The sequence below is a fragment of the Arachis stenosperma genome, chromosome 7, assembly GCF_014773155.1.
Source record: "Arachis stenosperma cultivar V10309 chromosome 7, arast.V10309.gnm1.PFL2, whole genome shotgun sequence".
NCBI lineage: Eukaryota > Viridiplantae > Streptophyta > Magnoliopsida > Fabales > Fabaceae > Arachis > Arachis stenosperma.
The window spans coordinates 38,090,869-38,162,957 of record NC_080383.1 but is presented as its reverse complement, the minus strand read 5'-3'; the positions used below and the strand labels follow the sequence as shown (position 1 = coordinate 38,162,957).

The window sequence follows — 72,089 nt, the reverse complement described above, 5'->3', positions numbered from 1 at the left end:
GGAGCTGAGCAAAAATCTTACTTAGGCTGAAAAAGAACTGCTGATGCTGTTGGATCCTGACCTCCCTGCACTCGAAATGGATTTTCTGGAGCTACAGGAGTCCAATTGGCGCGCTCCCAACGGCGTTGGAAAGTAGACATCCAGGGCTTTCCAGCAATATATAATAGTCCATACTTTGCGCAAGGATAGACGACGTAACTTGGCGTTGAACGCCAAGTACATGCTGCTGTCTGGAGTTAAACGCCAGAAAAACGTCATGATCCGGAGTTGAACGCCCAAAACACGTCATAATCTGAAGTTTGACGCCAAGAAAGGCCTTTACACGTGGAAAGCTTTAGTCTCAGCCCCAGCACACACCAAGTGGGCCCCAGAAGTGGATTTTTGCACCAATTATCTTAGTTATTCATTTTTCTGTAAACCTAGGTTACTAGTTTACTATTTAAACAACTTTTACAGACTTATCTTGGACACATGACATTTTTCAGATCTGAATTACATACTTTTGACGGCATGAGTCTCTAAACTCCATTGTTGGGGGTGAGGAGCTCTGCAGCGTCTCGATGATTTAATACAATTCCTTTGTTTTCCATTCAAACACGCTTGTTCTTATCTAAGATGTTTATTCGCGCTTAACTGTGGAGAAGGTGATGATCCGTGACACTCATCACCTTCCTCAACCCATGAACGTGTGCCTGACAACCACCTCCGTTCTACATCAGATTGAATGAATATCTCTTAGATTCCCCAACAGAATCTTCGTGGTATAAGCCGGATTGATGGCAGCATTCATGAGAATCCGGAAAGTCTAAACCTTGTCTGTGGTATTCCGAGTAGGATTCCGGGATTGAATGACTGTGATGTGCTTCAAACTTTAACCTGCTGGGCGTTAGTGACAGACGCAAAAGAGGGATTCTATTCCAGTAGGAGCGGGAACCAACCGGTGATTAGCCGTACTGTGACAGAGTGCGTGAGCATAGTTTTCACTGCGAGGATGGGAAGTAGCCACTGACAACGGTGACACCCTACAAAGAGCTTGCCATGGAAGGAACCTGCGTGTGAGAAGAGGACATCAAGGAAGAGTTGAAGTCAGAAGACAAAGCATCTCCAAAACTCCAACATATTCCCCAGTGCTGCAAATCAAAGTAACATTGTTCCCTCTTTTATCAAATCCAGTAATTTCACTTTTAATCCAAATAAACCTTGTTGACATCCTAACTAAGACTAATAAAATAAATATTGATTGCTTCAAACCAATAATCTCTGTGGATTCGACCCTTACTCACGTAAGGTATTACTTGGACGACCCAGTACACTTGCTGGTTAGTTGAACGGAGTTGTGTTCACTAGTGCCAATTTCTAAAATCCAATTACAAGAAAAAAGGATCACAATTTCGTCCACCAGTGATCTGAGAAAACTTTATTCATTAGCCTTTGATAAGTAGCTCCTGCGTTCTTGAGACCAAAAGGCATCACTATGTAACAGTAGTTTGCTTTCGGTGTTAGGAACGAGGTTTTTTCTTGATCTGGTGGATACATGGGGATTTGATTGTACCCTGAATATGCGTCCATGAATGAGAGATACTTATATCCTGATGAAGCATCCACTAGAGCGTCGATGCTTGGGAGTGGGTAGGGGTCTTTTGGGCAGGCTTTGTTGAGGTCGGTGTAGTCGGTGCACATTCGCCACTTCCCATTTGACTTTTTCACCAAGACGACGTTTGCTAGCCATAGTGGATATTTGACTTCCCTTATGAACCCGGCCTCAAGTAGCGCTTGTACTTGTTCTTCTACAGCTTGAGCTCGTTCTGGTCCAAGTTTTCTTCGTCTTTGTTGTACCAGCCGGGATCCCGGATAGACTGCCAATTTGTGGCTCATTAGTTCGGGATCAATACCTGGCATGTCGGCAGCTTTCCATGCGAAGAGATCAACATTATCTCGTAGGAACCGTATTAGTGATTCCTTTATGTCTCCTTTCAGGATCGTGCCAATATTAGTTGTTTTATCCGAGGTGTCTCCGATCTGGATTCTTTCTACTTCTCCTTCGGGTTGTGGTCGGAGTTCTTCTCGCCTCTGAACTCCACTGAGCTCGATTGTGTGGAACTCTCCTCCTTCACCTCGGAGGTTTAGGCTTTCGTTATAACAGCGACGTGCCATCTTTTGATCTGCCTTTATTGTAGCTATCCCTTCCGCAGTTGGGAATTTCATACATAGATGTGGAGTTGAAACTATTGCACCGAGTTGATTTAACGTTGTCCGACCTATTAAGGCATTGTAGGCTGAGCTTACGTCGACCACGATGTAGTCTATCTTGAGTGTTCTAGATTGGTTCCCCTTTCCGAAGGTTGTATGCAACGATACGTATCCCAGCGGTTGAACTGGGGCATCTCCTAGTCCAAACAGGCTGTTTGGGTACGCTCTTAGCTCTTTTTGAATAAGATGTCGGCAGAGCTTCCCTGGTCAATTAGTGTACGGTGAAGGTTGGCGTTTGCCAGTATGATCGTAATGACCATGGGGTCGTCATGTCCCGAGATGATTCCGGATGCGTCTTCCTTGGTAAGCGTGATTGCTGGGATGTCTGGGGCTTCCTTTTTTCCTTCGACGTGGTATACCTCTTTGAGGTGTCGCTTGCGAGATGATTTGGAGATTCCTCCTCTAGCAAATCCGCCGTGTATTACGTGAACGTGTCTTTCCAGTGTGCGAGGTGATCGTTCAGATCGTCCAACATCCTCATCCCTTCTTCTTTTTCTTGGTTCGTCATCCCGATTAGCCAAAAACCGATCTAGTTTTCCTTCTCTTACTAGTTTTTCTATGATGTTTTTCAAATCGAAGCATTCATTGGTGGAATGCCCTCGAAGTCGGTGATATTCACAGTATTCATTCCGATTTCCTCCTCCTCTTTTACCTTTATGTGGCCAAGCTGGAGGGATTTTATCTGTATGGCAGACTTCTTTGTAAACATCTACCAAGGATACCCTAAGAGGAGTATAGTTATGATATTTTTTGATTTTCTCTCCGGAGCGATCTTCCTTTTTCTTGGATTCTTTATCTCGGTAGGCAGAACCGAACCTTGAAGTTTTGCTAAGTCGAGAGTTTTCCTCCATGTTGATGTATTTTTGTGCCCGTTCTTGTACTTCGTCTAAGGATGTCGGGTATCTCTTTGATATAGATTGGCTAAATGGTCCTTCTCGTAGGCCATTTATTAGGCCCATAATGGCAGCTTCTGTTGGAAGATTTTGTATATCCATGCATGTTTTGTTGAATATTTCCATGTAGTTGCGAAGGCTCTCCCGATCTCCTTGCTTGATCCCTAGTAGGCTAGGTGCATGTTTGGCTTTATCCCTTTGTATGGAGAATCGGGCCAGGAACTTCTTGGCCAGGAACTTCTTGAAGTTGCTGAGATGATGGTTGGGATCTGAGGTGCCGTCATATAGAGTCATATCCGGAAGCTTGAAATCTTTTGGAATTTTGGTTTTCATAATTTCTCTGGTGAAGGGATCTTGATCTTTCTGAGAGCTATCCTCTGTGGATGGTCGAGTAGCTTTAGTTTTGAGATCAGCTTCGAGTTTTATAAGCTTATCTTCTAATTCTCGGCGCCGTCTTATTTCCCGGCGTAGATCTTCTTCTTTTTCACGTCGATGTTGGGCTTCTTTCTCAAGTTGCTCCAATCGATTTTGAAGTGCTTCTATTACTCCTGGATTTGATGAATTTTTGTCTCCGTTGGTTTCTGGAGTATCTTTGAGTATCGTGTCCGTATTTTTATGCGGCGTTCTATCTTCCAAACCTAAATCATGGTCGTTGTCATGGTCATCCGCCATATTAATGGGATGACTTCCAGGTTCCTCGGCAACGGCGCCAATATTCCGAGGGTTACCTGAAACTGTAGGCCGATCTTGGATGAGATCGTCTGTGTTGGTCAGAACCGACGTGTCCGGTAGGTGTACGACGGCCGAAGCTGATGTGTCTGACTTGTTGGACTTGGTAGTGGTGCTGATCCTTCGTCCCCGGAGGGTGGGGGGTACCTGCAAGGGACTCCGATGCTTAAGTTAGCAAGGGTATTAAGCAGGCATTGAGTAGAATCAGAGTATGAGTTATACCTGGGTGCTCCAGTGTATTTATAATGGTGAGATGTGGCCTCCTGCGGATAAGATAAGTTAGTTATCTTATCTTATCTTAACTTTAAGTGAGGTCATCTTATCTTTAAGGGAACCGCCCTTCTCTCTGTAAGCTTGGGCCGTCTTAGGATTTTGGGGCGTGTTCCTCTATTTGGGCCCTTTGTTTGGGCTTTCCTGTGACTTGGCCGAGCTCTTTGAGAAGAAGTCGGGTTGTCCTGACTTGAAGAGGTCGGTCGCTTTACCTGTAGAACATCCTGGGTCAGACAGCTCGGCCCAAGGTATGAACACCAGCCAATCAATACACATAAGGAAGAAGAAGAAGCGATTCAAGGACAACAGAAAAAGGAGAAGAACCTCACCCCTCCACTGCCATATCCACAGAGGTTCAACAAAGAAACCAAAGATCAACACTTCCGCAAATTCCTGGAAACTTTCAAGAAGCTGGAAATCAACATTCCCCTGGCTGAGGCATTGGAACAGATGCCCTTATATGCCAAGTTCTTGAAGGAACTCATCAACAAGAAAGGAAGCTGGCTGGAGAAGGAGACTATACTTCTCACTGAAGAATGTAGCACGGTACTTCAAAAAGGGATCCCACCAAAGCTCAAAGATCCAGGGAGTTTCGTAGTTGCCTGCACCATAGGCAAAATGACACTAGACAAGGCCCTTTGTGATCTTGGAGCTAGTATCAACCTGATGCCCTTGTCTATGATGAGGAAGCTTGCTATAGAAGAACCCAAACCCACCAGGATGTCACTAGTCATGGCCGACAGATCAATCAAGACACCCAACGGAATTATGGAAAATCTACTAGTAAAGGTTGGGGAGTTTATTTTCCCTGCAGACTTTGTAATTTTGGACACCGAAGAGGAAGGAAACAACTCAATCATCTTGGGAATGCCATTTTCAGCAACCGCAAGAGCTATAATTGATGTGGAAAAAGGGGAAATGATCTTCAGAGTACACAATGAGCAAATGGTCATAAATGTCTTCAAGTCAAAGCAGCACCCCCCTGAACAAGAAGACTACTTAAGGGTAGACATGATAGAAAACTTGGTAGAAAAAAATGTTGGAAGCCAACCATCATGAACAAGAAGAGGAAAGTGGTCAAGAGACAACAAAGGAACAGGCAGCTGAGATTTCTACTGACCAAAAGGCAAAGCCAGACAAGAAAGAAGAAGTGCAAAAACAAGAACTGAAGCCATTACCCACCCATCTCAAATATGCATTCCTTGGCACATCAGAGAGTTTTCCTATGATCATCAATTCATCCCTAACAAAAAGGGAAGAAGAAGAACTTATTGATGTACTCAAGGCCCACAAGGATGCACTAGGATGGACCATTGATGACCTGAAAGGCATCAGCCCAGCAATGTGTATGCATAAAATCCTCTTGGAGGACAACTCCAAACCAGTGGTTCAACCCCAGAGAAGGTTAAATCCCACTATGAAAGAAGTCATCCAAAAAGAAGTGGTGAAGTTGTGGAATGCAGGGATAATTTATCCCATCTCTGACAGCTGATGAGCGGATATTTTATACGCTTTTTGGGGGTAATTTCATGTAGATTTTAGTATGTTTTAATTAGTTTTTAGTAGAATATTATTAATTTTTAGGCAAAAATCATATTTCTGGACTTTACTATGAGTTTGTGTGTTTTTCTGTGATTTCAGGTATTTTCTGGCTGAAATTGAGGGAGCTGAGCAAAAATCTGAGTTAGGCTGAAAAAAGGACTGCTGATGCTGTTGGATCCTGACCTCCCTGCACTCGAAATGAATTTTCTGGAGCTACAGAAGTCCAATTGGTGCGCTCTCAACGGCGTTGGAAAGTAGACATCCAGGGCTTTCCAGCAATATATAATAGTCTATACTTTGCGCGAAGATAGATGACGTAACTTGGCGTTGAACGCCAAGTACATGCTGCTGTCTGGAGTTAAACGCCAGAAACACGTCATGATCCGGAGTTGAACGCCCAAAACACGTTATAACTTGGAGTTCAACTCCAAGAAAAGCCTCAGCTCGTGGATAGCTTTAGTCTCAGCCCCAGCACACACCAAGTGGGCCCCAGAAGTGGATTTCTGCACCAATTATCTTAGTTTACTCATTTTCTGTAAACCTAGGTTACTAGTTTACTATTTAAACAACTTTTAGAGACTTATTTTGTACCTCATGACATTTTCAGATCTGAATTTTATACACTTTGACGGCATGAGTCTCTAAACTCCATTGTTGGGGGTGAGGAGCTCTGCAGCATCTCGATGAATTAATGCAATTGTTTCTATTTCACTCAAACGTGTGTGTGTTTCGATCTAAGATGTTTACTCGCGCTTAATTATGAAGGAGGGGATGATCCGTGACACTCATCACCTCCCTCAATCCATGAACGTGTGCCTGACAAACACCTCCGTTCTACATCAGACTGAATGAGCTTCTCTTAGATTCCTTAATCAGAATCTCCGCGGTATAAGCTAGAATTGATGGCAGCCACTCTTGAGAATCCGGAAGGTCTAAACCTTGTCTGTGGTATTCCGAGTAGGATTCAAGGATCGAATGGCTGTGACGAGCTTCAAACTCGCGATTGCTGGGCGTGATGACAAACGCAAAAGGATCAATGGATCCTATTCCAACATGATCGAGAACCAACAGCTGATTAGTCGTGCTGTGACAGAGCATCTGGACCGTTTTCACTGAGAGGATGGGAGGTAGCCACTGACAATGGTGACACCCTACATACAGCTTGCCGTAGATGGGCTTTACAAACAATTGAGTTGAATATTACATTGTAGAAATTCAGAGGACAAAGCATCTCCAAAACTCCAACATATTCCCCATTACTGCACAACAAGTAACAACTATTTATTTTATGCCCTTTTTACTTTATACGAGGCTAAAGAATTCTATTGGTATCCTGACTAAGATTAATAAAATAAATATAGCTTGCTTCAAACCAATAATCTCCGTGGGATCGACCCTTACTCACGTAAGGTATTACTTGGACGACCCAGTGCACTTGCTGGTTAGTGGTACGAGATCATAAGAAATTTTGATTTTGATATTGGGATTAAGATTTCGTGCACCAAGTTTTTGGCGCCGTTGCCGGGGAATTATTCGAGTTTGAACAACTAAAGGTTTATTTTATTTCTTAGATTAGGAATAATTTATTTTTATTGTTATAGAGTCATTAAATTCTGATAGGATAGTTTCTTTTCAATAAAAAAAATTTTCAAAAAAAAATATATATTATTTTTCGTTATTAATTGTTAATTTTTCGTGAGTCTAGTGTCTTGTTCTAAGTTTGGTGTCAATTGCATCTTTTATATTTTTCTTTAAATTTTCGAACTTGTGCTATTTGTTCTTCATTGATCTTCAAGTTGTTCTTGTTTATTTTTCTTGTTTGATCTTGAGTTTTTCTTGTTTTGTGTCTTTTCTTGTTTTTCTTGTACTTTTTCAAAACATTAACTTTCAAAAATTATTCTTTTATCCATAAAAATAATACATCTTTAAAATACGTTACATTTTTAGCTCAGTTGGTTATAGCGTGGGTTTATGTTCTTAGCAATTGGGCACCTTCTTTTTAAAATCCTTTTTTCAAAAATAATTTTTCTTGATTTAATTTTGTGCCAAACTTTAAGTTTGGTGTTTTCTTGTTAATCTTTTCATAATTTTCGAAAATTTTATTAAAGTTTTCTAAAAATTTTAAGTTTGGTGTTCTTCTTTTTATTCTTGGTGTTCTTGTGAATCCTCAACGTGTTCTTGAGTTTTTCTTGTGTCTTGATCTTAAAATTTTTAAAGTTTGGTGTTCCTTGGTGTTTTCCCTCCAAAATTTTCGAAAATAAGGAGCATTAGATCTAAAAATTTTAAGTCTTGTGTCTATTATGTGTTTTTCTCTTTCATCATAAAATTCAAAATTAAAAAAAATATCTTTTCTAACTAATTTTAAAACTACTTTTTCGAAATTTTTATATAAAATTCAGATTTCAATTTCAAAATTTTTCAAAAAAAAATTTCACAAAATATTTTCAATTTTTTTTATATATTCCGTTTTTATTTATTCCACTTCTATAAAATAAATAATATCAACATACATATCATCTCCCTTGTTCCATCATGGAATTAAGTGGAAATGAACAATCCAGGAGGACTCTGGGGTCATATGCTAACCCCACTACTGCTTCATATGGGAGTAGTATCTGTATACCCTCCATTGGAGTTAGTAGCTTTGAGTTGAATCCTCAGCTCATTATCATGGTGCAGCAAAACTGCCAGTATTCCGGTCTTCCACAGGAAGAACCTACAGAGTTTCTGGCACAATTTTTACAAATTGCTGACACAGTACATGATAAGGAAGTAGATCAGGATGTCTACAGATTATTACTATTTCTATTTGCTGTAAAAGATCAAGCTAAGAGGTGGTTAAATAACCAGCCTAAGAACAGCATAAAAACATAGAAACAGCTATCAGAAAAATTCCTGAATCACTATTTCTCTCCAAAACGGATGACACAGCTAAGGCTAAGCATCCAAGGCTTCAAACAAGGAGATAATGAATCCCTTTATGATGCCTGGGAGAGATACAGAGAGATGCTAAGAAAATGCCCCTCTGAAATGTTTTCAGAATGGGTGCAATTAGACATCTTCTACTATGGGCTTACAGAAAAAGCTCAGATTTCTCTGGACCACTCAGCTGGTGGATCTATACATATGAGAAAAACAATTGAAGAAGCCCAAGAACTCATTGATACAGTTGCAAGAAATCAGCATCTGTACCTAAACAGTGAATCTTCCATGAACATGAAAGAAGAAGCTAAAACAGTAACTGCTGAACTCAGTCCTGTAGATCAGGCTAATGAATTCAATCAGCAGTTGGATTTTCTAACTCAGCAGCTAGCCGAATTCAAGGAAATACTACAGGAAACAAGAATGGCTAACAGGAATATGGAAGTACAGTTAAAGCAAACAGAAAAGCAACTGTCAAAACAAATAGCAGAAGAATGCCAAGCAGTTCAATTAAGAAGTGGGAAAGCATTAAATACCTCACTTCAATGCAGCAGGAAGCCAAGAAATGAACAAATGGCTACTCAAAATCCCTCTGAGGACAATCAGAGCCCAGAGAGGAATAATGCTGGCGCTGAACGCCCAGCCCATGCTCATTCCTGGCGTTCAACGCCAGAAACAAGCATGAATCCGGCGTTGAACGCCCAAAGGGAGCATAGTTCTGGCGTTCAGACGCCAGTAATAAATAAGGAGGTGGCGTCTAACGCCACTCCAGCTTCCACCCCTGGCATTCAAATGCCAGTGGGGGATCAGTCACATACAAGTGCTGATAACAACCCTTCTAAAAAGGCTTCCCAACCCACTTCTGTAGGTAATAAACCCGCAGCAACTAAGGTTGAGGAATACAAAGCCAAAATGCCTTATCCTCAAAAACTCCGCCAAGCGGAACAGGATAAGCAATTTGCCCGCTTTGCAGACTATCTCAGGACTCTTGAAATAAAGATTCCGTTTGCAGAAGCACTTGAGCAAATACCCTCTTATGCTAAGTTCATGAAGAGATCTTAAGTCATAAGAAGGATTGGAGGGAGACTGAAAAAGTTTACCTCACTGAAGAATGCAGTGCAGTCATTCTGAAAAGCTTACCTAAGAAGCTTTCAGATCCTGGGAGCTTTATGATACCATGCACATTAGAGGGTACTTGTACGAAGCAAGCTTTATGTGATCTTGGGGCAAGTATCAACCTAATACCTGCATCTACTATCAGAAAGCTTGGTTTAACTGAAGAAATCAAACCAACCAGGATATGTCTTCAACTTGCTGATGGCTCCATTAAATACCCATTAGGGGTGATTGAAGACATGATTGTCAAGGTTGGGCCATTTGCCTTTCCTACTGACTTTGTGGTGCTGGAAATGGAGGAGCACAAGAGTGCAACTCTCATTCTAGGAAGACCTTTCCTAGCAACTGGCCGAACCCTCATTAACGTCCAAAAAGGGGAAGTAACCTTGAAAGTCAATGAGGAGGAGTTCAAGTTGAATGTTGTCAAAGCCATGCAACATCCAGACACCCCAAATGACTGCATGAGTGTTGATATTATTGACTCTCTGGTAAGAGAGGTCAATATGGCTGAGAGTCTCGAATCAGAGCTAGAGGACATCTTTAAAGATGTTTAGCCTGATCTGGAGGAATCAGAGAGAATAATAGAACCTCTGAAAATCCCTCAGGAAGAGGAGAAACCTCCAAAACCCGAGCTCAAACCATTACCACCATCCCTGAAATATGCATTTTTGGGAGAAGGTGATACTTTTCCTGTAATCATAAGCTCTACCTTAGAGCCACAGGAAGAGGAAGCACTAATTCAAGTGCTAAGGACACACAAGACAGCTCTTGGGTGGTCCATCAGTGATTTTAAGGGCATTAGCCCAGCCAGATGCATGCACAAGATCCTATTGGAAGGTGACGCCAGGCCAGTGGTTCAACCACAAAGGCGGCTGAATCCAGCCATGAAAGAAGTGGTGCAGAAGGAGGTCACTAAATTACTAGAGGCTGGGATTATTTATCCTATTTCTGATAGCCCCTGGGTAAGCCCTGTCCAAGTCGTCCCTAAGAAAGGTGGCATGACAGTGGTTCACAATCAAAAAAATGAACTGCTCCCTACAAGAACAGTTACAGGGTGGCGTATGTGTATTGATTATAGAAGGCTCAATACAGCCACCAGAAAGGATCATTTTCCTTTACCATTCATAGACCAGATGCTAGAAAGACTGGCAGGTCATGAATACTACTGCTTCCTGGATGGATATTCAGGTTATAATCAAATTGCAGTAGATCTAAAAGATCAAGAGAAAACAGCATTCACATGTCCATCTGGAGTATTTGCATACAGAAGGATGCCATTTGGCCTGTGCAATGCACCTGCAACCTTTCAAAGGTGCATGCTCTCAATTTTCTCTGATATGGTGGAAAAATTTCTAGAAGTCTTCATGGATGACTTCTCAGTATTTGGAGACTCATTCAGCTCCTGTCTTAACCATCTGGCACTTGTTCTAAAGAGATGCCAAGAGACTAACCTGGTTTTAAACTGGGAAAAATGTCACTTTATGGTGACTGAAGGAATTGTCCTTGGGCACAAAATTTCGAACAAGGGAATAGAGGTGGATCAAGCTAAGGTAGAGGTAATTGAAAAATTACCACCACCTGCCAATGTTAAAGCAATCAGAAGCTTTCTGGGGCATGCAGGATTTTATAGGAGGTTTATAAAGGATTTTTCAAAAATTGCCAAATCTCTAAGCAACCTGCTAGCTGCTGACATGCCATTTATCTTTGATAAAGAGTGTCTGCAGGCATTTGAGACCCTGAAAGCTAAATTGGTCTCAGCACTAATCATCTCTGCACCAAACTGGGCATTGCCATTTGAACTAATGTGTGATGCCAGTGACCATGCCATTGGTGCAGTGTTGGGACAAAGGCATGACAAGCTTCTGCACGTCATTTACTATGCTAGCCGTGTTCTAAATGACGCACAGAAGAACTACACAACGACAGAAAAAGAGCTACTTGCAGTGGTTTACGCCATTGACAAATTCAGATCCTATTTAGTAGGATCAAAAGTGATTGTGTACACTGATCATACTGCTCTTAAATATCTGCTCACAAAGCAGGATTCAAAACCCAGACTTATAAGATGGGTGTTGCTTCTGCAAGAGTTTGATATAGAAATAAGAGACAGAAAAGGGGCAGAGAATCAGGTAGCAGATCACCTGTCCCGAATAGAACCAGTAGAAGGGGCGTCCCTCCCTCTTACTGAGATCTCTGAAAACTTTCCGGATGGGCAACTCCTTGCCATCCAGGAAGTGCCATGGTTTGCAGACATTACAAACTACAAGGCAGTGAGATTCATACCCAAAGAGTACAGTAGGCAGCAATCAAAGAAATTGATCACAGATGCAAAGTACTATCTTTGGGATGAACCATATCTCTTCAAGAGATGTGTAGACGGAGTAATCCGTAGATGTGTGCCTAAGGAAGAAGCGCAGAAGATCCTATAGCACTGCCATGGATCACAATATGGAGGACATTTTGGAAGTGAGCGAACAGCCACAAGAGTCCTCCAATGTGGCTTCTACTGGCCTACTCTCTATAAAGATTCCCGAGTGTTTGTACTTAATTGTGACAGTTGCCAAAGATCTGGCAATCTGCCTCACAGTTATGCCATGCCTCAACAAGGGATCTTGGAGATTGAGTTGTTTGATGTATGGGGTATTGACTTTATGGGACCTTTCCCACCATCATACTCAAACACTTACATTCTGGTGGCAGTGGATTATGTATCCAAATGGGTGGAGGCTATTGCAACACCCACTAATGACACTAAAACAGTGTTAAAATTCCTCCAGAAACACATCTTCAGCAGATTTGGTACCCCTAGAGTATTAATCAGTGATGGGGGCACTCATTTCTGCAATAAACAGCTTTATTCTGCTTTGGTTCGTTATGGAGTTAGCCATAGGGTAGCTACTCCATATCACCCACAGACTAATGGGCAAGCTGAAGTCTCAAATAGAGAACTCAAAAGAATCCTGGAACGGACTGTAATTAATCGTAGAAGGGATTGGACAAGAAGCTTGGATGATGCTCTGTGGGCATACAGAACAGCATTCAAGACCCCTATAGGGACCTCCCCATACCAGCTTGTGTATGGAAAGGCATGTCACTTGCCAGTGGAACTGGAACACAAGGCCTACTGGGCAACCAGATTCCTGAACTTTGATGCCAAGTTAGCTGGAGAAAAACGATTGCTTCAGTTAAATGAGCTAGAGGAATTTAGACTCAATGCTTTCGAGAATGCAAAAATATACAAAGAGAAAGCAAAAAGATGGCATGATAAGAAATTGTCATCCAGAGTCTTTGAGCCAGGGCAGAAAGTTCTGCTATTCAATTCTAGGCTCAAATTATTCCCCGGGAAATTGAAGTCCCGGTGGAGAGGTCCATATGTGATTACAAGTATATCACCATATGGATACGTAGAGCTTCAGGATAATGACTCTAACAAAAAGTTCATTGTTAATGGACAGAGAGTTAAACATTATCTTGAAGGCAATTTTGAGCAAGAATGCTCAAAACTGAGACTTGATTAAAAGCTCAGTAATAGTCCAGCTAATGACATTAAAGAAGCGCTTGCTGGGAGGCAACCCAGTGATGATTGGATTTTTGACGGTTTAGAATTTCACAAATGAATTCTCGTTGCAAGTATAGTCTCTAAACCAATCGCTAATCCTTTCATACAAAAAGTTGTTTGTCACTAAAACAAACCCCTAAATTTATAAACCGAAGTATTCAAACCTCGGGTCGTTCTCCCTAGGAATTACAATAAAGTGTCTTGTTATTGATTTGAGTTGTTTTGGGGTTTTGATAAGAGGCATGAAAGTAAGTGGCAATAAAAATAAACTAACAACTATAAAAGGCTCTTGGCAAGGTATGAAAATTAGAAGTCCTATCCTAGTTATCCTTCTCAATTGTGATGAGAATTGTTCATTGCTACCACTTAGTTAACCCTTACTAAATAAAGGAAAGTCAAGTGGATGAATTGACTTGAGCCACAAGTCCTAGCCAACTCCCAAGGAAAGACTAGCTTTAGTGCACTCCAAACCAATTAGCAATCTCTCCAATTACCAATCAACAAAGGAATTAGATAACTCAAGTGTCACTAATTACTCTACCTAGGCCAAGAGGAACAAAATCTACACTAAATCTAGAAGAGGCATTTCAACAAACACATAGAGTGCAATACAAGTAAACAACATAAATTGCAAGAATTAAAGAGAGATCTAACTATAAAGGCAAGAGATCAATAATAAAAAAGCAAAGAAGAACAATTATTATGAGTTACCTCTTATTGAATTGAAAGAATGTAGAGGGAACAATACTAGATCTACAACAAAATGTAAGAACAACATAAAGGAAATTACAACAAACTAGTAGAAGAAGATGAATCTAACAACAAAGAATTGAAATGTAGAAGTAGAAGAAAGCAAAGATTTAAAATCTAGATCTAAGAACTAAACCTAATCCTAATCCTAATTCTAGAGAGAAGTGAGAGCTTCTCTCTCTAGAAAACTACTTCTAAACTAATCCTAATGTGTGTAATGAATGGGATCCCCTTTGCTCTTCAACCCTTGGCTTTAAATAGCATCTTTGGCGCCAAAGTTGGTTAGGATTGGGCCCCACAACCCTTCAGAATTCATTGGCCACGTTTTCATTAAAAAATCATAAACCAACACCGACGCGTACGCGTCCATGGGGTAATTCGCAGGTGCGCGCAAGCGCCAGGTGCGCGCGCGCGGCCATGGGCGAGTTCAACTTCTTTGACTTTTCATGATTTCTCCACTTTGCATGCTTTCCCTCTTCACTCCTTTGATCCATTCCTAGCCCTTTTCAATCTGAAATCACTAACAAACATATCAAGGCATCTAGTGGAATCAAAGGGAGATTAAAACCATCAAATTAAGGGTCTAAAAGCATGTTTTCACATCTAAGCACAAATAAGGAGACAATAACAAAACCATGCTATTTCAATGGATAAATGAGGGTAAAAGGTTATAAAATCCCCTAAAATCAATACAAGATAAACAGTCAAAATCGGGTTTGTCAACCAACCAAATCACAAAATTTAATTTTATTCGTTTTGATTAATTAATTGATTTTTACAGGTATATGTCAAAGTATCTTCAGGGTAAAATAGCAATTGCTTGGATTCACAGAGTTACAGAGGAATTTGGAAGCTCACTGGCGTGAAAAAGCCAATAAGAAACATTTTGGGCGTTGAACGCCCAAAAGAAGCACCCACTGGGCGTTCAACGCCAGTAAGGGTAGCCATCTGGGCGTTAAACGCCAGAAAGGAGCATCTTCTGGGCGTTGAACGCCAGAAAGAAGCACCTTCTGGGCGTTTAACGCCAATTTGACAGCATCCTGGGCGTTCAGAAAAACGCCCAATGACAAAGGACTTCCTAGCGTTCAACGCCAGAAAGAAGCAACAACTGGGCGTTGAACGCCCAGGAGAAGCAGCATTTGGGCGTTAAACGCCCAAAACAAGCAGCATTTGGGCGTTTAACGCCAGGATGGTGGGGAGGAGGTAAATTCGTTTTCCTTTACAAATTTTCTAATTTTTATGTTTCAATTCATGATTTCTTGCATAAACATCTTTCAAAATATCATCCTTCAATTCCAACAATTTTAATCCTAATTTCTAAAAACCCTGATTTCTAAAATCCCTTTTTCAAAAATATTAAATATATCTTAATTCATAAACACAAATCTTTTTCCAATCCAAATCTTTTTCAAATCTTTTTCAACTCATCATATCTTTTGGATTTCGAAATTGCCTCTCCCTCTATTCCTCTTCTATCCTTTATTTTACTTGAGGACAAGCAAACCTCTAAGTTTGATGTGATTTGCCATGATCACTGAGCTAAAACTCATCAAGATCATGGCACCTAAGGGAACAGGAAGAGCAAGGATGTGACTTGAAGGATCAAGCATCCCACAGACTAGAGGAACCCCCACTTCCCAAAATAAAGGTTGTTGAGTCCTAATCTTTGCCTTAACTCTGTGATAACTGTTCTTATTATGAATTTACCTTAGAAGTTATATATTAGTAGTAGTAATTAGTATCTCTATTTTGATTTTATCTCCAATTAAGCTATAATTTATTTTTCTCATCATCATCAAACATGAATAAAATAGTAGATTTTTAGAATAAAGAGGCAATATTTTTTCGAGTTCTTAATAAGGAAAATTCTAATTATTTATATGTGGTGGCAATACTTTTTGTCTTCTGAATGAATGCTTGAACAGTGCATATTTTGGATATTGAATTTTATAAATGTTAAAATTGTTAGCTCCTGAAAGAATGATGAACAAGAGAAATGTTATTGATGATCTGAAAAATCATGAATTTGATTCTTGAAGCAAGAAAAAGCAGTGAAAAAAAATTTACAAGGAATCATTGGATCAAGAAAAGGAATAAGAGCCAATAGCCCTTAAAACCAAAAGGCAAGGGTAAAAAGGATCCAAGGCTTTGAGCATCAGTGGATAGGAGGGGCCAAGGAAATAAAATCCAGGCCTAAGCGGCTAAATCAAGCTGTCCCTAACCATATGCTTGTGGCATGAAAGTCCAAGTGAAAAACTTGAGACTGAGTGGTTAAAGTCATGATCCAAAGCAAAAAGAGTGTGCTTAAGAGCTCTGGACACCTCTAACTGGGGACTCCAGCAAAATTGAGTTACAATCTGAAAAGGTTCACCCAGTTATGTGTCTATGGCATTTGTGTATCCGGTGGTAATACTGGAAAACAAAGTGCTTAGGGCCACGGCCAAGACTCATAAAAGTAGCTGTGTTCAAGAATCAACATACTTAACTAGGAAAATCAATAATACTATCTGACTTCTGAGTTCCTATGGATGCCAATCATTCTGAATTTCAAAGGATAAAGTGAGATGCCAAAACTGTTTGGAAGCAAAAAGCTACTAGCCCCGCTCATCTAATTAGAATCTGAGCTTCACTTAAAACTCTGAGAAATTATTGCTTCTTGATTTCTTTTTATCCTATTTTATTCATCTAGTTGCTTGAGGACAAGCAACAGTTTAAGTTTGGTGTTGTGATGAGCGGATATTTTTTACGCTTTTTGGGGGTAATTTCATGTAGATTTTAGTATGTTTTAATTAGTTTTTAGTAGAATATTATTAATTTTTAGGCAAAAATCATATTTCTGGACTTTACTATGAGCTTGTGTGTTTTTCTGTGATTTCAGGTATTTTCTGGCTGAAATTGAGGGAACTGAGCAAAAATCTGAGTTAGGCTGAAAAAAGGACTGCTGATGCTGTTGGATCCTGACCTCCCTGCACTCGAAATGGATTTTTTGGAGCTACAGGAGTCCAATTGGCGCTCTCTCAACGGCGTTGGAAAGTAGACATCCAGGGCTTTCCAGCAATATATAATAGTTCATACTTTGCGCGAAGATAGACGATGTAACTTGGTGTTGAACGCCAAGTACATGCTGCTGTCTGGAGTTAAACGCCAGAAACACGTCGTGATCTGGAGTTGAACGCCCAAAACACATTATAACTTGGAGTTCATCTCCAAGAAAAGCCTCAGCTCGTGGATAGCTTTAGTCTCAGCCCCAGCACACACCAAGTGGGCCCCAGAAGTGGATTTCTGCACCAATTATCTTAGTTTACTCATTTTCTGTAAACCTAGGTTACTAGTTTACTATTTAAACAACTTTTAGAGACTTATTTTGTACCTCATGATATTTTCAGATCTGAATTTTATACACTTTGACGGCATGAGTCTCTAAACTCCATTGTTGGGGGTGAGGAGCTCTGCAGCGTCTCGATGAATTAATGCAATTGTTTCTATTTCACTCAAACGTGTGTGTGTTCCGATCTAAGATGTTTATTCGCGCTTAAGTATGAAGGAGGGGATGATCGTTGACACTCATCACCTCCCTCAATCCATGAACGTGTGCCTGACAAACACCTCTGTTCTACATCAGACTGAATGAGCTTCTCTTAGATTCCTTAATCAGAATCTCCGCGGTATAAGCTAGAATTGATGGCGGCCACTCTTGAGAATCCGGAAGGTCTAAACCTTGTCTGTGGTATTCCGAGTAGGATTCAAGGATCGAATGGCTGTGACGAGCTTCAAACTCGCGATTGCTGGGCGTGATGACAAACGCAAAAGGATCAATGGATCCTATTCCAACATGATCGAGAACCAACAGCTGATTAGCCGTGCTGTGACAGAGCATCTGGACCGTTTTCACTGAGAGGATGGGAGGTAGCCACTGACAATGGTGACACCCTACATACAGCTTGCCGTAGACGTGCTTTACAAACAATTGAGTTGAATATTACATTGCAGAAATTCAGAGGACAAAGCATCTCCAAAACTCCAACATATTCCCCATTACTGCGCAACAAGTAACAACTATTTATTTTATGCCCTTTTTACTTTACACGAGGCTAAATAATTCTATTGGTATCCTGACTAAGATTAATAAAATAAATATAGCTTGCTTCAAACCAATAATCTCCGTGGGATCGACCCTTACTCACGTAAGGTATTACTTGGACGACCCAGTGCACTTGCTGGTTAGTGGTACGAGATCATAAGAAATTTTGATTTTGATATTGGGATTAAGATTTTGTGCACCAACAGCTCATGGATAAGCCCAGTCCAAGTAGTACCAAAGAAGGGTGGGATGACAGTCATCGTTAATGAGAAGAATGAACTTATTCCCACAAGAACTGTAACAGGATGGAGGATGTGCATTGACTACAGGAGGCTGAATGATGCCACCCGTAAAGACCATTTCCCTCTTCCCTTTATTGATCAGATGCTTGAAAGATTAGCTGGCCATGCTTACTATTGCTTCCTTGACGGCTACTCCGGGTATAATCAGATAGTGGTGGATCCAAAAGACCAGGAGAAGACCTCGTTCACATGCCCATTTGGAGTTTTTCCCTATAGAAGAATGCCATTCGGGTTATGCAATGCCCCAGCCACTTTTCAAAGGTGTATGCTTGCAATATTTTCAGATATGGTCGAAAAATTCTTAGAGGTCTTCATAGACGACTTTTCTGTTTTTGGTGATAATTTCAGTACTTGCTTGCAACATCTAACTCTTGTCTTGAAACGGTGCCAAGAAACCAATTTGGTTTTAAACTGGGAGAAGTGCCATTTCATGGTACCTGAGGGGATTGTTCTTGGTCACAAGGTTTCAAGAAAAGGGATAGAAGTTGACAAGGCAAAGGTGGAAATCATAGAGAAGCTCCCTCCACCAACTAATATGAAATCTGTTAGAAGTTTCTTAGGGCATGCAGGATTTTATAGAAGGTTTATCAAGGATTTTTCTAAAATAGCTAAACCTTTGAGTAATCTACTGATGATGGACACTCCTTTTGTTTTTGATGAAAATTGCCAGCATGCCTTTGAAACTTTAAAAAACAGACTCACAACAGCACCAATCATCACACCCCCAGATTGGGAACTACCTTTTGAACTCATGTGTGATGCAAGTAACATTGCAATTGGTGCTGTGCTTGGACAAAAGAAGGGAAACTTGCATCATGTCATATATTATGCAAGTAAAGTGTTGAATGAGGCTCAAAAAAATTACACCACAACAGAGAAGGAATTGTTAGCTGTAGTTTATGCATTTGATAAGTTTAGAGCATACTTGATAGGATCCAAAATTGTGGTTTATACTGACCATGCTGCCCTTAAGTATTTAATGTCAAAACAGGATGCTAAACCAAGACTTATCAGATGGATACTACTCTTACAAGAATTTGATATTGAAATCAAGGACAGGAAGGGCACTGAAAACCAAGTTGCTGATCATTTATCAAGACTACCACAAGAAACAATTCAAGAAGCCTCACAGCCTGTGAATGAAAGCTTCCCTGATGAACATCTGCTACAGATCCAACAAGCACCTTGGTTTGCTGACATAGCAAACTACAAAGTAGGGAGGAAGATACCTCAAGAACTAACTAGGCAACAAGTGAAGAAGTTAATCAATGAAGCAAGGAAGTTCTTATGGGATGAACCTTTCCTGTTCAAGAGGTGTTCTGATGGAGTAATTAGGAGATGCATCCCTGAGAGTGAAACAAGAGATATACTATGGCATTGTCATGGCTCAGCCTATGGTAGACACTTTGGCCCAGAAAGGACAGCTGCAAAGATACTACAAAGTGGGTTCTATTGGCCAACTATCTTCAAAGATGCTAGAGAATTTGTTCACCAATACAACGAGTGCCAGAGAGCAGGAGGCTTGACAAGAAGGAATGAGATGCCTCAAAACTTCATTTTGGAAGTAGAATTATTTGATCTATGGGGTATTGATTTCATGGGACCTTTCCCCCCTTCCTATTCTTTCAGATATATTTTGGTGGCGGTAGAGTACGTCTCTAAGTGGGTGGAAGCCATAGCCACAACCACCTGTGATGCACAAATTGTCCTTCAATTCCTTAAGAAGCATATTTTCACTAGATATGGAGTTCCCAAGGGTCTTGTGAGTGACGGTGGTAGCCATTTTTGCAACAAACAGATGGAGAAACTCCTCTATAAATATGGAGTGATTCATAAAGTAGCCACACCATATCACCCCCAGACCAATGGACAGGCTGAATTAGCAAATCGGGAATTGAAGAAGATCCTGGAAAAGACAGTGGGAAGTTCAAGAAAGGATTAGGGTCGAAAGCTGGAGGATGCACTCTGGGCATACAGGACAGCTTTCAAAACTCCCATTGGAAAGTCACCCTTCCAGTTATTATATGGCAAATCATGCCACCTCCCTGTAGAGCTTGAACACAAAGCTTTTTGGGCCACTAAACTCCTAAACATTGACTCTGAAGCAGCAGGTGAGAAAAGGTTGTTACAGCTAAATGAGCTAGATGAGTTTAGGCTAGAAGCTTATGAAAGTGCCAAGATATACAAGGAAAAAGCCAAGAGGTGGCATGACAAGAAGGTCATGAAGAAAGAATTCAAACCTGGGCAGCAAGTACTCTTGTACAACTCACGACTCAAGATATTTCCTAGCAAGCTTAAATCTAAGTGGACTGGTCCATATTTGGTGACCAAGGTTTTCCCTTACGGGAGTATTGAATTGCTAGATGAAGCAACAAAGAGTCAATTCACAGCAAATGGTCACAGAGCAAAGTTTTACTTAGGAGGACACTGGGACAAGGAAAAAGAGGTCCAGAACTTACAACCTTCTTAAAGCAAAAAATGAAGAATGTCAAGTTAATGACAATAAAGAAGCGCTTGTTGGGAGGCAACCCAACCGGAGGTTGTTTTATTTTCTAGATTATTTCAATAAAAAGGTTGAATAGTTGGTCTGTATTGCAAGGAGCTAAGTTTGGTGTTTCGCACTAAAACAAATTAGAAGAGAGAATGAGGGATTCTAAGTTTGGTGTTTCACCAAAATTTTATCTAAAAACACATTCTCATTGTCTACTTAATACTAGCTCCAAGCAATCAGACAAATCATTTAACCATAACCTTTAGCAAGGCCAAAAGAATTCATAATTGGAGAGCCTGTTGCATTAGAGACAGTAGCAAGGAATTAAGTTTGGTGTTCCCACACCAAACTAAATCCAAAAGCCACACTCAATACATGCATACTGACCAGTCACCTAAGGGCTTGAGAAGCAAGCAACTTTTGAGAAATTATGCAAGGAACTGACCACCCTTTGAAGACATTATTCATCATAACTGAAAAGGAGGCACATGATGAGCGGATATTTTGTACGCTTTTTGGGGGTAATTTCATGTAGATTTTAGCATGTTTTAATTAGTTTTTAGTTAATTATTATTGGTTTTTAGGCAAAAATCATATTTCTGGACTTTACTATGAGTGTGTGTATTTTTCTGTGATTTCAGGTATTTTCTGGCTGAAATTGAGGGAGCTGAGCAAAAATCTGACTTAGGCTGAAAAAGGACTGCTGATGCTGTTGGATCCTGACCTCCCTGCACTCGAAATGGATTTTCTGGAGCTACAGGAGTCCAATTGGCGCGCTCTCAACGGCGTTGGAAAGTACACATCCAGGGCTTTCCAGCAATATATAATAGTCCATACTTTGCGCAAGGATAGACGACGTAACTTGGCGTTGAACGCCAAGTACATGCTGCTGTCTGGAGTTAAACGCCAGAAAAACGTCATGATCCGGAGTTGAACGCCCAAAACACGTCAAAACCTGGAGTTTGACGCCAAGAAAGGCCTTTACACGTGGAAAGCTTTAGTCTCAGCCCCAGCACACACCATGTGGGCCCCAGAAGTGGATTTCTGCACCAATTATCTTAGTTTATTCATTTTTCTGTAAACCTAGGTTACTAGTTTACTATTTAAACAACTTTTACAGACTTATCTTGTACCTCATGACATTTTCAGATCTGAATTACATACTTTGTGACGGCATGAGTCTCTAAACTCCATTGTTGGGGGTGAGGAGCTCTGCAGCGTCTCGATGATTTAATACAATTCCTCTGTTTTCCATTCAAACACGCTTGTTCTTATCTAAGATGTTTATTCGCGCTTAACTGTGGAGAAGGTGATGATCCGTGACACTCATCACCTTCCTCAACCCATGAACGTGTGCCTGACAACCACCTCCGTTCTACATCAGATTGAATGAATATCTCGTAGATTCCCCAACAGAATCTTCGTGGTATAAGCTGGATAGATGGCGGCATTCATGAGAATCCGGAAAGTCTAAACCTTGTCTGTGGTATTCCGAGTAGGATTCCGGGATTGAATGACTGTGACGTGCTTCAAACTTTAACCTGCTGGGCGTTAGTGACAGACGCAAAAGAGGGATTCTATTCCAGTAGGAGCGGGAACCAACCGGTGATTGGCCGTACTGTGACAGAGTGCGTGAGCATTAGCTTTCACTGCGAGGATGGGAAGTAGCCATTGACAACGGTGACACCCTACATAGAGCTTACCATGGATAGACCTTGCGTGTGAGAAGAGGATTCCAAGGAAGAGTAGAAGTTCAGAGGACAAAGCATCTCCAAAACTCCAACATATTTCTCATTACTGCCTAACAAGTAACGCTGTCCTCTTCTTTTATTTTTATAATCAAATCTAATAATTTCACTTTTAATCATAAACAAGTAACTCTATTGTTCAAGTAGCCCAAACAATTTTCTTTCACATCCTGACTAAGATTAATAAAATAAGTATTAATTGCTTCAAGCCAATAATCTCTGTGGATTCGACCCTTACTCACGTAAGGTATTACTTGGACGACCCAGTACACTTGCTGGTTAGTTGAACGGAGTTGTGGTCACTCGTGCCAATTTCTAAAATCCAATTACAAGGAAAAAGGATCACAATTTCGTCCACCAAGTTTTTGGCGCCGTTGCCGGGGATTATTGAGTTTGGACAATTGAAGGCTTATTTTATTTCTTAGATTAGGAATAATTTATTTTTATTTTTATCCTTATTTTTTATTATAGAGTCATTAAATCAATATTGATAGGATAGTTTCTTTTCAAAAATTTCTTTTCAAAATTTATTATTTTTCTTTTAATTAATTGCTAATTTTCGTGAGTTTAGTGTCTTGTTCTAAGTTTGGTGTCAATTGCATCTTTTATATTTTTCTTTGAAATTTTCGTGTGAGTGTCCTTTGTTTTTCCTTAATCTTCAAGTTGTTCTTGTCTATCTTTCTTGTTTGATCTTTAATTTTTCTTGTTCTGAGTCTTTTCTTGTTTTTCTTGTGCTTTTTCAAAACAATTGTTATATTTGCTGCCCATTTGGCTAGAATAGAAGGGTCATATTCTTGATAAGGGAGCACCAATACTTTTGAAAATCTTTTTCAAAAATAATTTTTCTTGATTTAATCTTGTGCCAAACTCTAAGTTTGGTGTTTTCTTGTTAATTTTAATATAATTTTCGAAAATTTGTCTTGGTTTTCTAAAAATTTTAAGTTTGGTGTTCTTTCTTGTGTTCTTGGTGTTCTTGTGAATCTTCAAAGTGTTCTTGAGTTTTTCTTGTGTCTTGATCTTAAAATTTTTAAGTTTGGTGTTCCTTGGTGTTTTCCCTCCAAAAATTTTCGAAAATAAGGAGCATTGGATCTAAAAATTTTAAGTCTTGTGTCTTTTGTGTGTTTTTCTCTTTCATCATAAAATTCAAAATTCAAAAAAATTTTATTTTCTAACTAATTTTGAACTACTTTTTCGAAAATTTTATATAAAAATTCAATTTTCAATTTCAAAATATTTTCGCTTTCTTTTATTTATTTCATTTCTATTTTGATTTAAAAAAAATTTATTTTTACAAAATATTTTCAAAATATTTTTATATATTTCTTCTTCTTTTTTTTTATTTATTTTATTTATTCCACAACTATAAAATAAATAATTATCAACATATAAATTATCCCTTGTGATCTAGTATGGAAGCAAGTGGGAATGAACAGTCCAAGAGGACTTTGGGGTCATATGCTAACCCCACTACTGCTTCATATGGGAGTAGTATCTGTATACCCTCCATTGGAGTTAGTAGCTTTGAGCTGAATCCTCAGCTCATTATCATGGTGCAGCAAAACTGCCAGTATTCTGGTCTTCCACATGAAGAACCTACAGAGTTTCTGGCACAATTTCTGTAAATTGCTGATACAGTACATGATAAGGAAGTAGATCAGGATGTCTACAGACTACTACTGTTTCCATTTGCTGTAAAAGATCAAGCTAAGAGGTGGTTAAATAACCAGCCTAAGAACAGCATAAAAACATGGACACAGCTGTCAGAAAAATTCCTGAATCACTATTTCCCTCCAAAAAGGATGACACAGCTAAGGCTAAGCATCCAAGGCTTCAAACAAGGAGATAATGAATCTCTTTATGATGCCTGGGAGAGATACAGAGAGTTGCTAAGAAAATGCCCCTCTGAAATGTTTTCGGAATGGGTGCAATTAGACATCTTCTACTATGGGCTTACAGAAAAAGCTCAGATTTCTCTAGACCACTCAGCTGGTGGATCTATACATATGAGAAAAACAATTGAAGAGGCTCAAGAGCTTATTGATACAGTTGCCAGAAATCAACATCTGTACTTAAGAAATGAATCTTTCATGAAAGAAGAAGCTAAAACAGTAACTGCAGAACTCAGTCCAGTGGATCAGGCTAATGAATTCAATCAGCAATTGGACTTTCTAACTCAACAGCTAGCCGAATTCAAGGAAATATTACAGGAAACAAGAATGGCTAACAGGAACATGGAAGTACAATTAAAGCAGACAGAAAAACAACTGTCAAGACAAATAACAGAAGAATGTCAAGCAGTTCAATTAAGAAGTGGGAAAACATTAAATACCTCACTTCAAAGCAGCAGGAAACCAAGAAATGAACAAGTGGATACTCAAAATCCTCCTGAAGACAGTCCGAGCCCAGAAAGGGACAAAGCTGGCGTTCAAACGCCAGTAACAAACAAGGGAGGGGCGTCTAACGCCACTCCAGCTCCCACCACTGGCATTCAAATACCAGTGGGGAATCAGTCACATACAAGTGCTGATAACAACCCTTCTAAAAAGGCTTCCCAACCCACTTCTGTAGGTAATAAACCTGCAGCAACTAAGGTTGAGGAATACAAAGCCAAAATGCCCTATCCTCAAAAACTCCGCCAAGCGGAACAGGATAAGCAATTTGCCCGCTTTGCAGACTACCTCAGGACTCTTGAAATAAAGATTCCGTTTGCAGAAGCACTTGAGCAAATACCCTCTTATGCTAAGTTCATGAAAGAGATCTTAAGTCATAAGAAGGATTGGAGGGAAACTGAAAAAGTTTACCTCACTGAAGAATGCAGTGCAGTCATTCTGAAAAGCTTACCTGAGAAGCTTAAAGATCCTGGGAGCTTTATGATACCATGCACATTAGAGGGTAATTGCACCAAGCAAGCTTTATGTGATCTTGGAGCAAGTATCAACCTAATGCCTGCATCTACTATCAGAAAGCTTGGTTTAACTGAAGAAATCAAACCAACCAGGATATGTCTTCAACTTGCTGATGGCTCCATTAAATACCCATCAGGCGTGATTGAGGACATGATAGTCAAGGTTGGGCCATTTGCCTTTCCTACTGACTTTGTGGTGCTGGAAATGGAGGAGCACAAGAGTGCAACTCTCATTCTAGGAAGACCTTTCCTAGCAACTGGCCGAACCCTCATTGATGTCCAAAAAGGGGAAGTAACCTTGAGAGTCAATGAGGAAGAGTTCAAGCTGAATGTTGTTAAAGCCATGCAACATCCAGACACCCCAAATGACTGCATGAGTGTTGATATAATTGACTCTCTGGTAAGAGAGGTCAATATGGCTGAGAGTCTCGAATCAGAGCTAGAGGAATTTAGACTCAATGCTTATGGATACATAGAGCTTCAGGATAATGACTTTAACAAAAAGTTCATTGTTAATGGACAAAGAGTCAAACATTATCTTGAAGGCAATTTTGAGCAAGAATGCTCAAAACTGAGACTTGATTAAAACTCAGTCCAGCTAATGACGTTAAAGAAGCGCTTGCTGGGAGGCAACCCAGCCAATCACAAAATTTAATTTTATTCGTATTAATTAATTAATTATTTCTTTACAGGTTTGAGTCCAAGTATCTTCAAAAGGTGAAATAGCAATTGGTTGAAGTCACAGAGTTACAGGGAAATTTGGAAGCTCACTGGCATGAAAAAGCCAGTAAGAAATACTTTGGGCGTTAAACGCCCAAAAGAAGCTCCTACTGGGCGTTTAACGCCAGTAAGGGTAGCCATCTGGGCGTTAAACGCCAGAAAGGAGCATCTTCTGGGCGTTAAACGCCAGAAAGATCCACCTTCTGGGCGTTTAACGCCAGTTTGCTAGCATCCTGGGCGTTTAACGCCAGGATGGTGGGGAGGAGGACAAGCAAACCTCTAAGTTTGGTGTGATTTGCCATGATCACTGAGCTAAAACTCATTAAGATCATGGCACCTAAGAGAACAGGAAGAGCAAGGATGTGAACTTAAGGGAGCTGAAGCGCCAAAGGATTAATCCATGAAAAAGCACCACATATTTTAGAGGAGCACCTACTCCCCAAAACAACAGGTTGTTAAGTTCTAATTCCAGCTTTAACTCTGTGATAGTATTATTATAGGATTTTACCTTAGAAGTTATATAGTAGTAGTAGTAATTAGTATGTCTATTTTGATTTTATTTCCAATTAAGCTGTAATTTATTTTTCTCATCATCATCAGGCATAAATAAAGTAGTAGAATTTTTTAGAATAAAGAAGTAATCTATATTTATGAGTTCTTAGTAATAAAGACTATAATTAATTATATGTGGTGGCGATACTTTTTGTTCTCTGAATGAATGCTTGAACAGTGCATAAATTGTACCTTGAATTTGATGAATATTGGCTCCTGAAAGGATGAGGAACACGAAAAATATTATTGATGATCTGAAAAATCATGAAATTGATTCTTGAAGCAAGAAAAAGCAGTTCAAAAAAAAAAATTTACAATCAAAAGGAATAAAAGCCAAGCAGCCCTTAAAACCAAAAGGCAAGGGTAAAAAGGATCCAAGGCTTTGAGCATCAATGGAGAGGAGGGCCCAAGGAAATAAAATCCAGGCCTAAGCGGCTAAAACAAGCTGTCCCTAACCATGTGCTTGTGGCATGCAGGTCCAAGTTACAAGCTTGAGACTGAGTGGTTAAAGTCGTGATCCAAGGCAAAAGAGTGTGCTTAAGAGCTCTGGACACCACTAACTGGGGACTTTAGCAAAGCTAAGTCACAATCTGAAAAGGTTCACCCAGTTATGTGTCTGTGGCATTTATGTATCCGGTGGTAATACTGGAAGACAAAGTGCTTAGGGCCACGGCCAAGACTCATAAGTAGCTGTGTTCAAGAATCAACATACTATACTAGGAGAGTCAATAATACTATCTGAATTCTGAGTTCCTAAGGATGCCAATTATTCTGAAATTCTAAAGATACAGGGAGATGCCAAAACTGTTCAGAGACAAAAAGCTACAAGCCCCGCTCATCTAATAAGAATCTGAGCTTCATTTAAAACTCTAAAATATATATTACTTCTTAAATTCTGTTAGAACCTATTTTATTCATCTAGTTGCTTGAGGACAAGCAACAGTTTAAGTTTGGTGTTGTGATGAGCGGATATTTTGTACGCTTTTTGGGGGTAATTTCATGTAGATTTTAGCATGTTTTAATTAGTTTTTAGTTAATTATTATTGGTTTTTAGGCAAAAATCATATTTCTGGACTTTACTATGAGTGTGTGTATTTTTCTGTGATTTCAGGTATTTTCTGGCTGAAATTGAGGGAGCTGAGCAAAAATCTGACTTAGGCTGAAAAAGGACTGCTGATGCTGTTGGATCCTGACCTCCCTGCACTCGAAATGGATTTTCTGGAGCTACAGGAGTCCAATTGGCGCGCTCTCAAAGGCGTTGGAAAGTAGACATCCAGCGCTTTCCAGCAATATATAATAGTCCATACTTTGCGCAAGGATAGACGACGTAACTTGGCGTTGAACGCCAAGTACATGCTGCTGTCTGGAGTTAAACGCCAGAAAAACGTCATGATCCGGAGTTGAACGCCCAAAACACGTCAAAACCTGGAGTTTGACGCCAAGAAAGGCCTTTACACGTGGAAAGCTTTAGTCTCAGCCCCAGCACACACCAAGTGGGCCCCAGAAGTGGATTTCTGCACCAATTATCTTAGTTTATTCATTTTTCTGTAAACCTAGGTTACTAGTTTACTATTTAAACAACTTTTACAGACTTATCTTGTACCTCATGACATTTTCAGATCTGAATTACATACTTTGTGACGGCATGAGTCTCTAAACTCCATTGTTGGGGGTGAGGAGCTCTGCAGCGTCTCGATGATTTAATACAATTCCTCTGTTTTCCATTCAAACACGCTTGTTCTTATCTAAGATGTTTATTCGCGCTTAACTGTGGAGAAGGTGATGATCCGTGACACTCATCACCTTCCTCAACCCATGAACGTGTGCCTGACAACCACCTCCATTCTACATCAGATTGAATGAATATCTCGTAGATTCCCCAACAGAATCTTCGTGGTATAAGCTGGATAGATGGCGGCATTCATGAGAATCCGGAAAGTCTAAACCTTGTCTGTGGTATTCCGAGTAGGATTCCGGGATTGAATGACTGTGACGTGCTTCAAACTTTAACCTGCTGGGCGTTAGTGACAGACGCAAAAGAGGGATTCTATTCCAGTAGGAGCGGGAACCAACCGGTGATTGGCCGTACTGTGACAGAGTGCGTGAGCATTAGCTTTCACTGCGAGGATGGGAAGTAGCCATTGACAACGGTGACACCCTACATAGAGCTTGCCATGGATAGACCTTGCGTGTGAGAAGAGGATTCCAAGGAAGAGTAGAAGTTCAGAGGACAAAGCATCTCCAAAACTCCAACATATTTCTCATTACTGCCTAACAAGTAACGCTGTCCTCTTCTTTTATTTTTATAATCAAATCTAATAATTTCACTTTTAATCATAAACAAGTAACTCTATTGTTCAAGTAGCCCAAACAATTTTCTTTCACATCCTGACTAAGATTAATAAAATAAGTATTAATTGCTTCAAGCCAATAATCTCTGTGGATTCGACCCTTACTCACGTAAGGTATTACTTGGACGACCCAGTACACTTGCTGGTTAGTTGAACGGAGTTGTGGTCACTCGTGCCAATTTCTAAAATCCAATTACAAGGAAAAAGGATCACAATTTCGTCCACCAGCACAACAGAAGGAAGAACAAAGAAACTGCAAACCAATAGGTTGTATCCATACTTAACTCTTGCTGTTGAGGAATACTTTGACTTATGCCATGCTAAAGTGTTCATCTAGTACAAGTAGAATCATTCTTTACAATAAGTAAGCTAGTCTAAGTGTGTGCTTGTGTGTTTACTTTCACTTAACTAATGCATGCTCTGTTCCCTAAGCCTTTTCGATTCAATAAAAGAAATGTTTGAAACATGAAGTAAAATGGTTCATTGTTAGCTAGGAGTCAAATAATAGTAAGTGGAGGTATGTATGTGTGATTGTGTGACTCACTTTTAGTGAATAAAAGGAATAGAATGTTTTCTTTTTAAGTAGAAAGTAGCTCATTGTCTATGAATCTCAAATAAATAAAAAGTCCTTGGCTGAAAAGAAAAAAAAAGTGGAATAAGAAAAGCCAAAAATGGCAACAACAAGAACAAAAGAAAGAAGAAATAAAGCTAGACACCAATAGCTTGAACCTTAGAGTATATGCCTGTGGTGTCTTTGTACTAGGATCTGCTTGGATTATTAAGTTCTTTGGAGTGCATTAACACTTGGTAACTTGGGTTAACTAACCCGGGATTATCAACTGAAAATCCACCATCAAGAGCAACCTAACTACAAGGCATTTAGTGACCCAAAGAGGTGCTGGGCATCAATGCTCTAAGAAGGAATGTAAGCCAAGTGTCTAAAGTGAATAATGTGTCAAGCACAAATAAAGAAAAGAAGCTTGTTACACATGACACTGAATTAAAGCTTATAAAGAAAATTTTTAGTAAACAAGGACAAAAGAATAATGAGAGGTCATAGCAGTGTGTTGCTTGATGCTTAGAGGAAAATTTCTAGGCCTACAAGTCAATAAGAAGTGAGTAGTTACATATCTGCATAAAACCCCATGAGCTACCAATAATCTATTAATATATAATAGGAGAGTAGTAAGGAGGTCTTTGATCGACAAGTGGAGCATTCCATACTCGACACGTGGAGCTGTGTGTGGTTGACAAGTGTTTGCTTTTAGAGTTGGGCACCTGGCAATTTACAAAGCAAAGAAGTATGCTTATACAAAAAGAGTCCATATACAAAAAGAGTCCATATACATTATGCTTATACAAAAAGTAGACACCTGACAATTTTGTTTCCCATTGTCTACGAAGTAAAAAAAGTCCATATACAAACAAATAAAAATATCATTCAGATAAATAAAGTCAATACTGTCCAGCAGATAATACACATTGGATAGCAATACATTTAATATCTATTTCAAGGACAGATATAAACAAATAGATTTGTGTTCACTCCCCATTCTCCTATTCTTCTAAGGTTGAATCTGTGAGAAAGAAAAATCCTTTCTAGGTTTGTTAGTTGGAACAGAACACAATATGGTTCAATCATATGATTTTATTGAAGATGTTAATGCAAAGAAACTTGCATAGAGTTTTGAAGTTCATGTTATTAGGATTTGGGAGGTTCCTAATAGATTCAACTTGAAGGAGCTTAATTCTATCGAAATGGTTCTTCAAGATAGTAAGGCAAGTACATACAAATTAATGACTACTAGCTATCAATATATTTTGGTTATGAATATTTTGATTACAATGTACATTCTTAATAATGTGTAGGGTGGTAGGATTCAAGCTTCCATTCCAAAATCCTTGGTGAAGAAGTGGAGGGGAGTGATTATTGAGTTCCAAATGTACACTATGAGCAACTTTATTGTAATTAAGGAAACCAATCCTATGAAGAGAGTCACACCAGGAACATGGGTCCTTACTTTCTCACATAGGACTAGGGTTGATCATGTTGTGAATCCAAGTTTTCCACTTCAGCCTTTTCGCTTTAGGACGATTCCACAGCTCATCAATGCTGGAAGCTTGGTCGACAATGATCTTTTTGGTAAGTTAACTTAATATAGTTAATGATATTCATGCTATATGCAAGTCATTTTGTTTTAGCATTCTTTAATTTTTATTGTGGTGTCTTTATGGTTTATAGATCTTATTGGCGAGATTGTTGGGAAGGAAGAGCCAAAAGATTTAATTACTAATAAAGGGAAAGAGACAAGACGTCTGGCGATTGTGTTGCAAGATCTCGAGTACGTTCACTAATAATAGTCATTTTTTAATGATAATCCTAACCAATAGATACGAACAAATGAACATATCCTTTATAATATATGTCAGGAACAATAGGATTAATTGTGTGCTGTTTGGTGGCATGGTGGACCAAATACTACCACATTTTGAGGAAGGAAGGGTGGAACCACTTATTGTCGTGCTGCAGTATTTCAGAGCAACCAGGTGGAATGGTATGTGTTTAGGGTTGTACAAGGTTTTTGTTTTTTGTGAACAAATAAAAATACCATCAATAACAACATTAAGAGCTAACTTGACAAGATATTAACAATATATAACAGAAAAGACATCTATTCAAAGTCACTTCGATGTTTCCAAACTACGCATAGATGACCAGCTAGCAGATGTTGTGGGGTTCCGAAACAGGTTGGTAAACATACAATTAATTGGAGTATCTCCAATACTTTTTTCTGTGTAACAACTAATATGCCTTTCGTTTTGGAGCAACAATACAGTAATGGATTTTGCAATGTCTTTCAGGTTGCTAGGTGGTGCACTACCAACTTCAGTTAGAATAAGTCAGGTTACATCCCAGGGCGCCTGGTCTGCTGCAGATGAACTAAAAAGAGGGGATGTTGTGGTGAAATCTATAGAGGATGTCTTACTCTCCATGGAGGTGAAATTTCATATAAAAAATTATATGAAACTTTTAAGTTATATATTAAATATTCACTCATATATATTCTAAATTTTCAGGAAGGTCCAACTTGGATTGCAGGGAGCATTGTTTCTATAAACGCTGGAAATAGTGATTGGTTTTATAAAGCATGTAGAAAGTGTCCAAAGAAGGTTGAAACTCCAATTGGAAATCGATATGAATGCAGCAAATGTGGCCACACACATGGTACTGCAGCAATCAGGTACAAATGCTTGCCAAATAATTTTATCCGACCAAGGAATAAAATATACACCCAAACCAATGTTTTTAAACTAATACTCACTTTTGATATACAACTATTAGGTTCAAGGTGGAAGTGATGGTATATGATGGGACTGGGAGTATGACGTTGCTGCTGTGGGATAGAGAAACAACCCAGCTTTGTGGGAAAGTAGCTGACAAGATTATGGAAGAGGAGGTAAGTTCAATCAAGAGTTGTGTTGCAAGATCTCGATTAGGTTCAATAACTACATGTAGTTAAATTTAAGTAAAATTGGTTACTAAAAAAGCTTTTAATATTTGTGTTAGTGTTGAAATTTCAGAAGATTAGACAACGGTACTTAAAGTGCTACATATTCATTTGGGTGTAGTGATGAAATGTTTATACAAATTTTCTAGCAAGGTCTGTAAGTAATATATGATACTTATTGTAGGAGTCTAGAGGAGATGAGTATCCAGCAACTCTTGATGCTATGATGGACAGGAAATTACTATTCAAGATTAATGTCAAAACTGCCAATATAAAACAGTATGACCAAGTATATACTGTGATGAAAATCTGTGACGACGATGACTTGATTGAAAAAGTACAATCAAAGGGGGTCCAAAGCATTCCAAGTTCAAATATTACTATATATTTTCTAAGTTATCCCAACTCATGGTTTTTGTTGCATGGATAGATATGAACTGTGATCTATAACTGCTAAGTAGAGCCTAGGTGAATATGTTTTCAGGAAAATGGGTGCAGTAACTCAATTGATACTTCAGCGAATGTGGTCAACCTTAACACTGATACTGATCCTCAGCTGTCTATGGTAAGCGTTTATTATCTTAGAGTTACCATGCTTGCATTAAGAAGTTTTGTTGAAGTGCGATTATTATTGACACATATGTTAATATAGGATTTGGTGGAAGAGTGTGTTGATAGTATCAAGTCCAAAACTCCAGCTAAAAGAACTCCTGGGTGTCTAAAGTCTGCCCCGCTGATACTGAACGACATTGATGAGGAAGGACAGTTCTCTACCAATAAAGTTAACAAAAAGGGGGACAAGAGGCAGAAATTCCGGATTAATGATCCTAACAATTGATATTACTCAAGTGGGTGGGGACTCAATCAAGATTAGTTGTTGCTTGAAATTTGATATGTTATAATTAAATTTGAGATATTATGTAACAACGGTAGTTGGCTAAGACAATATTTAGAAGGATAGTTTCTACTTATGAACCTTAAAACTAATATGATTATTGTTATTAAGTTAACTTTTTGTATGTAGCAAATTTGATAGACCTATCGGCTAAATCTTTTACTCCTTATAAACTATATGCTTCAAGAATACATGATATATCTTTGTAATTAGTACATAATATTTACCTGAGTAGTTGCAGAATAGTGCAATGCGAAAAGCATTAGTCTAGAATCATTTCAAAATTTGATTTGAACAGCCAATGCAGAAGATGGAATAGCAATTGTACCTACCAAAAATAAGGACACAATGTTTCAATTACTGTGGTTGTGTAAAGGTAATTATCAGGCAATATATATCAAATAAAACTGTTGCCTTAAAATGATTATAAGAAAAATTGGGTTAATTTAACATTGATGATACCATCCCGCTTAGTGGTTAGAAAGAACTACATAAGGTACTACTTTTATATTGGGAGAAACACAACAGCTAACATTTCAAAAAGTATGCAAGAGGATTAATACATTCCACATGTAAAAGAAGCAAGATATATTCAAATAGCTATTATCAAATTTCTAAGACTTTTTTTTTAGATTAACATTGCTATAGCTTTCTTGGTCAAACTTTGACATTTTATTGTTGCAAGTTATTTGACAAAAATGTGACTTGCAGCTAATAAAGTACATGATGGCCATAACTCTATGCATGGAGTAATACTGACTTAGAAATAAAATAGCAACAGCATAGGGCATATCAAATTAGTGAAAAACCTGGAAAGAAGTCATCAGTAAGCAATGGTATTCTTAGTATCTATTTTTTATGAGCAGGGATTTTCTGATTTATAGTATAGACCATAAAGCCAGATACACTATGGGAAAGATCAATACACTATCATGGAATAGGTTAATATATAGTGCTCTGTTTTTGAACAGAATTTTTGGACTCTAGAGAAATCAATCCTTTCCAATAAGCTTAACAAATGCACTTACTTTATCAGCATCAAGTAGATAATTAAAATACAAGATAGTCATGATTCAAGCAAAATCATTTCCTGACTCATTCAAACATTAATTTCCTTTTGCAATATTTAGTTTTCAAAAATACTTTATTAGAGCAAGATTCATCCCAAACAGGATACAGTTGAAAGAGTATTATAAAAAAGTAAATGAGAAAGAACCTGCTAAAGTAGTCTACCATTGCACAGTATACTTTCATGATGGTTGTCACATAGAGCTTAACAAATTTATGTAACCTGCAGCTAATAAAGTACATGATGACCATAGCTTTATGCATGGACTAATACTGACTTAGAAACAAAATAACAACAGCATAGGGCATATCAAATTAGTGAAAAACCTGGAAAGAAGTCATCAGTAAGCAATGGTATTCTTAGTATCTATTTTTTATAAGCAGGAATTTTCTGATTTACAGTATAGACAATAAAACCAGATACACTATGGGTAAGATCAATACACTAGCATGGAATAGGTTAATATATAGTGCTCTATTTTTGAACAGAATTTTTGGACTCTACAGAAACCAATCCTTTCCAATAAAGCTTAACAAATGCACTTACTTTATCAGCATCGTATAGATAATTAAAATACAAGATAGTATTGATTCAAGAAAAACTATTTCCTGACTCATTCAAATATTAATTCCCTTTTGCAATATTTAGTTTTCAAAAAGTACTTTATTAGAGCATGATTCATCCCAAACAGGATACAGTTGAAAGAGTATAATATAAAAGTAAATGAGGAAAGACCTGCTAAAGTATTCTACCATTGCACAGTATACTTTCATGATGGTTGTCACATAGGGCTTAACAAATTTATGTAACCTGCAGCTAATAAAGTAAATGATGACCATAGCTTTATGCATGGACTAATACTGACTTAGAAACCAAATAGCAACATCAAAAAGCATATCAAATTAGTGAAAAAACTGGAAAGAAGTCATCAGTAAGCATTGATATTCTTAATATGTATTTTTATAAGCAGGGCTGTTTTGATTTAAAGTATAGCCCATAAAGCAGATACACTGTGGGAAAAATCAATACACTAGCATGGAATGGGTTACTTTATTAGCATCGTGCAGATAATTAAAATACAAGATAGTCATGATTCAAGCAAAACCATTTCCTGACTTATTCAAACATTAATTACCTTTTGCAATATTTAATTTTCAAAAAATAGTTTATTAGAGCATGTTTCATCCCAAACGGGGTACATATGAAAGAGTACTATCAAAAAGTAAATAATAAAGGACCTGCTAAAGTATTCTAGCATTGCATAGTATATTTTCATCATGGTTGTCATAGAGGTTTAACAAATTTATGTAATGAAATTTACAGGTAGTAAACCAATTGTAAAGCTACACAATATTTACTCAAAGTGGAGATATTGGGTTTGGAACCAATTTAAATATAAAAAATAGATTAAGTTACTAACAAAAACCTAAAAGGGACTTTATTAAGTGGAGTATGAAGAAGTACACCAAAACCAAATGGAAAGTGACGCAATATTTATTCAAAGGAGACTAATTGGGTTTCGAACCAAATTAAAAATAGAAAAAGATCTTTATCTGAGGATATTATCTAATTTTTCTATAATGATGTGTATTTTTAAGAGATTTATAAAATTTTTTAGAGAGTTAATATTGAAAAAATATAAAATTTTGAGAGCAAATTACATGTTCAAAAAATTTATAATATTTTTCTTTGAACAAAAAGTATTTTTATATTCATTTTGGTATAAAATATTAAATTACCTTTTTAGCATAGTGATGGGTGTGATTTAGAAATTTAAATTTTTATAAATTAACAAAAAAAATTTTAATCTATTTTAATTCGAGATATTATTTTAACCAGATGAAAAAAATTGACTATATATTCATTAATTTTTTACATTCATAAAATTTATTTTTTATCTGAGTTCTGAATAAAACATAATTTAAGTAGAGTAATGAAATTTTATAGTAATATGTAATTTTTTTTTTACAAAATAATATTTTTTATATTAAAGTTGGTGCAAATTTATTTTTTGGGTTTGGAGCCCATTTAAATACAAATAAGGATATTTGTCTAAGGATATTACTTAATCTATGCAATTGATTTTGATGTAACATGAATAACATATTTTAAAAATGAGGTGCTGGTGAAAAGAAGTTTACTTTTTAATATTGGAATGTGTGCTACTGATATACTTATAATCCTTTGGTTGTCAGAACATAGTCAACTTAGTAATACATCAAAAAAGGATATAAAACTTAGGAAGATAAAACAAATGCCTTACCAAAAAATTATATCTTTGTCTTTTTCGCACTTATAGACTGCACTTAGTTTATTGGGCAAATGGTAGGTTTTTGAGATGCTGTTGTATGAAGGGAAAAGGTGGAACAGATGTCACATGGAAACCCTAAGTTGTAAGGGCCTTGCTGTGTCACGGACACATGTGCTCTCCGATCGATAATAGAAAAATATAAATATGATATTATATGACTATGTTTTGCTCCAAATGGTTATGGCTTTTCTTTTTCTCTATTTGTGAAATTCCAAATGCACTTTACTATCTTATTTTGTGGGATGGAGATAGAAATAGCTAACTCGGCAAGTAAGTTAGACCTAGGCACGTAGCCTTGGGAGTTAAAAAAAGATACAAAACCCAACTAATTAGAAAATCACTAGCTGCATAAAATTACATGTTACGGCTAAAAAATTCATGATTCACCATTAAGAGTAGTCCAAAGATTCTATAATAGGAGAGTATATAAAGGCATTAATAATTATGATAATTTTGGTCATCTACTATGATGAAGTTGAAAACACATAACTTATACTAAATCGTGTAACCAAAAACCTAAAAGCTCCTGTGAAAAGACTAAAGCACTTTTGATTTTTTCAAATAGACTAAGTCATGCTTAATAATTCCATTACCTTCATCAGGATTTTGGCATCAAAATACAAGTTCTTCTAGACTATACCTCTAAACCCATGCATATAAATAGGAAACTACACCGAAGATGGATAACACCAACCAAATTCCTAATTCTAATACTACAAAGAAATTAGCTGAGTTTTTTAAAAATGAGTGACGTATCTCCTAAGAAGTTCGACCTCCCACATCTTGGTGATGAACTGTTGTGGAAGATATTTGTCAAGTCAGATCCTAAGACTGTTGGCAGATGCAGGTCTTTGAACCGAGTTTGGAGTTACCGGCTGTCAACACCCTTATTTGTGAAGCAAAATTTCAGAGAAAACAAGGACAAGGATGGGAGTGTTATTATTGGTATCGGGTATCCGCCTACGGACGAGAACTCACAGTGGTTTGTGAGAGCTGATGTTGAAACTGGTCGCCAGTTTCATTTCGGTGTACCAATGCAGATTAATCACTTTGGCTACTATTCATTGGTAGGAGATGATCATGGTAACCTTTGCATAAGGTTATCCTATGGTGGCCTTAACTCAAGGATCATTATCTGGAACCCCCTCACTAGGGATATCAGATACATATCAGATGAAGCTAGCAAACACTGCTGCCATGCAGTGTCACTATATGCCTTCGGATACTTGCAGGATCAGACTGAGTATCGTATAGTGCACGTGTACAAGAGACACTATGCTGAAAAGAATATGAAGTGGACACTATTTAATTCTATTCAGAGAGACTGGGTTCACTCTGGAACATTCCAAAGTAATGTTCATAAGCTGGGCCCAAAGCCAATTGTGCAAGAAGGAGTTGTTTCTTGGATAGGGTGGGAAGGTGTCAACAATTCAGATCCTGCGGCAATCATCACATTTTCACTGCAACAGAGGAAGTTTTCTGAGGACATAGTTCCTGAGGATGTAAAAGCTTCCTACCATGCCCTTATTCAAATAAACGACAATGTTGGGTTCATGTCTTACAAGAACCTATGTTTCACACGACAAGTTTCTGTGTGGGGACTTAAACGGTCTGCTAATGACAAACATATATGGGAGAAGATGGTAAAGGTAACCGGCCTTGGAATGCCATACAGCCCCACTTTATTTGTGGACAAGGATGTTATTACTTTGATGGAGGCAAGGACTGGATTTGGAACTTCAAACGATGGTGAGAGGACAGATATCCTTCTATCAAGGTTGAAGTATATGCATCAGATCAGGAAACACTTGGTCCATCGCACATGGAATGAAGCTGTTAGTGTCAAGTCAGTCAGTTTGCACTCGAATGGGCTCTACATGGTTTAGATTTTGATCTAAACTATAGGCGCTGACTCAAGCCAAATCATTCACTCCTATTAATTGCTATAATATATGTCAACTAGGCTTTTCTTTATTTTCATGTACGTTATGTCTTAAGTATGGGTCTTTATGTTTTAGTTAATGCATGATTCTAGGTAATGGTTAAGTGTTTACTTTCATGGTAGTTTTATTCTCAAGCACTAATGTTGTGAGAAGTTTGGGAGGCTTTTACATTTTGGAGGCTTTTTAATTCATGTGTGGATTAGTCACTGGTCAGTTAATAGGAGTAATATGTGTATCAAAATGTGGTTGAGAAAAAAATTTGGATGTACACATGATGTCCCCTATCTTTATGTTCTAAAAAGATAGAAACCTTAAAAAAGCTGCATGTAGTGATACTTATTTGTGTTACTAAGGTGAATATTTGCCAATTATCAACGGTAGTTGTTCCGAGGGTTACCTGAAACGTGTAGCTCGGTCGTCTGGAGAGGCCCGAGGTGGGGGTCAGGGACCCGAGCTTGATATGTGGAGTGGTTGGCGGTTGTACCTGCAATGACACTCCGATGCTTAAGTTAGCATGGGTCCAAGCAGATATATGTAGAATTGTAGAATGAATGCTATACCTGGGTGCTCCAGTGTATTTATAGTAGTTTGGCCGTGATCTTCCCTGGATAAGATATTCTTATCTTATCTTATCTTTTGGGAGTTTTATCTCTGTCTTTGTGGAACCGCCTTTTCTAGGCCCTTTCGGCCTTTAGGTTTTGGGCTGCGTTCCTTTTGATGGGCCTTCCTTTGCTTGATTGTCCGAGGTCCGACCTTTAGGCGTGGGCCTTTAGGACGAGGTCGGACCTTTTATGGATTTGCCGAGTTTGGAGGAGTTCGGTCAGGGTATGAACAGTGCCCCTGCCCGAGTTCGTCCTTTTTGGGAGGTCGAGCTCGGGCATAGTAGTTTTTCAAAATTCAAAAATGTGGCCGTTCCTGCATTTATTGCATTTTACCGTTTTTCCTCGATTTCCGTTCGGGCTCTGTGAAGGCTTTATTTATTTGCCCCTTTCCTCCTTTTTTTCTGCGTTTTTGTTTTTCTGCATTGCTTCTTCTTTCTCTTTGCTCTGCTTCCCCGAATCTCTTCGTGTGCCGTCGTCTCGTTCCTCGGAGCTTGTCGTCTTCGTTTTTTCCTTCCAGGTTTGTTCCCATGCTTCTCTTTTCTTGTGCGCATATGCTTCTGTTCTTTGTGTGGCCTTTGTTTCTTTTTCTTTATGCCTGGGTTGCCCCGAAAAGAGGCGCCGCCATTGCTTTGTTGTTTGTATATGGGGGGGGCTCTTTTTTGTTCTCTGGTATTCTGTTCCGGGTTGCTGCATTTTCTTCGTTTGGGTTTCTGTTTCTTGTTTTGCTGAGTGGGTTTTCGCTGTCTGCTTTTATGTGATTTTTGCTTGCTATTGTATTCTTCCTTGTAGGTAAGAATTTTATGTCTCGAAAGGTTCTTCAAGCGATGTCGACCAAGATTCCAAGTGGTCTTGGTTGGGTAGACCCTCTTCCTCTAAAAGTCCCTTCTGTGGTAGATTCTGAGTATTTGGCTAGGTTCCGTAGGCACTGTAGCATATGTGAAAATAGAGAGTCTGAGAGGGATTATGAACTAGTAGCCCCGGATTCTGAGGAGAGAGTGTGCTTCCCGCCCTTAGATAGTTCCGAGAAGCTCTTCTTTTATGCTTATGATTGTTTTTTCTCTAAGCTGAGTGTCCGACTTCCTTTTACCGACCTGGAGTCCGAGGTGTTATGGTCTTGTAACCTTGCCCCTACGCAGCTCCATCCAAATTCTTGGGCGTTTTTAAAGCTGTTTCAACTTTTGTGTCAGTTTTTGGGCGTCGCTCCCTCTATTTCTCTTTTTTCCTATTTGTTTGTGTTGACGAAGCCGGGGTCGGGTGGAGGGAAGGTATCTTGGGTCTCTTTTAGGGCTAACCAGGGAAGGAAGTTTTGTACCCTGTATGATGAGTCCTTTCATGATTTTAAGAACTTTTATTTCAAGGTTCGGGCTACTGGGGACGTCCGACCTTTCTTTCTAGATGAGAGTGGGGAGCCTTCTTTTCCTCTTTGTTGGCAGGAGAATGTAGTGTCTGCTAAGTATACCTTTGAGAGTCTAGATGAGGTGGAGCAGGCTTTTGTGGGTGTTGTAAGCAGTTTATGGGGTCGGGCACCTCACTTGGACACGAAGAAAATGTTGGGAGATCCAAGCCTTCTCCGTTTCGAGTTAGGTAGTTCCCGACCTCTCCGAGATTCATCTTTTTTTAGTATTTTGGCTTTGCTTGTTTTGGTGGGATTTCTGTTGTGGTAATCCTTTTCTTTTATTTTTGCAGAGATGTCTTCTCAGGCGGATTCTATGAAGTTCCTTCGTCGGACGAATAAGTCCGTGGCTGCTCGGAATATTGAGGCTGAGGCTTCTGCCCGATCTTCTCCGAAGAAGGCTACTGTGGGTGTCACTACTCGGTCGAAGACTATTCCGACTCCCCAGTTCCGAGCTATAAATCAGGATCCTCCGGCCTCTGGACTTGGTCACTCTTCCCCGCCTTCGTCCTCGGGTCCTCCTCCCAAGAAGCAGAAGACCTCTCAAGAGCTTGCGGGTTTTAATGACAAGGATTTTGACGCTCTTGGTTGGATTGAACAGCATATTCTCCCTCAGACTTTTATTTCTACTGATGATGTGTCTATGGAGCACCATTTTCAGTATATGGCGCGGAGCTGTGTCCGGATGGCCAGTCTTCATGCTTCTATCGCCCGGGAGTTCAAGAAATCCCCCATTGGTGCGACCAGCTCCCGACTTGAGAAGGCTCAGTCCGAGTTCGAGAGGATTAGTGAGCTGAAGGCTGCTAGGATTACTGAGCTGGAGGCCTCTTTGGAGAAAGAGAAAGCTAAAGCTACCGCGGCTGTGGCGGCAGCGAAAGCATCTGAGGAGATGGCGAAGGCGGCGACGGAGAATTATACTCGGATATATGCCGAGCTTGTGGAGACAAAGGAGAAGTTGCAATCTGCTCAGGATGATTTTTACGAGCTAGAGGGTCATGTGGCCAAGGGTATGGATGCTATGTTTGGAAATTTGAAGGATCAGGTCCGGGTTCTTGCTCCTGACCTGGATCTGAGCTTATTTAGTACGGATAACGTTGTTGTGGAGGGAAAGATTGTTCCTGCTCCCAACGAGGATGAGGTTCCGGTGTCCGACCCCAATGTTCCGGTTGCGAACCCGACTTCACCTTTGGCCGGGGATGGATCTGGTGTGGAGGTTTCAAACCGAGATGATGGTGCTGTCAAGGCTGTCCCGATTTCTATGGTTCTTCCTCCGCAGCCTTCTACCGATGTGGAATCCGGAAAGGATATTGGCTCTCTGTAATCATTTGTCTTTGGTTTTTTGCCCGGCCTGTGGGCTCTTTAATGCTTTGAACACCTTTTTTTGCTATTTAGCTACTCGTAGTAACCTTTTTGGTGTTTTTGTTGTTTTTGTATAACAACTTTTTAGCTTCGTTTTATCCTTTCCTTCGATTTCGTTTTTTCGCTTGTACTTTTTTAGTTGTTTTTGGATAACAACTTTTTAGTAAGCGTTTTCGAAACTTCGTTTTTATCCTTTCCTTCGATTTCGTTTCTTCGCTTGTACTTTTTTAGTTGTTTTTGGATAACAACTTTTTAGTAAGCGTTTTCGAAACTTCGTTTTTATCCTTTCCTTCGATTTCGTTTCTTCGCTTGTACTTTTTTAGTTGTTTTTGGATAACAACTTTTTAGTAAGCGTTTTCGAAACTTCGTTTTTATCCTTTCCTTCGATTTCGTTTCTTCGCTTGTACTTTTTTAGTTGTTTTTGGATAACAACTTTATAGTAAGCGTTTTCGAAACTTCGTTTTTATCCTTTCCTTCGATTTCGTTTCTTCGCTTGTACTTTTTTAGTTGTTTTTGGATAACAACTTTATAGTAAGCGTTTTCGAAATCTTGGCTTTTGCCGTTTTAAGGCTTCTTTCTTGGACCCGGGCTTTTTCTCGGACCTCGGGCGTTCGAGTACCTCCCTTTGTTGGGTCCGACCTTGTTTGGTCGGCCTTTTAAGTTATTTTTGTAATCTCTTTTTATTTGGCTTTTTGAGCCTTTTCAGAGTTGCTTTATAACTTCTCACATTAATTTGAACCTCGTCGCTTTATCTTTGCCGACCTTGTGTGGTCTCTTGGCAAATGATTTTTTGCGTTTTGCCGAGCATAAATTAATGCGCCTTGGCGGGGTACTTTCTAGGATTTGTTTCATTATGAGGAAGGAGAAAAGAAAATAGAAAAATTTGATTAGTGTTAAAAAAGAAAGAATATTTACAGAGTGTTTACCCTTGACTAGGTCGGGTGTCTTTATTTAACCGGGTGTCTCATTAAAAAACCCTTGTAGGGAAAAAGAGTACACCTCCGGTTAAATTTTTCTAGCTGTAGTACCGTCTTAGATTGCAGGCGTGCCAGGCCCTGGGCAGCTCATTGCCTTCTAGGTCGGATACTTTGTAGTAGCCTGTCCCTAAGACTTCTGTTACTTTGTAGGGTCCTTTCCAATTTGCAGCTAGCTTTCCTTCTCCCGACTTTTGTGTTTCGATGTCATTTCGGATTAGAATCAGGTCGTGAATGGAGAAGCTTCGCTTTATTACTTTCTGATTGTATCTGAGTGCCGTTCGCCGTTTTAAGGCTTCTTCTTGGATTCGGGCTCTTTCTCGGACCTCGGGGAGGAGGTCGAGTTCTTCCCTTTGTGCTTGCGGGTTACCTTTTTCGTTGTAGAAGATGGTTCTAGGTGACCCTTCCTCTATTTCGATAGGAATCATTGCCTCCATCCCATAGGCTAGTCGGAATGGTGATTCTCCCGTTGTAGAGTGTGGAGTTGTCCGATATGCCCATAGCACCTGGGGAAGCTCTTCGGCCCATGCCCCTTTGGCTTCTTGGAGTCTCCGTTTTAACCCGGCCAAGATAACTTTATTTGCAGCCTCTGCTTGTCCATTGGCTTGTGGGTGCTCGACTGAGGTGAATTGCTGTTTGATTTTTAGTTCGGCCACCAAGTTCTGAAAACTTGTGTCTGTGAACTGTGTTCCATTGTCTGTTGTGATGGAGTAGGGGACTCCGAACCTTGTGACAATGTTTTTGTATAGGAATTTGTGACTTTTCTGAGCCGTAATGGTGGCTAAGGGTTCAGCTTCGATCCACTTTGTGAAGTAGTCGACCCCTACTATGAGGTATTTGACTTGCCCCGGTCCTTGGGGGAACGGGCCGAGTAGGTCAAGTCCCCATTTTGCGAAGGGCCATGGTGCGGTGATGCTGATAAGGTCTTCGGGTGGTGCCTTGTGAAAATTGGCGTGTTTTTGGCAGGGGGGCATATTTTCACAAATTCCGTTGCGTCTCTTTGCAAGGTCGGCCAGTAGAAGCCGGCTCGGACTACTTTCTTGGATAATGCCCGAGCTCCGAGATGGTTCCCACACATGCCTCCGTGGACTTCTTCGAGGACGCTCTTTGTTTCTGAGGTCGGGACGCACCTAAGGAGGGGGTTTGAGAATCCTCTTCTGTATAATACGTCGTGAATTAGTGTATAATTCTGGGCGTCTTTCGTGAGTCTTTTAGCTTCCTTTCTTTCGGTGGGGAGAGTTCCCGACTTCAGGTAGTTTAGTATGGGGGTCATCCATCCTTGCTGTTGGTTGGATATATTTAGCGTTTCTTCCTCTCTTATCACGGAGGGAGATTGTAAGGTTTCCTGGAGGAGACTTCTGTTGTTGCCTCCGGGCTTGGTGCTGGCGAGCTTTGAGAGGGCGTCTGCCCGGGCGTTTTGTTCCCGAGGTATGTGCTGGATCTGTATTTCTGAAAAGTGGCGTAATTGTGCCTGTGTTTGGTCCAGGTATTTTTTCATAGTTGGGTCTTTGGCTTGGTAGCTTCCATTTACTTGTGACGTGACGACCTGGGAGTCGCTGAAGATCGTGATTCTCTGGGCTCCGACCTCTTCGGCTAGCTTTAGGCCTGCTAGTAGGGCCTCGTATTCGGCTTGGTTGTTCGAAGCCTGGAACCCGAATTTTAGGGATAGTTCTATCCGCGTTCCTTGGTCGCTTTCGAGTATAACCCCGGCTCCGCTTCCAGTTTTGTTTGAGGACCCGTCGACATACAGGTTCCATGAGAGTGGGGTTCCAGGGGTCTCAGCGTATTCTGCGATGAAGTTAGCTAGATACTGAGATTTTATAGCAGTCCGGGCTTCATAGTGGAGGTCGAACTCGGACAGTTCCACCGCCCATTGCAGTATTCGTCCTGCCAGGTCTGTTTTTTGTAGGATATGTCTCATGGGTTAGTTTGTCCGGATTTTGATGGTGTGGGCTTGGAAGTAGGGACGGAGCCTCCGAGCTGTGAATACTAGGGCGTAGGCGAATTTTTCTATCTTCTGATAGTTTAATTCGGCCCCTTGTAGTGCCTTGCTTACAAAGTATATGGGGCGTTGTCCTTGGTCATTTTCTCGTATTAACGCTGAAGCGACTGCTCGATTTCCAACCGAGAGGTATAGTACGAGTTCTTCTCCTTTTAAAGGTCGGGTTAGGATTGGTGGCTGCCCGAGGAATTCCTTGAATTCTTGGAAGGCTTTTTCGCACTCCGGGGTCCATGAGAAGGGTTTCCCTTTCTTTAGGAGCGAGTAGAGAGGTAGTGATTTTATCGCTGATCCTGCCAAGAATCTTGATAGGGCGGCTAGCCTTCCATTCAGTTGCTGTACTTCTTTGACACACGTCGGGCTCTTCATATTGAGTATTGCTTGGCATTTGTCTGGGTTCGCTTCGATGCCCCTTTGAGTCAGCATGAAGCCTAAGAACTTTCCGGCTTCTGCGGCGAAGGTGCACTTTGTCGGGTTAAGTCTCATGTTGTGTTTTCTGAGGGTGCCGAAGACACTGGTGAGGTCGGTCAGCAAGTTTCTGTCTTCTTGTGTCTTTACCAGCATGTCGTCGACGTACACTTCCAGCTGTAGTCCGATGTGCTCTGAGAACACTTTGTTCATTAGCCTCTGGTAGGTTGCCCTTGCGTTCTTCAGCCCGAAGGGCATTACTACGTAGCAGTAGTTTGCCCTTGGGGTTATGAACGAGGTCTTTTCTTGGTCGGGTCCGTACATCGGGATTTGATTGTATCCCGAATATGCATCCATGAAGGAGAGATATCTGTAGCCTGAGGCTGCGTCTACTAAGGCGTCGATGTTTGGTAGTGGATATGGGTCTTTGGGGCAGGCTTTGTTGAGATCCGTGTAATCGACGCACATCCTCCATTTTCCGTTAGGCTTTTTTACCAGGACCACGTTTGCGAGCCATAGGGGGTATTTCACTTCCCTAATGAACCCTGCATCTAGCAGTGCTTGTACTTGTTCTTCTATCGCTTGCATGCGTTCGGGTCCGAGCTTCCGGCGTTTTTGTTGGACAGGTCTGGATCCCGGGTATACTGATAGTTTATGGCACATTAGGTCGGGGCTTATGCCTGGCATGTCGGAGGCTTTCCAGACGAAGAGGTCGGAATTCCCCTTTAAGAGGGTTATGAGTTCCTCTTTTAGGCCTGCCTCAAGGTTTGCTCCTATGTTTGTTATTTTTTCAGGTGTGTTCCCAATCTGGACTTTTTCGGTTTCTCCCTCTGGTTGTGGCCGAAGATCTTCTCGGGCTTGAACTCGTCCGAGTTCTATTGTGTTGATCTCTTTCCCTTTTAGGCTCAGGCTTTCGTTGTAGCATCGCCGCGCTAGTTTTTGGTCACCTTTTATGGTAGCGATTCCTTTTGCGGTAGGGAACTTCATACAGAGGTGTGGGGTCGAGACTATTGCTGCCAATCTGTTTAGGGTTGGTCGCCCAATGAGGGCATTGTATGCTAAAGTGACGTCGACTATAATGTAGTCGATGCTTAATGTTTTAGATTGCTCGCCTCTTCCAAAGGTAGTGTGTAGCGAGATGTATCCTAAGGGATGGATCGGGGTGTCCCCTAGCCCAAATAGGTTGGTGGGATAGGCCTTTAGCTCTTTTTCTTCAAGTCCGAGCTTGTCGAAGGCCGTTTTGAACAGGATATCTGCTGAACTTCCCTGGTCAATCAGGGTTCGATGTAAGTTGGCGTTTGCTAGAATAATGGTGATTACCATTGGATCGTCGTGCCCGGGTATTATCCCTTGAGCATCTTCTCGGGTAAATGAGATAGTAGGTAACTCGAGCAGGGGACTGTCTTCTCGGACATGATAGACTTCTTTGAGGTGTCTTTTTCGTGAGGATCTGGATGTTCCACCGCCCGCAAATCCTCCATTTATCATGTGTACGTGCCTTTCGGGGGTTCGCGGGGTTTGTTCGGCCCGACCTTCGTTATCTCCCCGCCTTCTCTTTCTGGTCTCTTCTCCTTTCTCTGCTATGTATCTGTCGAGTTTTCCTTCTCTGGCTAGCTTTTCTATAACATTTTTTAGGTCGTAGCAGTCGTTAGTAGGATGACCGTAGAGTTTGTGATATTCACAGTACTCGGACCGATCTCTCCCCGCTCTCTTGTGTTTTAGAGGTCGGGGCGGGGGGATCTTTTCGGTGTGGCATACTTCTCTGTAGACGTCTACCAGGGAGACTCGGAGGGGGGTGTAGTTGTGGTACTTCCGTGGCTTGTCCGAGTTGGGTTCTTCTTTCTTCTTCTGTTCCCGATCTCGATCTCGGAATGGGTAGGTTGATTCCTTCCTAGAAGAGTCTCTTAGCTGGGAGGTTTCCTCCATGTTGATATATTTTTCTGCCCGTTCCTGCACCTCGTATAGGGAGGTCGGGTATCGTTTGGATAGGGATTGGCTGAACGGTCCCTCTTTTAGGCCGTTTGCTAGTCCCATGATGGCTGCTTCAGTGGGTAAGTGTTGTATGTCCAGGCAGGCTTTGTTGAATCGCTCCATGTATTCTCGGAGGGTTTCTTGGTTACCTTGTTTGATCCCGAGTAGACTGGGGGCATGTTTTGTCTTGTCCTTTTGAATAGAGAACCTTGTTAGGAATTTTTGGTCAGGTCTTCGAAGCTGGTGATTGATCTTGGTGGCAGGTTGTCGAACCACTTCATGGCTGACTTGGTGAGAGTGGTGGGGAAGGCTTTGCACCGGATCGCGTCGGAGGCGTCGACTAGGTACATTCTGCTTCTGAAATTGCTGAGGTGGTGACTTGGATCGGTGGTGCCGTCGTAGAGATCCATATCGGGTGGTTTGAAGTTTCGCGGTACTTTCTCCTTCATGATCTCTTGCGTGAAGGGATCATGGTTGCCTTCGGGGGTGGTGCCGCGTTCTGTCCGGCCTTTCAGGTTGGCCTCTATTTTCCGCAGTTTTTCTTCTAATTCTCTGCGCTTTCGAGTCTCCCTCCTCAGATCTTGTTCAGTTTCTTTCTGTTTCTTTATGTCCTCTTCGAGTCGTTTCAGTCGGTTTTGTTGTGCCTGGACTGCTTCTAGAATTTCCGAGCTCTTTTCTTTTTCGGGATTTTGTGGATCTTTGCTTGGGAGCGATGTCTTTGGGTGATTCTGTTTGTTTCCTCCTGGAGTGCGTGGTGATAGAGGGCTGTCTGGACGTTCTCCGGTGTCAATTTCTTCCTCTTGTTCAGATGCAGCGCGGTCATTGTTGTGAGGGTCGTTCGCCATGGTAGAGGGATGACTTCCAGGTCCCCGGCAACGGCGCCAATGTTCCGAGGGTTACCTGAAACGTGTAGCTCGGTCGTCTGGAGAGGCCCGAGGTGGGGGTCAGGGACCCGAGCTTGATATGTGGAGTGGTTGGTGGTTGTACCTGCAATGACACTCCGATGCTTAAGTTAGCATGGGTCCAAGCAGATATATGTAGAATTGTAGAATGAATGCTATACCTGGGTGCTCCAGTGTATTTATAGTAGTTTGGCCGTGATCTTCCCTGGATAAGATATTCTTATCTTATCTTATCTTTTGGGAGTTTTATCTCTGTCTTTGTGGAACCGCCTTTTCTAGGCCCTTTCGGCCTTTAGGTTTTGGGCTGCGTTCCTTTTGATGGGCCTTCCTTTGCTTGATTGTCCGAGGTCCGACCTTTAGGCGTGGGCCTTTAGGACGAGGTCGGACCTTTTATGGATTTGCCGAGTTTGGAGGAGTTCGGTCAGGGTATGAACAGTAGTCAAGTCCAAAAAATCACCATAATTAGAACTTCTTAATAAGAATAAAATACAAATCCAAAACAGACATTTAAAAAGGGACATGGGATCATATATAACTACGGGACTTCAATAAACAGCAAAGTGAAGGAAAAATTATAATTAAAATACTAGACTTCATAGTATACAATTAAGTATCAAATATGAATCTCACATCAATGTACAGCTCAAAACTTACATAAAAGAGCATTATAAAATCACCATGTACTCAAAATGCACAATAATTTTCAACTAACATAGAAACCTGAATTTTCTTATACACTAAAATGTACTTGAAAAGAGCTGCCCACTCTGTCTTCTAATATGTTATTTTCAACTCTAAAGTATCTAGATAAGGTATTTTAATTTATTTAACAAAGAATTCTTAAGGACTTGCCACTAAAGAACATATCAAAGTGAGAGAAGGAGCATTGTTGCAAGGGTATACATAATAAAAGTTCATCGTGACTACAGAAATTCAAAACTATCCTGTTATTTAGGGTTAAGTAAAACAATGTTCATTCAATTGTCAAACCACCACAAAATAGCTAAGGTTAGACCTGGATAGTTTATTTAGTTCTAACTATTTCACCTTCTCAACCAAAATTATACAACATTTAATCCATACCCTATTGAGGAGCTCACATAGAAGGTGCACAGATTATCCCTAACAGTCACACACAGCATAAAAAGTCCTGACATTCATTGAAGACCTTTAAGTAATGGATCCTTCTCAAGCTTCGTGTGCCAGAAAGGAAAGAAGAAATATCATGGATGCCAAACGTAAAAAGTTAAAGACATCAGACTCAGAAATATGGGACCAGAAAGTTGTGAGAAAGCCTCTTCAACCTATTAGCTTGAGCTCAATTCCAGAAAAGCATGGTATGTTCCTTACATAATCTGATTACTTTGTAAAAGTTTTTGATAAAAAGCTTGAATTTTTGGCAGTTGGTTCTTTTGTATTAGTTTGCAAGGTAAAAACAAGTACTAAAATAGAGACAATAGTTAGTCAATTTGAAAAACTATTATGAACATGTCTATACTAAACTAATGCAAAATAAATTGAACCGTAGACCATGCCGAAGGACACTGCTTAAGTAACAAACGAAAGGTCGACATATATTGTGGCAACAATGACTTGACTATGGCGAAGAACTTATCCGGTGATAACCAAATGGATGCTGTTGAAGAAGGATCACATAACTCAGAGTCTCAACTATCAAGTAACTAACAAGTTTTAAAAATTATTAATACTTTATTCAAGTAACTATGTTTTGCTATTTCTAAAAGAGTAAATTTTTTAGGTTGGATTGTAAACACCACCAGTAATCCACCCAAGAGGTGGATAGAAGGAAAGGAAAACACCCTACAAGGACAAGTATGCAATGTAAACCCAGACACACCCAACCTGAACCAGGGAGTTAACCAGTCCCAGATGGCACATCATCACATTGCTACTAATTTGAGTGCACAAACTCATGACTATCAAGGTACATTTCTCCATATACTGTTTTGAAAAGCTTATTTTGGGAAACTATGGTTAATTTGATGACATGTTTGTATTCATAGAAAGAGCCACATTAGCCAGGAAAGAAAGATCATCCAAGGTTGCAGGAAGGAGACAATTGAGTTTAACACTAAACAATAAAGGTAAGTTGTTTCTAATAGGTTTGGTTATAAATATATTTGGAAGGAGCATATGAGATGAGCCACCATACAATAACAGGATTTGGTATCACCCAATATCATTATATATAGCTGATGATGTTAAAAACGTCATGCTATAATAAAACTGCAGTATTGATATATGCTTGGATCAATGTATATGCAGGATCAGCAACTACAATAGACAACAATGCAAATTTTATTGACCTAGACAATTTTCGAGGTAATCTTTTTGACAAGTGTATACATTATGTATAGTTAAAGGAATGCTTTCAATGTGATGTACAATTATTTAATAAAAACATATATTCAATGCAGCCCAGCTAGAGACAGTTCATATGGAATCAGTCTTGAAAGCAAATTCAACCTCAACTTCAAGGATGTCAAATTCTCTTATAGTTGATGATTATGAGGTTAGCAATTCAGGAAATTCAGACATGTGCATAGGTAAATTTCAGCATTGAGTACAAAAGTATATAGTTTTTATAAAACAGAGAATATGATTAATTGATAGTAATGCATTTCAAGTACTGAGTTGTAAAATGCTTTACAACACAGATCGCCAAAAAAAGGCCAGGAAAGACCGGATGATGACACTTGGTTCTAATAGGAAAGCAGCTATAACTGGATGCTGTAAAGGTATAAATTAATCGGCATCAAATGATATTAGAACGGTCTTGATCTGTTTTATTAGGTTAGTGTGTCAAGGATCTTCTGCTGGACTCAGAATTTCACTCGAGAGTGAATTCCATGATGCAGGTCAGACCGATGTCATAAATGGGGATCTTATGAACTATAAAGATAGATCCAAATGCGACCTCAGGCGGGATTCCTTTGTCGCCGTTCATTCCGGGACCACCAACAGTGCCCATGGTACATTTTATATAAGGAGTATTTTATACATTGTGCAAATATTTTATGTTCATGTGTAGTTAAAAGATTATAGAAGAAATTTTATGTTATAATATAGGTCAAGCAAAAGAAGTTAGAATGAAGCGGAGATTCATTTTGGATGGTGCAAAGCAGCACAAAACCAGTTCAGGTGTCTCCAGTGAGGATGGACACAGTCAGTTGTGCATATTTTTTACACAAATTATTACACTTGAAATATCTTACAAGGAAGATTTTTTGTTGTTCATTTATTAGGATCTCAAATAAATGAAGTACCTAGCAATGATAGAAGGAGGCTGAATACTAGCAAAGGTATAATTGTTAGAAAAAAATCATTGTGGTTGGTCAATGAATGATGTTGAAGGGCATCCACCTATTACTATATTCAAGGATTATTGTTGACCGCTTACTCTATCTTTGAAAAATGCAGGCAAAAAAAGATTACAAAAGAATATAGCAAGATCTGTTGGGATAGAAGTATACAACAGTGGTATGTTACTTTATTATTTTAAAATATAAAAAATCTCTTATTACATCTATCACTCTCTTAAAAATAGCCTTCAAAATTAATAAAAGTATTTCATTGAGCAAAAAATAAAACAATTATAACTCATTCAACCGACCCACTTTAAAAAATATTTTATGTCAAAATTGATATAAAAAAACATTTTTATATAAAAGAAAAACATTACAAAGTTATAAAAGACACCCACCACTCTACTTGAATTATGTTTTATCCAAAATTCAGATATGAAATGAATTTTTCTAATGCTAAAATAAAAAAATGATAGCCCATTCCCTTCATCACTTTAGAATAAAGGTTTGCATCAACATAAATGAAAAAATAATTTCTTATTAGGAGAAAAAATCTAACTTTCTAAAGGACACACATCACTCTTCTAAAATATTATTTTGAAGCAAAAAAATAAAACCTAACACTTTCCCCTCATTAAGATAATTTAATATTTACTCCGAAATCAATATAAAAAAAATAATTTTTGTAGATTAAAAAAAATTATAATTCATTTAACATATGCCAATCACTCTCATTAGACTATATATTTTTTAAAAATTACAAAATAAAAATTTTTAATTAAATAACAAAAATTATCGTGCATATCCTTCGCCTGATTATGATTTCATTTTGCCACAAACTTAATTTAAAAATTATTTAAAATGATAATGTTATAGATTTATAAAAAAACACTCATTCTTTTAAAAAAATAATATTTTAATGTAAATTCAGATAAATAATATATTTTATTTCAGTAATAACTATAATATTTTTAAAACTTTTCTCTCACCAAGGTAAATTAATAGTTTACTCCAAAATTTCTTATCACACCCGTCCCTGTTTTGAAATTAAACTTTGACCAAAATTCATAAAGAACCATTCTATAAAAAAAATGTTTCAATAAAACAAAAATAAAATATTTCTAGCATCAGATCCATTTGAAATAATACTACAAACAAGATTGATATAAAAATACATTATCTTTCAAATAAAAACATTACAAAATTCTAAAAGAGACCTATCACTTAACAGAAATTTTGTTTAGTCTAAAATTCAGATAAAATATAATTTTGTAATAATAAGTGATTTAGAACTGAATCACATTTTCTTCAACCGATTATAGTAATAGTATGCACAAAATTACACCATTCCAAATTTCTTATCACACTCATGACCCATCACTCTATTGAATTTATACTTTGATCAATATTAATAAAGTATAATTTCTTAATAAATCCTATAAAATATGAGTTTGTAGCTGTAACTACACAATTCTTATGTGCAGAATATTTGCACATGGGTTCTGCACAACATTCATGTGAATTCTGTCATTCATTATTTTGGTATGCCGAAAGGATCAACAAAAATTACAACACAAGTGAGCCTAAATACACACTATGTTGTAGAGGCGGCCAAGTTCAAATTCCTCATCTTCAAGAAGCTCCCAAGGCATTGTATAATTTGTTATACGGTGATGACATCAAAAGCAAGCACTTTCGGGAGAACATTAGATCTTACAATAGCATGTTTCAATTCACATCTATTGGTGCCAAGATAGACAAAGCGATAAATAATTCGAGAGGGCCACCAACCTTTAGATTATTTGGTGAGAACTATCACCTAATGGGTAGCCTTATCCCACCAGATGGTAGTAGAGCAAAGTTTGCTCAGCTATATGTATTTGATACTCAAAATGAAGTTCAAAACCGCATTTCTGCTATCAGGTTCATATTTAATATAATATAGATAAAATATTGTACTTTGACAAGGTTATATTCCCCATATAATCTATAGTATTTTCTGCTGACAGAATTAACTTTAGTATATTTTAACTCATATAGGGGAGAGGAAAACAATGATATTCACGAAGACATAGTCAAAGAATTGAAGTCAATGCTAGATGAAAACAATGTGTTGGTGAAAGCATTTCGTATGGTTAGGGAATCGATGTCTTCGACCTCTAGGTCCACAGTGAAGCTAAGGCTTATAGGAAAGCGGGGCAAAGATGGGAGAAGATATAATTTACCATCAACCAGTGAGGTTGCTGCATTAATTGTGGGTGATTTTGATGTAGATAAAACTGATAGAGATATTATTGTGGAGACACAAAGTGGAAGGTTACAAAGGATCAACCAGCTAAATCCAGCTTATTTAGGCTTGCAATACCCTTTGCTATTTCCGTACGGAGAAGATAGTTATAAGGAAGATGTTCCACTTAACAAGAGTAATCCAGATGGCGGAAAGGGGCGACAGGATGTAACGACGAGGGAATTTTTTGTGTTTAGAATACAAGAACGATTGTCCGATGGATCCCCATTATTATATTCTAGGAGACTATTCCAGCAATTTTTGGTTGATGGTTTTTCGATGATAGAGTCAGCCAGGTTAAACTACATACGTCTTGACCAAGAGAAGTTCAGATGTGAGATGTACAAGGGTATCAAAGAAGCAGTACTAAGTGGGGAGACAGCACCATCTTCTCGCGGCAAACGTATTATATTGCCGTCTTCATTCACTGGAGGGCCTAGGTACATGATTCAAAACTACCTTGATGCAATGGCAATATGCAAGGTAGTCGGTTACCCAGACCTTTTCATTACATTCACGTGTAATCCAAAGTGGCCTGAATTAGAAGAATTCTTAAAGAACAGAGAACTAAATGCTGAAGACCGACCGGACATGGTATGTAGGGCTTTTAAGATGAAGTTGGATTATTTAGTTAAAGACATAAGAACCAAGAAGATATTTAGACGGGTTTCTGCAGGTAAAAATACTTAAATCATGATCCTTTTATATTGTAAAATAATATGTATCTCCATATAGTTTTTTGGCAAGATTGATTAGAAATAGATGCATGTTGTTTTGTGATTCTCAATTGGTTCAAGTTTGTCAAAATATTTTATAATGGTAGTCATTATCAAACAGATATAGGGCACATAATTTTTTTTGTATGATTGCTTATAATTTATAATGCACTAATGGTTTAGTTCATTTTTTAATTTTCCAGTGATTTACACCATCGAGTTTCAAAAACGTGGGCTACCTCACACACACATGTTGTTGTTTCTACATCGTGATGACAAGTATCCTATTGCAAAAGATATTGACAAGATTATATCCGCTGAAATACCAGATAATGAGACTGATCCAGAATACTATGAAGCAGTGGGGAAGCACATGATGCATGGTCCATGTGGTTCAGCCAAGAAAGATTCACCATGCATGGAAGATGGGAAATGCATCAGACACTTCCCCAAGCGATTTGTTGAAAACACAACAATTGACGAAGATGGTTATCCAGTATACAGACGCAGAGATGATGGAAAGACAATCATGAAGTCAGGTATTGATCTTGATAACCGTTATGTCGTTCCTCATAATAGGTATTTATTGATGAGATATGGAGCACACATCAATGTTGAGTGGTGCAACCAATCTAGATCAATAAAGTATCTATTCAAGTATGTTAACAAAGGACACGACCGTGTAACTGCATCATTTTACAAAAGTGCAACCGAAGATGCGAATAAGGATGAGCACGATGAAATCAGTATGTATTATGATTGTCGATATATATCTCCATGCGAAGCTGCTTGGAGGATTTTTGGATACAACATTCATTATAGAGACCCGTCTGTGGTAAGGTTGGGATTTCACTTGCCAAACGAGCAACCAGTGATTTTCAGAGATGACGAGAATTTGGAAGATGTTGCTAGAAAGGCTTCTGTCAAGGAATCCATGTTTTTGGAATGGTTTGAAACGAACAAGTCATATCCCGAAGCCCGGTCACTTACTTATGCTGAATTCCCAACAAAATTTGTATGGAAAGCAAAGGAGAGGAAATGGTCTCCACGAAAGTCACATGCTGTGATAGGTCGCATTTTCTTTGTCCCTCCGGGGTCGGGTGAAAGTTACTACCTTAGACTACTTCTCAATTATGCTAAAGGGCCTAAATCATATGAAGAAATACGAACAATAGATGGTGTTCTTCATTCATCATTTAGGGATGCATGTTATGCACGAGGTCTTTTAGATGATGATAAAGAATACGTTGATGCAATAAAAAAAGCAAGTCATTGGGGATCAGGAGTTTATTTGAGAAAGCTATTTGCAATATTGTTGTTTTCAAATTCCATGGAAAGGCCAGAACATGTATGGGAAAAGACATGGAATTTGCTTTCAGATGACATACTTCAAAAACAAAGAAGAATAATGAAAAATCCAGGTGAAAATTCATTATTTACTATGCTTAATCTGAGTCAGAAACTATCCTCTTCAATATTTGTTCTAATTACATGTCTACTTATTTAGGCGAATCATATTTTGTGATCATATTTCATATAACTTAATAGGATATCCAATTTCACATAGGGACGAATTCAGGAATTCAGTTGAGGAGGGCCAAAAATTAAAATATTGTATAATCAAATATATTATAGTATAAGTAGTAATATATATAATCAGTATTGGTTTTTTTTTATTTTAAAAAATACTACTAAGTGTTAGTTATATAAAAAAGTGCTCTTAGTTTTGTAAAATTTTCTTTTTCATTTTGGATTCTATAAAATAAAAAAATTATCTATTTTTTAGTTAATTTATTTTGTTTAGTATTATTGTGACAGTAAGTTATATTTTATTCTTCATATCATCAAAAATATGCTACAAAATAAATATAAATCAGGTGTTCTAATAACTTTGTTATATGCATTGAAAATATATTCGTGAATAAAAGATAGAAAATATAATCATTTTATGATATTTACTTAATATGTTATAATTTAAATATCACGTGAAAAATAAATAAACTTTAAAACAATTTACTTTCATGTATATACTATATAAAAAAAATTTCAACACCTAATTACATGTTGTTGTTATTATATATTTTTTAGCCTAATTATACGATAAAAGGTGTAAAAATTAAGGAAAAAATAATTTAAAAGAGAAAAAGATTTTAAATATTTAAAAATTTAAAAATTTATTTAATCGAAAATTGATTGACAATAATATTTTCTTCAATTTACGACTTGGTACTTGCTTTTGAGTTTAACAATTTAAAAATAAATTTAAATAATATATAACAAATTTTTACACTTAAAATTGTTAATTTTAGTTCAAGAAGTTGGAGGGGGCTGTACTATGATTGCCCCCTTTGGAACCGTCCCTGCTTCCACATGAGCTGTAGACATAGGAATTAATCACCTTATAAACTAGAAAATTATCATGTTCACAATGGGGGTAATCAAATGATTAGCTGAATATAAAAATGTTATTACAATAGGATGTGTGTTTATTAGGCATGTTGATATAATAGTCTTTCATAATGAGAATTTTGTATTTCATATTTTGATATCACCATCTTTATGATAATTATTTATTGAAACTTTTTTTTACCCCAGATCTAAGGCTGACAAATGAGGAATTGAAGGAGTTAACTCTAATAGATATTGAGCTAATACTCAAGGGGTACAACAAGAGTCTTAGAGATTTTGAATCCATGCCACAGCCCAACTTTGACTCATGCACCTCTCAGATGATGTCCAATAGGGTCAACAGGCTTCTTTGTGATGAGCTACATTATGATAGACGTAGATTAGCTGAGGAACACTCTATTGGACTAGATCAGATGACAACTGAACAGAGATCAGCATATGATAAAATCATGGAAGCGGTCCATCGTTGTAGCGGAGGAGTTTTCTTCTTATATGGATTCGGTGGAACTGGAAAAACGTTTGTGTGGAAGACATTAGCTTCGGCATTAAGGTCTAGAGGTCAAGTTGTTTTGACCGTTGCTTCAAGTGGAATAGCTTCTTTGTTAATTCCAGGTGGCAGGACAGCTCACTCACGATTTGCTATCCCACTCAATGTAGATGAGTTCTCCACGTGCAACATAAAACAGGGGAGTGATTTAGCTCAGTTGTTGGTTAAAACAAAATTAATTATCTGGGATGAAGCTCCAATGGTTAACAAATATTGTATAGAAGCCCTTGACCGGACAATGCGAGATATTCTAAGATTCAAGAATATTAACAGCCTAGATCAACCATTCGGTGGGAAGACAGTTGTTTTTGGAGGGGACTTTCGACAAATTTTACCCGTTATACCAAAGGGTACAAGACAAGAAATTGTAAACGCAAGCATTAACTCATCGTACATTTGGAATAGCTGCAAGTTGTTGACACTAACAAGAAACATGCGTCTTAGTGTAGGCTCAGGTAATGCAAGCTCAAATGAGTTGAATCAATTTTCCGAATGGATACTAAAAATTGGGGATGGTAACATTGGAATATCTATGGGTGGCGTTGACAAAGTAGAAATTCCCGATGACATCCTTATACATGATTGGATCGACCCCATAGAGGCTATTTGTAAGGCCACTTATCCGGAATTGTTTGGACCCCTAGAATCACATCATTGTTTGCATGATAGAGCCATACTCGCACCGACATTACAACATGTCGATGAAATAAACAACTACATGATGACTTTGAATTCGGCTGAATCGCAAACTTTTTTTAGCTCAGACAAAGCATGCCCCACAGAAGGGAACAATGAGTTACTAGCATCGGTACACACACCTGAATTTCTAAACACTATTAGATGTTCAGGTGTTCCGAATCATGAGCTTACACTAAAAGTGGGGACACCAATCATGCTCTTAAGAAACATTGATCATGCTGCTGGGTTGTGCAATGGGACACGTTTAGTAGTTACGAAGCTTGGAAAACACATTATAGAAGCACAGAGCATTTCAGGAAAACACACAGGCAACAAAGTTTTTATTCCAAGGATGACACTAAGTCCATCGGATCACCGGATCCCATTCAAGTTCCAACGTCGGCAATTTCCTATCATGGTTTCATATGCAATGACTATTAATAAGAGCCAAGGTCAATCATTGTCTAAGGTTGGATTGATTCTCAAAAAACAAGTCTTTACTCATGGTCAACTATATGTGGCAATTTCTAGGGTCACTCATAGGGATGGGTTGAAGATATTGTTATGTCATGATGATAACAATGGCAATCAAACTGAAAATGTGGTTTTCAAAGAAGTTTTTAGGAATGTTGGGTGTACGTGAGAAGAAGGTCCCAAGTCAGCAGCACCAAGCAATGTGAACATTCAATGAGCTATCAGTTATTTACCAGTCCAGGTAAAAAAGAAAGTTGATATCTGACTTCAAAGATTTATATTTTGCATGACTAATCAATATTTTTATAGAATCATTTTGGCATTACTAGACAATTTTTATTGTCACACATACTATATTCCTATGCTTCATATGATGTGTATCTACAACTCAGAGAGAAAGTTTTGAGTAACTATCCTACATTATGACATGGGCTCGGTAAAAATCTTAAAAACTAATAACAAGCAAGCAATATTATAATTGAACCTCATAGTATACTGAAAAAAAAAACATTACCATGCAAACATCAACAACTGAGTGTATGGTATATCAAAGCTAATAGTTCAATGCAGTTAATATGAAACTTACCTGCGAATACCAATTGGCATATTAGCACTGCAGATATGGATCAGGTATATCAATTAAGAAGATCAAGAGGATTGCAAAACATCACACACAAAACAAATACATTCTGAATATCTGTCAAAATGCAAAAAGGAGATACATATTAGTTATAATTTTCCTAATCATTTTTTTTAACAAACAGTGGAGAAACCAACAATTCAATTAAACATTCAATTTGTGTTCGAATTTAAGTCTGTCAACTATGTCATCACTACATATAAGTATAATTGATCAATCAATGCATATTTCAAGTAATGAAACGAAATGTGTATACCTCAAATGATGGTGTCCTTTCGACTTATTTTATGTCAATACTGTTGTCTTCGGCACCAGATCAAGTCAAACGTGACTATAGCAAGTATACCACAAATCACATCAGGCAACTATGAAACTAGCTCTTTTGCTATCAATAAGATCTTTAATTATTGACTGAAAAACTAATTTAAAATACCAATTCAAAAGGGATAAAAATCTAACTGTGAAGAGAGATGGATTCTATCCCCCAAATGTTCTAATTAGCTCCAGATCACTTCCAACTGAACTGCAAATCAATTACACACAGGTAAACCCTAAACAGGGGAGAAACCAACAATCCAATAAAACATTCGATTTGTCATCAGATTCAAGTTTATCAACTATATCATCCCTACATATAAGGAGAACTAATCTATCAATTCATATTAAAAGTAATGAAAAAAAATGAGTATACCTCAAATAATGGTATCCTTTGGACCTTTTTATGCCAATACTGTTGCCCTCTGCACCAGATCAAGCCAAAAGCAACTATAGCAACTATACCACAAATCAAATTAAGAAACTATGAAACCAGCTCTTTTGCAATTGATAAGATCTTTAATTATTGAGTAAAAAAACTAAATTAAATTACCAATTTGAAAGGGATAAAAATCTAATTATCAACAGAGATGGTCTTTATCCCCAAAATTTAAAAATATGCTCCCGATCACTTCCAATTCAATTGCAAATCATCTGCACCCAGCTGGTCATCTCGAAATAGTAGACAAAACCTAATATGTGAAACTCCTTAATTTGCAGAAACAATCACTCTGAGCAAAGATGATCGGGCACAGTTTTAGGGAAACAAGAACCAGGGTATTAAATTGAAAAAATAAAGAAATTCTCAATATGAAGTGCTCACCAAAATTGATCTCGCAGATGCTTGGTAGCAGACATCATCTCAGTGGGTGATTTCTACTAGCTGCTCACCTTAAACCCAATTTTGACTGGCTTTTTGGGCAGAAACTTAGTCAGGATAAGAGATGGAGTAGGTATCTTAACACCAAATTTATTCCTTCCACAACCACCTTATTGTATTTATTGGTAAGCATAGTAAATACCCCAACGGTCAAGTTTTTTTTTTTTTTTTTTAACGGTCAAGTTATTAATGTGTACAAATGTGAGAAATTGAATGAGAACCCAATTTAATGCACCACCAAGGTTCTTTTAGTAAAAAAAAATGCGTACAGAGATTATTTGGTTTGAACATGGGAGGGAAATATAAAATAATGATTATGATTTATGTAAAAAAATTTTAAAAAATAATTCCATTTTAACCTGAGTACAATTACATGCTAATAAAATATTTTTACTATTTCCTTTTTAATATCCCCATCTTACATTAATACCATGTGAAGAATTTTGTCCATTAATGTGTAAAATTGAGTCCCTTCTTGAAGAAGAATAAAAGACCTTGCATCAAATCCATAGCGCTCATTAATTTTGGGTGGAGTATTGGTGTTTCATGTCACTACATGTTTGATAACCAATACTAATTAGTTTGACCCAAATTTTTTACTTTTATTTTCAATTAGAACAAAAAATAGAACAATAGTCTTTTGGTCATGCCATCAAGTATTGATGATTAATTCCTTAACTACTAACTTACTTTTGAATTCTCCATCAGTCTTATGTCCTTGCCATCCAGTTGGATGATAAGATGGTCTTTGCTTTGGTTGAGAGTGGAAAGAACTCATTGACACTTGGTTCATTTAGGAAGGTACTCTTCCTTAATAATGAATTCTATTTTCTTGCAAATTCTTTCATGAATTTTTGGAGGCTGTTTGACCACATCCAATTATTTATATTCTATAACTATCTGTGAAATTGTCTTCGGGTTTTTCTACATGTAAGAGAGTTGAACAATTTCGACAAGTTTTGGATATTTCATCACAATGTGTGTTTGCACAGTATAAACTTGCTTTTGGGACTCTTTTGTTTAGCAAAATATTGCATGAACTTGGAAACTAATAAGCTAAAGGCCTATCTCAATTGTCAAATCCATGAGTTGTAATTATTGAACCAAATAATTTTGACAGTGTAACATTAAGAGTTATAAAATCAGAAAATTCATAACCAGGGAGGTATCAGCTTTATTATAAAGCAGCCCGCGCGTATGCGCGGGTCATACACTAGTACTCTACTAACATGAGCATTCTCTTCCTTTTTCACTCTTTCTTCTCAATAATTCTCTTCTTGCTTGGGGACAAGCAAGTTTTAAGTTTGGTGTTGTGATGACAAGTCATCTTAGCCTAGTTTTACTAGTCTTTTTCTTTGTTTTCATTTAGTTTTATGCACTTTCTTAAGCCATAAGTAAGCCAATTGGGTTGAAATTCATGTTATCTTTGACTCAATTAATCATGTATAAAATGATGCATTTTCATGAGATTTTGTGCTATAATTGTCATATATTATGGAAGAGAAACAATCTCATGATTTGAAGCATAGCTTTGATGTTTTTGATTGATTGATGATAGGTGAAACAAAGCTTGGAAGGAGGTTGCAAGAAGGGGCTTGGAAAGAGAGATTTACGTTTGAGCTAACGTTTGAGGAAAACGTTAACTCAAACGTGAAAAGAAGATGAAGAATGCCCTGGAAGAAGCCAACGTTTGCGCCAACGTTTACCTCAAACGTTGAGGCAAACGTTGGCTGAGAACAAGCCCCTGGGAGAAGCAACGCCTGCGCCAACGTTTGCCTCAAACGTTGAGGCAAACGTTAGCTGAAATCAACACCCTGGGGAGACAAACGTTGGTTGAAAGAAAGCAGGGGAGGGAGGCAACGTTTGCGCCAACGTTTGCCTCAAACGTGAGGTCAAACGTTGGCACCAAAATGAAGGAAAATGGCATCCTGGAAGCATGCAACGTTTGCGCCAACGTTTGCCTCAAACGTGAGGTCAAACGTTGGCTATATCTTAGCAAGGAAAGCACCCCTGATTGATGGTCTAGATGAGCCACGTTTGCGCCAACGTTTGCCTCAAACGTTGGGCCAAACGTTGGCCAAAAAGGGAGCATGGGAAGATCCACGTTTGAGCTCACGTTTGACCTCAAACGTTGAGCCGAACGTGGATGACAGCAAAAATGGCATCTGCATAAGGCTTCAACAAGGGACGTTTGAGTCAACGTTTACCTCAAACGTTGACTCAAACGTGAAAGCTACATGGCCCGGTTCAAGAATTGATTTATTCCCAACACCAAGAGCAAGCAACAGAGGCCTGACTCAACCCAATTCCATCAAGGCCAAGGCCCAAATCAAGGCTTAATGATCATTTGAAGAAAGTGTATAAATAGCTTAGGATTTGAAGTTTTCAGGGAGCTTTTCTTTTGAGAGTTTTCTTTGAGAATTTTCATAGTAAAGGGCTTTTGGGTTTTGAGCTATTTGGAGATTCTGAGTCTTGGGAAGGAGAATTGAATTCTCCTCCTCTTAGTTTTCTTGTTTTCAATTTCAATTGCACTTGTTTTGAATCTTGGGTGTTGAGAATTGAAGGAATTCTGTTTCAATCTCACCCTAAGATCTTTCTGTTTTCTTATTGAAGTTTCTGGATATTGAACTCAGATTTACTTGTCTACACTGTTCTCTTCTTTAATTTTGCAATTGCTCTTTGGATTTGGATCTAGGAAGGTAGTGAGATCTATACTTGGCTATCTAGTCTCTTGGGTCCTGAGATCTATTGATTTCCATTTTAATTTCCTTGTTTAATTGCTACACCAAGCTTATTTTCCTTTTAATCTGAAATCTGGTTGAATTGAATCCATCATCTACTCTTCTGCTTACTTTCCTTGTCTAATTTCTGCAATCCCACATTCCACTTCCCTTTTATTTTTCAAGTCATTTATATTTCTTGCACTTTAAGTTTCTGCAATTTACATTACTTGCACGTTAAGATTCAGCTCTTTTTCTTTTTGTTCCCTTTAATTTCCTGCAAATCACCCACTCCCCTTTACATTCTCTGCAATTTAATTCCTGTCAACACAATTTCACACAACCAACACTTATTTGCTTGACTAAATTAACCACTAAACTAAAGTTTCTCAATCCTTCAATCCTTGTGGGATCGACCTCACTCCCGTGAGTTTTATTACTTGATGCGACCCGGTGCACTTGCCGGTGAGTTTTGTGTCGGATCATTTTCCACACATCAGTGACAGAGGCAAAAGAATCAAGGGATTCTATTCCAACCTGATTGAGAACCGACAGATGATTAGCCATGCCGTGACAGAGCATTTGGACCATTTTCACTGAGAGGATGGGATGTAGCCATCAACAAGGGTGATGCCTCCAGACGATTAGCCATGCAGTGACAGCGCATAGGACCATTTTCCCAAGAGGATAAAAAGTAGCCATTGAAGACGGTGATGCCCTACATACAGCTTGCCATGGAAAGGAGTAAGAAGGATTGGATGAATGTAATAAGAAAGTAGAGATTCGAGATGATCCTAGCATCTCCACACACCTATCTGAAATTCCCGCCATTAATTTACATAAGTATTTCTATCCTATTTTATTTTCTGTTTATTATTAATTTTCAAACTCATCATAAACCAATTTAATCTGCCTAACTGAGATTTACAAGGTGACCATAGCTTGCTTCATACCAACAATCTCTGTGGGATCGACCCTTACTCACGTAAGGTATTACTTGGATGACCCAGTACACTTGCTGGTTAAGTTGAACGGAGTTGTGTCCACACATAGCCAATAGCCATTAAATAAATCTCATGCAAATACAAAGAGGGTCACAATTTCGTCCACCAAATGCCCAAAACACGTTACAACTTGGCGTTCAACTCCAATAAAAGCCTCAGCTCATGGATAGATCAAGCTCAGCCCAAACATACACCAAGTTGGCCTCGGAAGTGGATTTATGCATCAATTACTTACTCATGTAAACCCTAGTAGCTAGTCTAGTATATATAGGACCTTTCACTATTGTACTAGATATCTTTGGTCTCAATTTTGTTTTATTCTTCATCTTAGGAGGCTATTGATCACGTTTTAGGGGGCTGGCCATTCGGCCATGCCTGGACCTTTCACTTATGTATTTTCAACGGTGGAGTTTCTACACACCATAGATTAAGGGTGTGGAGCTCTGCTGTACCTCAAGTTTCAATGCAATTACTACTATTTTCTATTCAATTCTCTTTTTTCCTGTTCTAAGATATTCATTGCACTTCAACTTGATGAATATGATGATCCGTGACACTCATCATCATTCTCACCTATGAACGCGCGTGATTGACAACCACTTCCGTTCTATCTTAGGCCGGGCGCATATCTCTTGGATTCCTTAAACAGAATCTTCGTGGTATAAGCTAGAATTGATGGCGGCATTCATGGGAATCTGGAAAGTCTAACCTTGTCTGTGGTATTCCGAGTAGGATTCCGGGATTGAATGACTGTGACGAGCTTCAAACTCCTGAAGGCTGGGCGTTAGTGACAGACGCAAAAGAATCAAGGGATTCTATTCCAACTTGATTGAGAACCGACAGATGATTAGCCGTGCTGTGACAGAGAATTTGGACCATTTTCAATGAGAGGATGGGATGTAGCCATTGACAACGGTGATGCCCTACATACAGCTTGCCATGGAAAGGAGTAAGAAGGATTGGATGAAGCAGTAGGAAAGCAGAGATTCAGGAGGAGCACAGCATCTCCATACACCTATCTGAAATTCCCACCATGGAAATACATGAGTAATTTTATCTTTATTTCCTGCTTATTATTTATTATATTCGAAAATCCATAATCAATTATAATCCGCCTGACTGAGATTTACAAAGATGACCATAGCTTGCTTCATACCAACAATCTCTGTGGGATCGACCCTTACTCACGTAAGGTATTACTTGGACGACCCAGTACACTTGCTGGTTAGTTGAACGGAGTTGTGTCCACACATAGCAAAGAGCCATAATAATGATTCCATACAATAACAAAGAGTACTACATTGATGTGATCACAATTTCGTCCACCAAGTTTTTGGCGCCGTTGCCGGGGATTGTTCGAGTATGGACAACTGACGGTTCATCTTGTTGCTCAGATTAGGTAATTTTCTTTTCAAAATTTTTCCAAAAATCTTTTTCAAAATTTTCTTTTCTTTTTCGTTTTTTCCAAAAATATTTTCGAAAAAAATTAATAAAAATTCAAAAAAATCATAAAATCATAAAAAAATCAAAAATATTTTGTGTTTCTTGTTTGAGTCTTGAGTCAACTTTTAAGTTTGGTGTCAATTGCATGCTTTAAAAATTTTTCTTCCATTTTTCGAAAATTCCATACATTCATAGTGTTCTTCATGATCTTCAAGTTGTTCTTGACAAGTCTTCTTGTTTGATCTTGATGATTTCTTGTTAGAGTCCATGCATTAAAGATTTCTAAGTGTAGTGTCTTGCATGTTTTCTTTGCATCAAAAAATTTTTCAAAAATATGTTCTTGATGTTCATCATGATCTTCAAGGTGTTCTTGGTGTTCATCTTGACATTCATAGTGTTCTTGCATGCATCATGTGTTTTGATCCAAAATTTTTATGTTTTGGGACATAATTGTGTTTTTCTCTCTCATCATTAAAAATTCAAAAAATCAAAAAAAATATCTTTTCCTTATTTTTCTCATAATTTTCGAAAATTTGAGTTGACTTAGTCAAAAATTTTTAAAATTAGTTATTTCTTACAAGTCAAGTCAAATTTTCAAAATTTAAAAATCTTATTTTTTCAAAATCTTTTTCAAAAATCATATCTTTTCCAATTTGTCCTCTTTTTCGAAAATTTCAAAAATCTTTTTCAAAATATTTTCAAAATTTTTTTTATCTTTATGTCAAATTTTCTAAAATTAGCTAACAATTAATATGATTGATTCAAAAATTTGAAGTTTGTTACTTTCTTGTTAAGAAAGGTTCAATCTTTAAATTCTAGAATCATATCTTGTAGTTACTTGTTAGTTAAGTAATTAATTTTAATTTTAAAAATTAAATCTTTTTCAAACATATCTTTTTATCACATCTTCTTATCTTATCTTTTTATCATATCTTTTTCAAAAATTTGATTTTAAAATATCTTATCTAACTTCTTATCTTCTTATCTTTTCAAATTTGATTTTAATATCTTTTTCAACTAACTCTTTGACTTTGTGTTTGTTTCTTATCTTTTTCAAAATCACCTAACTACTTTTCCTTCTCTAATTTTAGAAAATATCTCATCTCTTTTTCAAAAATTCTTTTTTTTATTTTTAATTTTAATTATATCTTATCTTTAATTTTCAAAAATCACTAACTACTTTTTCAAAATTATTTTCAAAATTCTCTATCTCTTTTCTTATTCTATTTATTTATTTATTTACTAACACTTCTCTTCATCTCTTATCACCTCCCCTATCCTTACTCTTGATACAGACTATTCATTCCTCTCCTTCCATTATCCCCTTTCTTCTTCTACTAATAATAAGGATTCTCTTTACTGTGACATAGAGGATTCCTCTTTCTATTTTTCTTTTTCTCTTCTCTGTCATATGAGCAGGAATAAGGAAAAAGGCACTCTTTTGAAGCTGATCCAGAACCTGAAAGGACTCTGAAGAGGAAACTAAGGGAAGCTAAATTACAACAATCCAGAAACAACCTTTCAGAAATTTTTCGAACAAGAGAAGGAGATGGCAGCTGAACCCAACAACAATAATGCAAGGAGAATGCTTGGTGACTTCACAAAACCAACGTCGAAATTTGATGGAAGAAGCATCTCCATTCCTGCCATTGGAGCAAACAATTTTGAGCTTAAGCCTCAACTAGTTGCTTTAATGCAACATAACTGCAAGTTTTATGGACTTCCATCTGAAGATCCTTACCAGTTTTTAACTGAGTTGTTGCAGATTTGTGAGACTGTTAAGACGAATGGAGTAGATCCTGAAGTCTACAGACTCATGCTTTTCCCTTTTGCTGTAAGAGACAGAGCTAGAATATGATTGGATTCACAACCTAAGAATAGCCTGGATTCTTGGGATAAGCTGGTCACTGCCTTCTTGGATAAATTTTTTCCTCCTCAAAAGCTGAGCAAGCTTAGAGTGGATGTTCAGACCTTCAAACAAAAAGATGGTGAATCCCTCTATGAAGCTTGGGAAAGATACAAGCAGTTGACCAAAAGGTGTCCATCTGACATGTTTTCATAATGGACCATATTAGATATATTTTATTATGGTCTATCTGAATTTTCGAAAATGTCATTGGACCATTCTGCAGGTGGATCTATTCACCTGAAGAAAATGCCAGAAGAGGCTCAAGAACTAATTGACATGGTTGCAAATAACCAATTCATGTACACTTCTGAGAGGAATTCCGTGAATAATGGGATACCTCAGAAGAAAGGAGTTCTTGAAATTGATGCTCTGAATGCCATATTGGCTCAGAACAAAGTGTTGACTCAGCAAGTCAACATGATCTCTCAAAGTCTGAATGGATGGCAAAATGCATCCAACAGTACTAAAGAGGCAGCTTCTGAAGAAGCTTATGATCTTGAGAACCCTACAATGGTAGAGGTTAATTACATGGGTGAACCTTATGGAAACACCTATAACTCATCATGGAGAAGTCATCCAAATTTTTCATGGAAGGATCAACAAAAGCCTCAACAAGGCTTTAATAATGGTGGAAGAAATAGGCTCAGTAATAACAAGCCTTTTCCATCATCTTCTCAGCAACAGACAGAGAATTCTGAACAAAGCTCCTCTAATTTAGCAAATTTAGTCTCTGATCTGTCAAAAGCCACTTTCAGTTTCATGAGTGAAACAAGATCCTCCATCAGAAATCTGGAGGCACAGGTGGGCCAGCTGAGTAAGAAAGTCATTGAAACTCCTCCTAGTATTCTCCCAAGCAATACAGAAGAGAATCCAAAAGGAGAGTGCAAAGCCATTGGTGTGATCAATATGGCCGAATGCACAAGGGAGGAGAAGGACGAAAATCCTAGTGAGGAGGACCTCCTGGGACATCTCTCAAGCAAGAGGGAGTTTCCTATTAAGGATCCAAAGGAATCTGAGGCTCATATAGAGACCATAGAGATTCCATTAAATCTCCTTCTGCCATTCATGAGCTTTGAACACTATTCTTCCTCTGAAGAGGATGAAGATGTGGTTGAAGAGCAAGTTGCTCAATATTTAGGAGCTATCATGAAGCTGAATGCCAAGTTATTTGGTAATGAGACTTGGGAAAGTGAACCTCCCTTGCTCACTAGTGAACTAGACACCTAGATTCAGTAAATTTTACCTCAAAAAAGACAAGATCCTGGCAAGTTCTTAATACCTTGTACCATAGGCACCATGACCTTTAAAAAAGCTCTATGTGATCTGGGGTCAGGGATAAATCTTATGCCACTCTCTGTAATGGAGAAGCTGGGGATCATTGAGGTACAACCTGCCTTATTCTTATTACAATTGGCAGACAAGTCAGTAAGACAACCTTATGGATTAGTAGAGGACGTGTTAGTAAAGGTTGAAGGCCTTTACATCCCTGCTGATTTCATAGTCTTAGACACTAGGAAGGAAGAAGATGAATGCATCATCCTTGGAAGACCTTTCCTAGCCACAGCAGGAGCTGTGATAGATGTCAACAGAGGTGAATTAGTCCTTCAATTGAATGGGGACTACCTTGTGTTTAAGGCACACGGCCATCCCTCTGTGACAAAGGAGAGTAAGCATGAAAAGCTTCTCTCAATTCAGCGTCAAGAAGAGCCCCCACAATCAAACTCTAAGTTTGGTGTTGGGAGGCCACAACTAAACTCTAAGTTTGCTGTTACATCCCCACAACCAAACTCTAAGTTTGGTGTTGGGACTATACAACATTGACCTGATCACCTGTGAGGCTCCATGAGAGCCCACTGTCAAGCTAATGACATTAAAAGAGCGCTTGTTGGGAGGCAACCCAATTTTTATTTATCTAATTTTAATTTTATTTTATTGTTATTTTGTGTTTTATTAGGTACATGATCATGTGGAGTCACGAAAAAAAAATATAAAAATTAAAAACAGAATCAAAAACAGCAGAAGAAAAATCACACCCTGGAGGGAGGACATCCTGGCGTTCAACGCCAGTAAGGAGCATTTGGCTGGCGTTCAACGCCAGAACAGACCATGAATCTGGCGCTAAACGCTAGAAACAAGCAACATCCTGGCATTTGAACGCCAGGAATGTGCCCTGAGGAAAGCTGGCGCTAAACGCCAGTAACAAGCATGGAACTGGCGTTCAACGCCAGAAACATGCTACACATGGGCGTTGAACGCCCAGAACGTGCATCACCTCGGCATTTAAACGCCAGAATGGTATGCAAAGGCATTTTACATGCCTAATTGGTGCAGGGATGTAAATCCTTGACATTTCAGGATCTGTGGACCCCACAGGATCATCTCAGGATCTGTGGACCCCACAGGATCCCCACCTAACATATTCCCACCTTACCTCCTAATCCTATAACACTCTTCCCCAAAACACACTTCCCAACAACTTCAATCCCTCTTCCCAATTACCCCCTTCACCACTCACATCCATCTACTCTTCCCCATAAACCCCACCCACCTTCAAAATTCAGAAACACTTTCCCACCCAAACCCACCCTAAATGACTGAAACTACACCCTCTCCCCTCCCTATATATACCCTTCCATTCTACTTCATTTTCACACAACTCAACCCCCTCTTCTATACCTTGGCTGAATCCATCTCCCCTCACTCTCCTCCATATTTTCTTCTTCTTCTTCTTCTCTTATTTCTTCTCTTGCTCGAGGGCGAGCAATATTTTAAGTTTGGTGTGGTCAAAGCATAATCTTTTTTGTTTTCCATTACCATCAATGGCACCTAAGGCCGGAGAATCCTCTAGAAAAGGAAAAGGGAAGACAAAAGCTTCCACCTCCGAGTCATGGGAGATGGAAAGATTCATCTCCAAAAGCCATCAAGACCACTTCTATGATGTTGTGGCAAAGAAGAAGGTGATCCCTGAGGTCCCTTTCAAGCTCAAGAAAAATGAGTATCCGGAGATCCGACATGAAATCCGAAGAAGAGGTTGGGAAGTCCTAATCAACCCCATGCAACAAGTCAGAATTTTAATGGTTCAAGAGTTCTATGCCAATGCATGGATCACTAAGGATCATGATCAAAGTATGAACCCGAGTCCAAAGAATTATCTCACAATAGTTCAGGGGAAATACTTAGATTTTAGTCCGAAAAATGTGAGGTTGGCATTCCACTTGCCCATGATGCAAGGAGATGAACGCCCCTACACTAGAAGGGTCAACTTTAATCAAAGGTTGGACCAAGTCCTTATGGACATATGTGTGGAAGGAGCTCAATGGAAAAGAGACTCCAAAGGCAAGCCAGTTCAACTGAGAAGACTGGACCTCAAGCCTGTGGCTAGAGGATGGTTGGAGTTCATTCAACGCTTCATCATTCCCACTAGCAACCGATCTGAAGTTACTGTGGATCGGGCCATCATGATTCATAGCATCATGATTGGAGAGGAAGTAGAAGTTCATGAAGTCATCTCCAATGAAATCTACAAAATAGCCGAAAAGCCCTCCACCATGGCAAGGCTAGCTTTTCCTCATTTTATTTGCCATCTATGTTACTCAGCTGGAGTTATCATAGAAGGAGACATCCTCATTGAAGAGGATAAGCCCATCACCAAGAAGAGGATGGAGCAAGCAAGAGAGACCCTCCACGGATCTCAAGAGATGCATGAGGAAGCTCATCATCAAGAAATCCTTGAGAGGCCTCAAGGGATGCACTTTTCTCCCAACAACTATTGGGAACAACTCAACACTTCCTTAGAAGATTTGAGCTACAATGTGGAACAACTAAGGGTGGAACATCATGAGCACTCCATCATTCTCCATGAAATAAGAGAAGATCAAAGAGCAATGAGGGAGGAGCAACAAAGGCAAGGAAGAGACATAGAAGAGCTTAAGGACATTGTTGGTCCTTCAAGAAGAAGACGCCACTAAGGTGGATTCATTCCATGTTCTTATTTCTTTCTTCTTTTCGGTTTTTATGTTGTGTTTATCTATGTTTTGTGTCTCTACTTCATGATCATTAGTAGTTAGTAACTATGTCTTAAAGTTATGAATAATTCCATTAATCCTTCGCCTTTCTTAAATAAAAAATGTTTTAATTCAAAAGAACAAGAAGTACATGGATTTTGAATTTATCCTTGAATTTAATTTAATTATATTGATGTGGTGACAATACTTTTTGTTTTCTG

General features: G+C 38.6%; 3 protein-coding genes and 1 non-coding gene across 4 annotated transcripts; 3 read left to right on the top strand and 1 right to left on the bottom strand.

The window, feature by feature from the left end:
- The first annotated feature begins 30,939 nt into the window (after positions 1 to 30,939).
- On the top strand, positions 30,940 to 32,076 carry LOC130939718 (uncharacterized). Its single transcript, XM_057867806.1, has 6 exons — positions 30,940 to 30,960; positions 31,051 to 31,324; positions 31,424 to 31,523; positions 31,612 to 31,736; positions 31,845 to 31,929; positions 32,019 to 32,076. Exons 1-6 carry the CDS (start codon positions 30,940 to 30,942, stop codon positions 32,074 to 32,076), a joined length of 663 nt encoding a protein of 220 aa, XP_057723789.1.
- A 5,632-nt stretch (positions 32,077 to 37,708) lies between these two features.
- LOC130939717 (F-box/kelch-repeat protein At3g23880-like) lies at positions 37,709 to 38,851 on the top strand. The gene has a single exon (XM_057867805.1). It carries the CDS (start codon positions 37,709 to 37,711, stop codon positions 38,849 to 38,851), a length of 1,143 nt encoding a protein of 380 aa, XP_057723788.1.
- Positions 38,852 to 49,741: 10,890 nt separating this feature from the next.
- Positions 49,742 to 59,122, top strand: LOC130939716 (uncharacterized). The gene is made up of 15 exons (XM_057867804.1): positions 49,742 to 49,853; positions 50,045 to 50,194; positions 50,276 to 50,461; positions 50,541 to 50,621; positions 50,803 to 50,859; positions 50,955 to 51,083; positions 51,195 to 51,275; positions 51,396 to 51,509; positions 51,607 to 51,702; positions 51,783 to 51,839; positions 51,958 to 52,017; positions 53,327 to 53,765; positions 53,883 to 54,805; positions 55,049 to 56,266; positions 57,441 to 59,122. The coding sequence occupies exons 1-15, from the start codon at positions 49,742 to 49,744 to the stop codon at positions 59,120 to 59,122; spliced, it is 5,385 nt and encodes a 1,794-aa protein (XP_057723787.1).
- An 8,781-nt stretch (positions 59,123 to 67,903) lies between these two features.
- Positions 67,904 to 68,007, bottom strand: LOC130943211 (small nucleolar RNA R71). Its single transcript, XR_009071739.1, has one exon. It is a non-coding gene; the product is annotated as a small nucleolar RNA R71 (small nucleolar RNA).
- Positions 68,008 to 72,089: the final 4,082 nt, after the last annotated feature.

Coding starts and splice junctions, on each gene's coding strand:
- LOC130939718 (XM_057867806.1), top strand. CDS start 30,940: ATGGTTCTTCAAGATAGTAAG. Junction 30,961..31,050: donor TGGTTCTTCAAGATAGTAAG/GCAAGTACATAC, acceptor AATAATGTGTAG/GGTGGTAGGATTCAAGCTTC. Junction 31,325..31,423: donor GGTCGACAATGATCTTTTTG/GTAAGTTAACTT, acceptor TATGGTTTATAG/ATCTTATTGGCGAGATTGTT.
- LOC130939717 (XM_057867805.1), top strand. CDS start 37,709: ATGAGTGACGTATCTCCTAAGAAGTTCGACCTCCCACATCTTGGTGAT.
- LOC130939716 (XM_057867804.1), top strand. CDS start 49,742: ATGGATGCCAAACGTAAAAAGTTAAAGACATCAGACTCAGAAATATGG. Junction 49,854..50,044: donor CTCAATTCCAGAAAAGCATG/GTATGTTCCTTA, acceptor ATTGAACCGTAG/ACCATGCCGAAGGACACTGC. Junction 51,703..51,782: donor CTCCAGTGAGGATGGACACA/GTCAGTTGTGCA, acceptor TTCATTTATTAG/GATCTCAAATAAATGAAGTA.